Below are 71,751 nucleotides of genomic sequence, written 5' to 3'. Positions count from 1 at the left end.
CAAGTGTACTGGGTCATCCAAGTAATACCTTACGTGAGTAAGGGTCGATCCCACAGAGATTGTTAGTATGAAGCAAGCTATGGTCACCTTGTAAATCTCAGTTAGGCAGATTAAATTGGTTTATGATGAGTTCAAAAATTAATAATAAACAGAAAATAAAATAGGATAGAAATACTTATGTAAATCAATAGTGGGAATTTCAGATAGGTGTATGGAGATGCTGTGCTCCCCTTGAATCTCTACCTTCTTATTACATTCATCCAATCCTTCTTACTCCTTTCCATGGCAAGCTGTATGTAGGGCATCACCGTCTTCAATGGCTACTTTTCATCCTCTCGGGAAAATGGTCCTATGCGCTGTCACTGCATGGCTAATCGTCTGGAGGCATCACACTTGTTGATGGCTACATCCCATCCTTTCAGTAAAAATGGTCCAAATGCTCTGTCACAGCACGGCTAATCATCTGTCGGTTCTCAATCAGGCTGGAATAGAATCCCTTGATTCTTTTACATCTGTCACTAACGCCCAGCCTTCAGGAGTTTGAAGCTCGTCACGGTCATTCAATACCGGAATCCTACTCGGAATACCACAGACAAGGTTAGACTTTCCGGATTTCCGGGATCCTACTCAGAAAACCACAGACAAGGTTAGACTTTCCGGATCCCCATGAATGCCACCATCTATCTAGCTTATACCACGAAGATTCTGTTGGGGAATCTAAGAGATATGCGCCCGGCCTAAAGTAGAACGGAAGTGGTTGTCAGTCACGCGCGTTCATAGGTGAGAATGATGATGAGTGTCACGGATCATCACATTTATCAAGTTGAAGTGCAACGTATATCTTGGAATAAGAATAAAAGAGAATTGAATAGAAAGTAATGGTAATTGTATTGAAACTTGAGGTACAGCAGAGCTCCACACCCTTAATCTGTGGTGTGCAGAAACTCCACCGTTGAAAATACATAAGTGAAAGGTTCAGGCATGGCCGAATGGCCAGCCCCCATGGTCTAAGGACTATGCGTCCCCAGATGTTCCTTAGATCTAAAGTGATCAAAAGTTGTCTAATACAATAGTTAAAAGTCCTATATATACTAGACTAGCTACTAGGGTTTACATAAGTAAGTAATTGATGCATAAATCCACTTCCGGGGCCCACTTGGTGTATGCTTGGGCTGAGCTTGATCTATCCACGAGCTGAGACTTTTCTTGGAGTTGAACACCGAGTTATAGCGTGTTTCTGGCGTTCAACTCTGGGTTATGACGTGTTTCTGGCGTTTAACTCCAGACAGCAGCATGTACTTGGCGTTGAGCGCCACTTTACGTCGTCAATTTTCGAATAAAGTATGGACTATTATATATTGCTGGAAAGCTATGGATGTCTACTTTCCAACGCCGTTAAGAGCGCGCCATTTGGAGTTCTGTAGCTCCAGAAAATCCATTTCGAGTGCAGGGAGATCAGATTCCAACAGCATCAGCAGTCCTTTTGTCAGCCTTTTTCAGAGTTTTGTTCAAATCCCTCAATTTCAGCCAGAAATTACCTGAAATTACAGAAAAACACACAAACTCATAGTAAAGTCCAGAAATGTGAATTTAACATAAAAACTAATGAAAACATCCCTAAAAGTAGCTTGAACTTACTAAAAACTACCTAAAAACAATGCCAAAAAGCGTATAAATTATCCGCTCATCACAACACCAAACTTAAATTGTTGCTTGTCCCCAAGCAACTGAAAATCAATTAGGATAAAAAGAAGAGAATGTACTATAAATTCCAAAATATAAATGAATATTAATTCTAATTTAGATGAGCGGGACTTGTAGCTTTTTGCTTCTGAACAGTTTTGGCATCTCACTTTTTCCTTTGAAGTTTTAGAATGATTGGCTTCTCTAGGAACTTAAAATTTCGGATAGTGTTATTGACTTTCCTAGTTAAGCATGTTGATTCTTGAACACAGCTACTTATGAGTCTTGGCCGTGGCCCTGAGCACTTTGTTTTCCAGTATTACCACCGGATACATAAATGCCACAGACACATAACTGGGTGAACCTTTTTAGATTGTGACTCAGCTTTGCTAGAGTCCTAAGTTAGAGGTGTCCAGAGCTCTTAAGCACACTCTTTTGCTTTGGATCCTTTTTACCCTTGCCTTTTGGTTTTAAGGGCTATTGGCTTTTTCTGCTTGCTTTTTCTTTTTCTTTCTATATTTTTTTTTTGCCACCTCTCTTTTTTTTCGCAAGCTTTTGTTTTTCACTGCTTTTTCTTGCTTCAAGAATCAATTCCATGATCTTTCAGATCATCAATAACATTTCTCTTTATTCATTATTCTTTCAAGAGCCAACAATTTTAACATTCATAAACAACAAGATCAAAAATATGCACTGTTCAAGCATTCATTCAGAAAACAAAAAGTATTGTCACCACATCAACATAATTAAACTAAATTCAAGGATAAATTCGAAATTCATGTACTTCTTGTTCTTTTGAATTAAAGCATATTTCATTTAAGAGAGGTGAAGGATTAATGGATTTTATTCATAGCTTTAAGATATGGTTACTACATACTAATGATCATGAAGTAGAGACACAAAATATAGATAAACATAACATAGAAACTGAAAAACAGAAAAAAATAAGAACAAGGAATGAATCCACCTTAGTGGCGTCTTCTTTTTGAAGGACCAACAATGTCCTTATGCTCTTCTATGTCCCTTCCTTGCCTTTGTTGCTCCTCCCTCATTGCTCTTTGGTCTTCTCTTATTTCATGGAGAATGATGGAGTGCTCATGATGTTCCACCCTTAATTGTTCCACATTGTGGCTCAAATCTTCTAAGGAAGTGTTGAGTTGTTCCCAATAGTTGTTGGGAGGAAAGTGCATCCCTTGAGGCATCTCAGGGATTTCTTGATGATGAGCTTCCTCATGCATCTCTTGAGAACCGTGGAGGGTCTCTCTTGCTTGCTCCATCCTCTTCTTGGTGATGGGCTTATCCTCTTCAATGGAGATGTCTCCTTCTATGATAACTCCAGCTGAGTAACATAGATGGCAAATAAGGTGAGGAAAAGCTAGCCTTGCCATGGTGGAGGGCTTTTCGGCTATTTTGTAGATTTCATTGGAGATGACTTCATGAACTTCTACTTCCTCTCCAATCATGATGCTATGAATCATGATGGCTTGATCCACAGTAACTTCGGATCGGTTGCTAGTGGGAATGATGGAGCGTTGAATGAACTCCAACCATCCTCTAGCCACAGGCTTGAGGTCCAGTCTTCTTAGTTGAACTGGCTTGCCTTTGGAGTCTCTTTTCCATTAAGCTCCTTCCACACATATGTACATAAAGACTTGGTCCAACCTTTGATTAAAGTTGACCCTTCTAGTGTAGGGGCGTACATCTTCTTGCATCATGGCCAAGTGGAACGCCAATCTCACATTCTCCGGACTAAAATCTAAGTATTTCCCCCGAACCATTGTGAGATAATTCTTTGGAATCGGGTTCATACTTTGATCATAGTTCCTAGTGATCCATGCATTGGCATAGAACTCTTGAACCATTAAGATTCCGACTTGTTGCATGGGGTTGGTTAGGACTTCCCAACCTCTTCTTCGGATCCCATGTCGGATCTCCGGATACTCATTTTTCTTGAGCTTGAAAGGGACCTCAGGGATCACCTTCTTCTTTGCCACAACATCATAGAAGTGGTCTTGATGGCTTTTGGAGATGAATCTTTTCATCTCCCATGACTCGAAGGTGGAAGCTTTTGTCTTCCCTTTTCCTTTTCTAGAGGATTCTCCGGCCTTAGGTGCCATTGATGGTAATGGAAAAACAAAAAGCTTATGCTTTTACCACACCAAACATAAAATATTGCTCGCCCTCGAGCAAGAGAAGAAAGAAGAGAAGAAGAAGAAAAAGAAAATATTGAGGAGAAGGGAGAGATGGTGTTTCAGCCAAGGTATAGAAGAGGGGGTTATGTTGTGTGAAAATGAAGTGGAATGGAGGGGTATATATAGGGAAAGGGGAGAGGGTAGGTTCGGCCATTTTAGGGTGGGTTTGGGTGGGAAAGATTTTTGAATTTTTGAGGTAGGTGGGGTTTATGGGAAAGAGTGGATGGATGTGAGTGGTGAATAGGTGATGGGGAAGAGAGATTGAGGTAATTGGTGAAGGGTTTTGGGAAATGTGATATAGGGGAGAATGTAAATAGGATTAGGAGGTAAGGTGGGAATATGTTAGGTGGGGATCCTGTGGGGTCCACAGATCCTGAGGTGATCCTGTGGGGTCCACAGATCCTGAGGTGTCAAGGAATTCCATCCCTGCACCAAATAGGCATGTAAAATGCCTTTGCATACCATTCTGACGTTTAAACGCCGAGGTGATGCACGTTCTGGGCGTTCAACGCCCATGTAAAGCATGTTCTGGGCGTTCAACGCCCATATGTAGCATGTTTCTGGCGTTGAACACCAGTTCCATGCTTGTTACTGGCGTTCAGCGCTAGCTTTTCTTAAGGCACATTCCTGGCGTTCAAATGCCAGAATGTTGCTTGTTTCTGGCGTTCAGTGCCAGATTCATGCTCTGTTCTGGCGTTGAACGCCAGCCAGATGCTCCTTACTGGCGTTGAACGCCAGTCTGTGCTTCCTCCAGGGTGTGATTTTTCTTCTGCTATTTTTGATTCTGTTTTTAATTTTTATATTTTTTTCATGACTCCACATGATCATGTACCTAATAAAACACAAAATAACAATAAAATAAAATAAAATAAAAATTAGATAAATAAAATTGGGCTGCCTCCCAACAAGCGCTTCTTTAATGTCAATAGCTTGACATTGGGCTCTCATGGAGCCACAAGGTGATCAGGTCAATGTTGTATAGTCCCAACACCAAACTTAGAGTTTGAATATGGGGTCTTAACACCAAACTTAGAGTTTGGTTGTGGCCTCCCAACACCAAACTTAGAATTTGACTGTGGGGGCTCTTCTTGACTCTTAACTGAGAGAAGCTCTTCATGCTTACTCTCTTTTGTCACAGAGGGATGGCCATGTGCCTTAAACACAAGGTAGTCCCCATTCAATTGAAGGACTAATTCACCTCTGTTGACATCTATCACAGCTCCTGCTGTGGCTAGGAAAGGTCTTCCAAGGATGATGCATTCATCCTTTTCCTTCCTAGTGTCTAAGATTATGAAATCAGCAGGGATGTAAAGGCCTTCAACCTTTACTAACACGTCCTCTACTATTCCATAAGCTTGTCTCAATGACTTGTCTGCCAATTGTAATAAGAACAAGGTAGGTTGTACCTCAATGATCCCCAGCTTCTCCATTACAGAGAGTGGCATAAGATTTATCCCTGACCCTAGATCACATAGAGCTTTTTCAAAGGTCATGGTGCCTATGGTACAAGGTATTAAGAACTTGCCAGGATCTTGTCTCTTTTGAGGTAAAATTTGCTGAATCCAGGTATCTAGTTCATTAATGAGCAAGGGAGGTTCACTTTCCCAAGTCTCATTACCAAATAACTTGGCATTCAGCTTCATGATAGCTCCTAAATATTGAGCAACTTGCTCTCCAGTCACATCTTCATCCTCATCAGAGGACGAATAGTCTTTAGAGCTCATGAATGGCAGAAGGAGATTTAACGGAATCTCTATGGTATCTATATGAGCCTCAGATTCCTTTGGATACTTAATAGGAAACTCCTTCTTGCTTGAGAGACGTCCCAGGAGGTCTTCCTCACTAGGATTTTCGTCCTCCTCCTCCCTTGTGCATTCGGCCATGTTGATTACATCAATGGCCTTGCACTCTCCTTTTGGATTCTCTTCTGTATTGCTTGGGAGAATACTGGGAGGAGTTTCAATGACTTTCTTACTCAGCTGGCCCACTTGTGCCTCCAGATTTCTGATGGAGGATCTTGTTTCACTCATGAAACTGAAAGTGGCCTTTGACAGATCAGAGACTAGATTGGCTAAATTAGAAGTGTTTTGTTCAGAATTCTCTGTCTGTTGCTGAGAAGATGATGGAAAAGGCTTGCTATTGCTCAGCCTATTGAGTCCACCATTGTTAAAGCCTTGTTGAGGCTTTTGTTGATCGTTCCATGAGAAATTTGGATGATTTCTCCATGATGAATTATAGGTGTTTCCATAAGGTTCACCCATGTAATTGACCTCTGCCATTGCAGGGTTCTTAGGATCATAAGCTTCTTCAGAAGCTGCCTCTTTAGTACTGTTGGATGCATTTTACCATCCATTCAGACTTTGAGAGATCATGTTGACTTGCTGAGTCAACACTTTGTTCTGAGCCAATATGGCATTCAGAGCATCAATCTCAAGAACTCCTTTCCTCTGAGGTGTCCCATTATTCACGAAATTCCTCTCAGAAGTGTACATAAATTGGTTATTTGCAACCATGTCAATGAGTTCTTGAGCTTCTGCAGGTGTTTTCTTTAGGTGAATTGATCCACCTGCAGAATGGTCCAATGACATTTTCAAAAATTCAGATAGGCCATAATAGAATATATCTAATATGGCCCATTTTGAAAACATGTCAGATGGACATCTTTTGGTCAGCTGCTTGTATCTTTCCCAAGCTTCATAGAGGGATTCACCATCTTTTTGTTTGAAGGTCTGAAAATCCACTCTAAGCTTGCTCAGCTTTTGAGGAGGAACGAATTTATCCAAGAAGGCTGTGACCAGCTTATCCCAAGAGTCCAGACTATCCTTAGGTTGTGAATCCAACCATATTCTAGCTCTGTCTCTTACAGCAAAAGGGAAAAGCATGAGTCTGTAGACTTCAGGATCAACTCCATTCATCTTAACAGTCTCACAAACCTGCAAGAACTCAGTTAAAAACTGGTAAGGATCTTTAGATGGAAGTCCATAAAACTTGCAGTTCTGTTGCATTAAAGCAACTAGTTGAGGCTTAAGCTCAAAATTATTGGCTCCAATGGCTGGAATGGAGATGCTTCTTCCATCAAATTTGGACATTGGCTTTGTGAAGTCACCGAGCATTCTCCTTGCATTATTATTATTTTCGGCTGCCATCTCCTTCTCTTGCTCTAATATTTCTGAAAGGTTACCTTTAGATTGTTATAATCTAGTTTCTCTGAGTTTTCTCTTCAGAGTCCTTTCAGGTTCAGGATCAATTTCAACAAGAGTGTCTTTTTCCTTGTTCCTGCTCATATGAAAGAGAAGAAAACAAGAAAAGAAGAGGAATCCTCTATGTCACAGTATAGAGATTCCTTTATGTTAGTAGAAGAAGAAAGGAGAGAAGAATGTAGAAGAGTGGGTTCGGATATTTAGATGGAGAAAGGTGAAAAGAAGTGTTAGTAATTAAATAATTAAATAGAATAAGTGAGAAGGGATAGAAAATTCGAAATTAATTTTAAAAAGGGGTTAGTAACTTTTGAAAATTAAAGATAAGATATAATTAAAATTGAAATTTAGAACAAAAAGAGTTTTTGAAAAAGAGGTGAGATATTTTCGAAAATCAGAGAGGGAAAAGTAGTTAGGTGGTTTTGAAAAAGATAAGAAACAAACAAAAAGTCAAATAGTTAGTTGAAAAAGATATTAAAATCAAATTTTAAAAAGATAAGAAGATAAGAAGTTAGATAAGATATTTTTAAAATCAAATTTTTGAAAAAGATAAAATTTTGAAAAGGATATGATAAAAATATAAGATAAGAAGATGTGATAAAAAGATATGTTTGAAAAAGATTTAATTTTTAAAATTAAAATTAATTACTTAACTAACAAGTAACTACAAGATATGATTCTAGAATTTAAAGATTGAACCTTTCTTAACAAGCAAGTAACAAACTTCAAATTTTTGAATCAATCACATTAATTGTTAGCTAATTTTCAAAAATTTGATATAAAGGTAAGAAAAAGATTTTGAAAATATTTTGAAAAAGATTTTTTGAAATTTTCGAAAAAGAGGAAAAATTGGAAAAGATATGATTTTTGAAAAAGATTTTGAAAAGATAAGTTTTCCGAGGGTTACCTGAAACTGTAGGTCGATCTCGGACGAGATCTTCTGTGCTGGTCGGAGCCGACGTGTCCGGCCGGTGTGTAGCGGCCGGAGCTGGTGAGTCCGACTTGTTGGACTTGGTGACGGTGCTGATCCTTCGTCCCGAAGGGTGGGGGGTACCTGCAAGGGACTCCGATGCTTAAGTTAGCAAGGGTATTAAACAGGTATTGAGTAGAATCAGAGTATGAGTTATACCTGGGTGCTCCAGCATATTTATATTGGTGAGATGTGGCCTTCTGTGTATAAGATAAGTTAGTTATCTTATCTTATCTTAATCTTATCTTTAAGTGAGGTCATCTTTAAGGGAACCGCCTTTATCTCTATGGGCTTGGGCTGCCCTTGGATTTGGCACGTGTTCCTCCATTTGGGCCCTTTGTTTGGGCTTTTCTGTGACTTGGCCGAGCTCTTTGAAAAGAGGTCGGGTTGTCCTGACCTGAAGAGGTCGGTCGCTTTGTCTGTAGAACATCCCGGGTCGGACAGCTCGACCCAGGGTATGAACAGTGCCCCTGCTTGAGCTCGGTTTTTTCTGTTGAGGTTGAATTTTTTGACTTCGGTCCTTTCATGATGAAGCTGAACTCAAGCATTTTGTCGATTTCTTCTTTTTGTAGAATCTTTTGAATGTAGAACGTTTTCCTCTAAAGGCGCGCGTTTTTATATCAGCGTTTTGCTTTGGGAACGTGAAAGGGTTTAGTACCTTCATTAATTGGTATTAATTGCCCCGTTTTCTCCTGGCTTTTATTTTTGAATCTCTCAATCAAAAAACGGTTTCTCTTCTTTCATTTCCTCTCCGTAACTCCTCCCTTTACTTTCTCATTTTCTGTTTCTTGCCCAGAGTTTGTAGTTTCCCTTTTTGTTGACGTTTGTTCTGCTACTGCGTTTTTCGGAAGAGGGCTGATTCCACATTTTCTTCTTTTGTCTTTGCATTCTTCCACTTCGAGGGAGTGGCTTTGTTGCTTCTGTTCTTCTTCGAGGTTTTCTTCTATTCTCCAGGTTAGTCTTCATTTCGTGTTTCCTCGTTTATTTCTGATTTTGCGATGGAGTTTTCCTTTTGATCTTCCTTTTGGAGAAAGTTTGGATCTTTCTGTTTTTACCGTGCTTGACTTGTTGCATGCTATGGGTTTTTTTCTTTTTCGGTGCGAATCTTTTTGTTTTGCTTGGATCTTTTTCTTTTGCATGTTGCTGCTGTTTCTATTTGTGCCTTGGATGATGTTTTTTGCTTTGATTTTGAAAAGCTTGTGCTTTTGCTGTTTTTCCTTTGGTCTTTTTGGTGTTTCTGATGAACTGTAGCAGTAGTGTTGGTAAACTGTAGGAGCAATGCTTTTCCTGATAAAACTGTAGAAAGGTGGATTTTCTGCGTTTTTGCTTCCTTTGCTTTCTTTTCTGGACTTTATTCTGATGAGTGCAGAGATGTAGATTGTAGAAATGATTTTGAGGACCCTTCTTGTTTACTGCCTCCAAGGGATACTCCGAGACTTCTTCTCTTGAGTCTTGGGGTTTTTCCCTTTTTGGTTAATCCGTCCGTTTGAGATGTTTTGACCCGTGTCCGAGATGTTTTTAAGTAATCCACTTTTCTTTTCTTTCTGTAGGATTTAGTTGGCCTCATGTCTTCCCGAAATAACGTTGTAGAGATGCCTTCCTGGGTTCCTGCGGGTATGGCCGATTGGGTGGACTCCATGGTTCTCCTGTGTGTCTCGCTGGCTGATTTTGAGTTTTGTGCTCAGCTTAGGCAGTTTCATAGTGTCTGTAGCAATTCTGGTGATGAGAAGAACTATGAACTTGTCCCTCCTTCTTCTGACGAGAGAGTCTGTTTTTCAACTCGGGTTGTTGATGGCCGCCCTTTCTTTTATGTTTATGACTTTTACTTTGGTCCGCTGGGTATTACTCTTCCTTTTACTCAATTTGAAACCGACCTGTTATGGTCTTGTAATATTGCCCCTTCTCAACTTCACCCTAATTCTTGGGGTTTTATAAAGATTTTTCAATTGTTGTGCAATGGTTTTAGTATCCCTGCTTCCCAATCTCTCTTTTTCTATCTATTTGTTTTGATTAAGCCCGTAGTGGTAAAAAAGAAGGCAGCTTGGGTCTCCTTTCGCTCTACCCAAGGAAATAAGGTCTTTTCCATGTTTGACGAGTCATTCCGTGATTTTAAAAATTACTTTTTCAAGGTCTGAGCTGTTGAAGGAGCTCGGCCCTTTTTTCTGGATGAAAATGATGAGCCTACCTTTCCCCTGGAATGGCAAAAGGATGTGAGGGTCTCCAGGTACTCTTGGGACATGTTGGATGAGGCTGAGCGGGCCTTTGTGACTGTTTTGGAAGAGCGCTGGGGTCAGCCTCCCCATCTTGATACAAAGAAATTTCTAACCAATCCTTCTCTTCTTCGAACTGAACTGGGTATCTTTGTGTTTTCTTTGCTATCTGTTTATGTTTATTTGTAGATGTATTTCCGACTTTGTTTGATTTGTAGCTTGACTTCTGTTTTATTTTGTAGAGGCAATGAAAAATAACGAATCCATGAAGGCTTTTAAGAGGGCGCAGAAGGCGACTGCTGCCAGGAATATTGCCGCCAAGGCGGCTGGGGAGGGGTCCTCCCAAGTGCGCGAGATGCCACCAGTGCCGAGTTCCCCCATAGTGAAGAAAGCGATTCCGACACCTCCGGTCTGCTTGGTGGATCCTTATCCTGCTTCTGCCGTTCCATCTGCTGCCCCTCCAAGTAAAAAGCAAAAGACGGTTGAGCCCTTCGACCTTAATGTCCCTGACTTCAATGCCATCAAGTTCATAGATCAACAAATTGGGCCCTATGGTACCCTTTCGATGGACGATGTGTCCATCCTCCATCATTTGGAATTTATGGCCCGGAATCACGTGCAGATGGCGTTTATGGCGGCCGCTATACACCGGACTGCTCAAAGTCTCCCTCTTCATGCCACCAAGGCATTTATGGAGGAGACAAATCAAGAATTTGACCGGATGAAGGGGCTGAAGGAGGAGCTCAAATTAAAGGTGACCAAGTTAGAGAAGGATCTAGAGAATGAGAAGGCGAGTTCCCTTTCATTGGCGGCTTCTTTGAGGTTGGCTGAGGACACAGCTCTGATGCATAAAGATAGTTATGTTACAACTTATCGGGAGGTGATGCGTCTGAGGGAGGAGTTGGACAGTGCTCGGGAGGATTATTCTAAGCTCGAAGGTCATCTCGTCGGCAGTGTGACTGCTGCTTACGAGAACTTGAAGGAGCAAGTTCGGGTCATTGCTCCCGAGGCCGATCTCACCCTTTTCAGTTTAGATAATGTTGTCAGAGATGGCAAGATTGTCCCTGATGACGAGGGTGATGACGACGCTGATCCTCCTCCTGTGTCCTCTGCCAAAGTGTCGACTACCTCTGCTCCTCCGGTTGCACCTGATTCGGATTGCCAAGTTCTGAACGAGGAGGATGGAACTGTAGATGCCGTGCCTATTCAGACTCGTCCTCCTTCTCCTTGTCCTGATGATGCTCTTGTTGTTTGCTGATCTTTTTCTGGATTCTCATGTTAGTTGGCCCGGCTTATGGGCTCTTTAAAACTTTTTATTTATTTGCTGACGTTTTCTGGTTGTTTTGTCTTGGCAACCTTTTGAAAAACAAAAGTAGCTCGTTATCCTTTTTTGATGGCCTCCGAGGCTTTAAAAATTTATAGATCATATCAAGATATTTTCTTCTGTTTTCTAAGAATGCTGGTCCTTGTAATTTGACCCTTTTGGATTGCCTCATGCTTTGTAGCTTGGATCCTCTGTATTTGTGTGGATCCGACTTGTTTTTTCATTTTTTGTAGATACTTTTGATGTTTCCCCAACTGATTTCTTTGTGTTGATTCCCTTTATTTCTGTAATCCTCTTTCCTGGACCTTCGTTAGGTCTCTTTCAGGGATTACTTTTGTTCGTAGGAGTCCGACTTCATTTAGGTCGGTCTCTTCTGAGTTATATCTTTCTAGTAGCAGGAGTCCGACTTCGTTATGTCGGTCTCCTTTAAGTGTAATCCTCTTTCTTGGATCTTTATCAGATCTCTTTCAGGGATTACTTGTGTAACTTTTCAGTAGCAGGAGTCCGACTTCGTTATGTCGGTCTCCTTTAAGTGTAATCCTCTTTCTTGGATCTTTATCAGATCTCTTTTAGGGACTACTTTGTATAACTGATGTGCGGAAAACGATTCGACACAAAACTCACCGGCAAGTGCACCGGGTCGCATCAAGTAATAATAACTCACGGGAGTGAGGTCGATCCCACAGGGATTGAAGGATTGAGCAATTTTAGTTTAGTGGTTAATTTAGTCAAGCGAATCAAGATTTGGTTGAGTGATTTATGATTTGCAGAATTTAAATTGCATAGAAAGTAAAGGGAATGGGTAATTGGCATGAAAATAAAGAGAAAAATGCTGAATCTTAAAATGCAAGAAATGTAAATGGCGTGAATTGTAAAGGGAATTGGGAGTTGGATTTGCAGAAATTAAACAAGGAAAAGTAAAATTGCATCAAACAGAAGAGTAAAAAGGGGTTTGGGATTGAATCGGATATGAAGCAGAAAAGTAATTAAGCATGCAAACATTAAACAGAGAGTGGTAAATGGGAAATCCGGATCTCAGGACCCAAGAGACTAGAAAACCAAGTCTAGATCTCAATGCCTTCCTAGATCCAACAAGAACAATTGCAAGGAAATTGTAAATTGCAAGAGATTAGATGAAGAAGCAAGTGACTGAAATGGAAATTCAATTGCAGTGAAAATAAACAAGATCCAAGGTGAGATTGAAACAGAATTTCTTCAATTCTCTCCCTAAGATCCGAAGCAAGGAAAGTAAAGAGTGCTTGGCAAGAACAAGGAAGAAGAGAGATCAATTCTCCTCCCCAATTCTCTTGAATTAAAACAACAATGCTAGAATGTAAAAGTGAGCTCAATATGCCAACCGAAAAGAAAAACTCTATGAAAGCTAAAAAGGGAAGCTCTATGAAAACTAAAAAGGGAAGCTCTATGAAAACTAAAAAGGGAAGCTCCCCGAAGAACTTGAATTCTATCCTATTTATACACTTTCTTCAAATGATCTTCAAGCCTTGAGTTGGGCCTTTGCTCTTGGTGGAATTGGGTTGAAAGAGGCCTTGGTTGATTGCTCTTGAAGTTTGGAGAGGAACCAAAGTGAACCAATTGAACCGGGTTGGAGTGTTGTAAAAGTTGGAGTAAAAGTTTGAGCAAAAGTTAGGGGTCTAACTTTTGCTCCAACTTTTCATATCAGATAGCCTAATTTGTTGATACCAACGTTGGTGCAAAAGTTAGGGGTCTAACTTTTGCTCCAACGTTGGCCCTTCCTAATGCACCTATGGCGCCAACGTTAGCCCAAAAGTTAGGGGGCTAACGCTGGCGCAAACTTTTGCCCCTCCCCTTGTATCTTCATGTGCCAACGTTAGCCCAAAAGTTAGGGGGCTAACGTTGGCGCAAACGTGAATGGCCCAGGGAGGTTTTTCTCATGCCAACGTTAGCCCAAAAGTTAGGGGGCTAACGTTGGCGCAAACGTGAGTAGCCCAGGGAGGTTTTTCTCATGCCAACGTTAGCCCAAAAGTTAGGGGGCTAACGTTGGCGCAAACGTGAGTAGCCCAGGGAGTGATTTTCAACTCTCACGTTAGCCCAAAAGTTAGGGGTCTAACTTTGAGGCTAACTTTTCACCCAAAAGTTTGTGCAAAAGTTTGAGGGCTAACTTCAGGTCCAACTTTTTGCTTCCTGGTTCAATTTCACTTATTTCATTGTCCTCTCTTTGCTCCTAGCCATTCCTTCTTGCTTCAACCTTTCTTCAAGCTTTCTTCACCTATCATTAATCAACCAAACACATCAAAGCTATGCTCAAAATCATGAGATATTCAATCTATCATAATATGCAATAATTGTAGCATAAAACCTCATGAATTTGCATTAATTTATCTATGGTTGATTCAATCAAAGGAAGCATGAAAATCTACCCAAATTGGCTTGCTTAGGCCTTAAGAAAGTGCATAATTCAAGTGAAAACAAAAGAAAAAGACTAGTGAAACTAGGCTAAGATGACTTGTCATCACAACACCAAACTTAAAGCTTGCTTGTCCCCAAGCAAAAAATGAATTATTAAGAAGAAAGAATGAAATGGAAGAGGATGTTCATGCTAGCAGAATATTATTGGTAGTTCATGGGGTTTTGTGTGGATATGCACATACTCACTTCTTACTGACTCTTAGGCTTAGAAAGTCTCCTTCAAGCTTCAAGTACCATACTACTATGACCTCTCATTATTCCTTTATCCTTGGCTATTACTTTGTTCTAAGGCTTTATTTGAGTGTCATGTGTAGCAAGTTCATTTTCTTTTCTGTATACTTGACATATTATTCACCATGGACACTTGGCTCACATTCCTTCTTAAAATATGGATGCCCAGCACCTCTTTGGGTTACTAAATGCCTTGTAGTTAGGTTGCTCTTGATAGTGGACTTTCAGCTGATGATCCCGGATTAGTTAATCCAAGTCACCAAGTGTTGAAGCACTCCAAAGAGCTTACTAATCCAAGCAGATCCTAGTACAAAGACACCACAGGCATATATTTTAAAGTTCAAGCTATTGGTGTCCAGCCTTGTTTCTTTTTGTTTCTCTTTTTTTTTTCTGCCACTTTTTGGCTATTTCTTTTCTTTCTTTCTTTTTGTTTTTCTTTCTAACCAAGGATTTTTATTTAATTGAAATTCATAGACAGTAGGCCACTCTATTCTTAGAAGGAGACATCCTAGCTCTTTATGCACTAAAAGTGAGCTTTTAACTATCACACACATACCACCACTTACTTTTATCATACTTCTATCTAACAGAGAACTATCTCACTTCCTTCAAACATTTCTTTTATTGAATTAAAGATGCAGGGGACAGAACATGCTTTTAGTCAAGTGGAAGTAACCACACAAGCACAAACTTAAACTAGCTTACTTATTTTAAGATAAACAAACATAATGCAAAGACTATTAATTAAAATAACTTCTTAAAGATGCAAAGACACTTCAAACAGATAGAATGCATGTTTTTTTCTTTGTAGTGATGATTAAGGAGCAAGTCCACCTTTCATTTGTCATGCTTTTTCTTTCTTCTTTCATATACTTGGTTGCTGGCATTCCCTGTGTCCATGTTTGTTGGCTGTTGACCCCGCCAGAACCCAGCTTTATTCATCGCTTCCTCTACTCTATCTTCAAGGCTCATAGCTTTGTTTACTTCTACCTCACTTTTATTTTTGAAAAACTCATCAAAAATTGGGAATGCTGGATCCATGTTGTGCAGATGTTCTCCAATATAGTTCAGTTTGATTTGACCATTAATGTTGTAATCGGCTTGGACTTCATATCTTGCATCTTGGAGGGTTGTAAACTCATTGAGAGCCCTCATGGTTTCGGCCTGCATTTGTGCTAACTTCCCAAATGCTTCATGAGATTGAAAGGCATGCTCTTCTTGCATTGCAAGGAATTTTGACTCAAACTCATTTTGTTGGTTCATCATTTTCAGCTGCCATTCTTTTTGCTCTTGTTGATGCCTCAAGTATTGTGAATGGTACTCTTCTTGCCTTTCTTGAATTCTTGTGTATTGGTGTGACAATCTTCCAATTGCTTCTTGCATTTGAGTCATATCCATATTGCCATGTGGGAAAAAGTGCGGATGTTCCTCCTCTTCTTGTGGTTCTTCTTCTAGGTGTAGCTCATCTTCTTCCATTGGTTCTTCTCTTTGCCTTCTTCCATGTGGTCTTCGGCCTTGATGTGCTTCGGGAGTCATTGTCATTCTTTCAATGGTTATGGGCATGCCTTGACTTAACCACATTGGATTCTCATCTTCCATTGGTACTTTAGCCTTCACACACAACCTCCAAATGGTACTTGGGTAGTATAACCAAGACCCGGCCGAATTCTTCTCAGCAAGCCGTTGGATATCTTTTGCAAGGATTTCATGAACTTTGATCTCTCCTCCCACAATGATGCAATGCAACATCACAGCTCTCTCCCTGTTATCTTCTGAGGTGTTCACTGTGCCCAGAATTGATCTTTTCATCAACTCATACCATCCTTTTGCTTCCGGGGTGAAGTTACATCTCTTCAAATACTTATATTTGTTCTTGCCATCTCCTTCCCACTCGGAGTTCTCCATACAAATATCTCTAGCAATCTCATCATAATCCTGATCTTCATTCAATCTTTGTTGGTATCCCGGTTCACTAAAGCGGACTGACTTTAGCCCCAAGACTTTCTTGATTGCATCCGAGCTAAAGTCTACTTCCACTCCCCGCACATAGCTCTTGTATGTTGGGGGCTCACGCATGTCAAGCCTTGGGATATTTGCATAAAACTCTCTTATAATATTGGCATTGATTCGGGTGGCTGGTGATGCAAGTTCCTCCCACCTCCTCTTTTGAATTTTGTTCTTCATTTCTTGGCATCCATCATCCGGCAATAAGAATGGAATTTCAGGATAGATCTTTTTATCGTTCATCCACTCCATTTGCATTTGATGGTATGAAGATTTGAATCTCCATCGGTCATATTCAGGGGTGCTCTCCTCCACCATAGGCTCTTTTCCTTTTCTTCGTTTGGTTCTTGAAGAAGAGGCCATGATCACTTGATCGATTGAGCTTTTAGAAAGAGTGAAGAGTGTTGGAGATTTTGATGTGTGTATGGAGCAAGAGAAAGTTCGAGGCTGAGCTTATTATATTGAGAAGTGATGAAGGGAATGAAGTTTAAAAGGTTGGAGTGCAAGGATTCGGTCATGTGCACGGCTTGAAGGTGGTGTGTTATTTAAATGAACAATGAAGGGCTAGGATGCAGTTAGATACTATGTGAATCAAAGGTGTGCATGTAAGGATGAATGAAGACAAAGCTTGCTTCCTCAAGTGTCTTTGCCGTGATCATCTCATGGAGTGGCAGATTCTCTTTTTGATGTGATGAGATTTTGTCCTCATGCTATGCTTTCCTTTGTCTTGTCTCTTTCATTGAAGATTTTTTGACTACCTAGTCATCACAACAAGACAACATACATTAGCTTATCCAACCGTGGCTAGAGTGTTTCTTTTTTTAACATTATACTGATCATCAATCCTTATATTCATTTGAACCGTGACTTTCCTTGGAGGACACCAAACTTAATGTTTGGTCAATAAGAAAATTGTGCCCCTTCCTCCAATTAGTGAAATCTCAATGTCACACTTAGTTAAATGTTTATAAGAATTGTTTTCATCACACTTTCTTTTTTTTTTCCTTTTTTTTTCATGAAGGATCAATTGTGTCCCTAAATCGGTGCATCAAAGTTTGATGAACACCAAACTTGTTTCTTGTCAAAGGGTACATCACAATTGATGCCTTCATTACCAAAAAAGAATTTTTTTTCATTTATAAGATTTTGGAAAATAACAATTGTATGATTATTGATGCATGAATTTCCAATTTTCATGAACCTATGTGTACACCAAACTTAGTGTTTGGCCATATGCTTTGTCAAGACACTTTAAGCATGTAAAACGGAATTGTTTATAACATTGGTTTAATGTGCTTGAAGGCACACCAAACTTAGAATTCTCAGCATATGTTTCAAACAGTGCATGCAGTTAATGGACCTGTTCATGAAAGGGAAAAGAATTCATGCTCAAATGATCATAACTTATTGAATTTAAAATGACATGAATCTTAAATCATGGGTTGCCTCCCATGGAGCGCTCTTTTATTGTCATTAGCTTGACATTGAGGCTTTCTTTTATGGTGGTTGGTGCTTGTAGAGCCTCAATTTGTCTCCCCTGACTGTGATCCTCTTCTTTGTTCTCTGGTGTTCAATTTCAGCATGCTCTAATGAGAGTATGTTGCTGACAGTGTAGTAGTCCTCGGTTTGTTGGTTTGCCCCCAACTGTTGATATATCAGTTGTACTTTGTCACCTTTGGAAAGCCCCTCTGTTGGGATCTTCCTGTTCTTCCAACCCCTTTTTGTTTTGTTTCTGCGTTTCATCTTTCCTTTTGTCGACCTTTCTTTTCTGGCCGTAGGTTTCCCTTGGGGACCTCTCTTCTCAGTGGCTAATACTCCAATATCCTCTTGGGCTCCTTCATCAGTCAGCATAACTCTTATCTTTGGGATGTTGCTGTGACTCTCCTTGTCATTTTCTTCCTTCAACTGTGATTCTCCCTTGTCACTTTTCATATAGTCTTTCTTCTCCTTGCTAAATTGTGCCTCTGGTAATACCTTTAGAGTGACGCTCTGATCGTGCATCTTGAGAGTTAATTCCCCTTCCTCTACATCTATGATAGCTCTAGCAGTGGCCAAGAATGGCCTTCCCAGTATAACCGAATCACCATTATCCTCATTTGAATCCAGAACCACAAAATCAGCAGGGTATATAAAACTATCCACCTTGACCAAAAGATTTCCAATTACGCCCCTGGGGTATACCATTGACTTACCTACCAGCTCCAGAGATATTTGTACTGGTTTGACCTCCTCTATATGCAGCTTTTTCACCAGGGAAGATGGTATCAAATTAATACTTGCTCCGAGATCGCACATTGCTTTAGTGATGGTCAAATTCCCAATGGTGCAAGGCAACAAGAAGCTCCCTGGGTCCTCAAGCTTAGGAGGAAGCCCTTTTTGAATCAAGGCCTTGCATTCTTCAGTGAGTAATACGGTTTCCTTCTCATCCCAACTTCTTTTCTTATTGATAAGCTCCTTCAAGAACTTGGCATACAAAGGCATTTGCTCAAGTGCTTCAGCTAAGGGGATATTGATTTCCAGCTTCTTGAAGGTCTCAAGGAACTTGTGGAAATGCTGGTCCTTAACCTCTTTGTTGAATCTCTGAGGATATGGCAGTGGAGATGTGATGCTTTTTCCTACTTGCTGTTGACTTTGTTGGTTGCCCTTCTCTTTAAGTTTTTCAGTGCTTTTGTTTGGCATCACCTCTTGATCCTTGGCTTCATCTGCCTTTGTTTGCTTTTTGTCCTCTGTTGGTTCTTTGATGCTCTCTGCTTGCTTCTTTGTAGTGTCATTGTTGCTCATCAATGTTCTCCCACTCCTTAATTGTATTGCCTTGCATTCCTCCTTGGGATTTGGGATTGTGTCACTGGGCAGTGAGCTTGAAGGTCTCTCAACAGAAATTTGCTTGGAGATTTGCCCGATTTGCCTTTCTAGGCTCTTCATGGAAGCCTCATGGTTTTTGATTGTCATTTCCTGGTATTTCATCATTTTCTCCATCAAGGTCTCCAGGTTTGTGAGTCTTTGGGATTCAGGTGGTGCTTGTGGTGGGTTGTGAGCTGCGGGTGGTGGATGGTGGGCATTTTGGTTAATGGGTTGGTTATTGGATTGGTACTGGTTGAGGTTGGGGTAGTTGTTTTGAGGTTTTCTGTAAGTGTTTTGGTTGGTTTGATGCTGGTTGTAATTTTGGTTGTTTCTTGGGTTGTTTTGGTTTGAGTTCCTCTGCCATGGTTGTTGGTTTTGGTTGTGAGTGTCTCCCCATCTGAGGTTGGGGTGATTCTTCCATGAGGGGTTGTAAGTATCACCATAGACTTCATTTGGACTAGAATGCATGTACTGGACTTGTTCTTACTGTTGCTCTTCTTGAATTTCTTCGTTTTGCCCCCATGTGGTTGATGGTTGGCTAGTGTTAACTGCCGCAACTTGGAGGCTATCAATCCTCTTGGTCATTTGCTCAAATTGTTGTTGAATTTGCTGCTGCATCATCTTGTTTTGAGCCAGGATTGAATCCACTCCTTCTAGCTCCATTACTCCTCTTCTTTGTGATGGTTGGCGGTTTCTTTGATGAGCAAAGAAATATTGGTTGTTAGCCACCATATCAATTAGTTCTTGAGCCTCCTCTGCAGTTTTCATGAGTTGCAAGGAACCTCCAGCTGAGTGATCCAAAGCTTCCTGGGATTTCAATGTTAAGCCTTCATAGAAGTTTTGCAGCTTCTCCCATTCATTAAACATGGAAGGGGGGCATTTTCTGACTAGAGCCTTGTACCACTCCCATGCCTCATAAATGGGTTCAGCCTCCATTTGTGTAAATGTTTGTACCTCAGCCTTCAGCCTTATAATCCTCTGAGGTGGATAAAACTTGGCAAGGAACTTGGTTACCAAATCATCCCAGTTGTTGATGCTGTCCCTTGGAAACGATTCCAACCATTGAGTGGCCTTGTCCCTGAGAGAAAATGGGAATAGCATCAGTTTGTAACTGTCAGGAGGCACACCATTAGTTTTGACAGTGTTACATATCCTCAAGACGGTGGATAAGTGTTGGTGCGGGTCTTCAAGTGATCCTCCACCAAAAGAACAATTGTTCTGAACCAAAGTGATGAGTTGTGGCTTAAGTTCAAAATTGTTTGCATTGACATTTGGAGCCAAAATGCTGCTTCCACAATGTCTAGGATTTGCAAAGGTATAAGAGGCCAAAACTCTCCTCTGGGGTGGACTGTTATTGTTGTTGTCTGCTCCACCAAGTGGATTGGTTGAGTGTTCCTCCATATCTTGGAATTCTTCTTCGGACTCCTCTTCTCCAACAATATTTTTTCCTCTTTCAGCTCTTCTTAGCCTCCTAAGAGTTCTTTCGTCTTGTTCTTGAAAAGTGGGTGTGGTTCTTCTTGTACCTGACATACAAGCAGAGCATAAGAAGCACACTCAACTAGTGACACTTCAATTTAATGCTAAATTGAAGTTTTATTTAGTTTAAGCAAAAAAATAAATAGTTAGTGGGTTAATTGAAAATTAAAAGACAGTAAAGTAAAGGTGCTTGATCTAGATCACCACTTCACTTAGTCATTGTCAATCTAATCAATCCCCGGCAACGGCGCCAAAAACTTGATGTGCGGAAAACGATCCGACACAAAACTCACCGGCAAGTGCACCGGGTCGCATCAAGTAATAATAACTCACGGGAGTGAGGTCGATCCCACAGGGATTGAAGGATTGAGCAATTTTAGTTTAGTGGTTAATTTAGTCAAGCGAATCAAGATTTGGTTGAGTGATTTGTGATTTGCAGAATTTAAATTGCATAGAAAGTAAAGGGAATGGGTAATTGGCATGAAAATAAAGAGAAAAATGCTGAATCTTAAAATGCAAGAAATGTAAATGGCGTGAATTGTAAAGGGAATTGGGAGTTGGATTTGCAGAAATTAAACAAGGAAAAGTAAAATTGCATCAAACAGAAGAGTAAAAAGGGGTTTGGGATTGAATCGGCTATGAAGCAGAAAAGTAATTAAGCATGGAAACATTAAACAGAGAGTGGTAAATGGGAAATCCGGATCTCAGGACCCAAGAGACTAGAAAACCAAGTCTAGATCTCAATGCCTTCCTAGATCCAACAAGAACAATTGCAAGGAAATTGTAAATTGCAAGAGATTAGATGAAGAAGCAAGTAACTGAAATGGAAATTCAATTGCAGTAAAAATAAACAAGATCCAAGGTGAGATTGAAACAGAATTTCTTCAATTCTCTCCCTAAGATCCGAAGCAAGGAAAGTAAAGAGTGCTTGGCAAGAACAAGGAAGAAGAGAGATCAATTCTCCTCCCCAATTCTCTTGAATTAAAACAACAATGCTAGAATGTAAAAGTGAGCTCAATATGCCAACCGAAAAGAAAAACTCTATGAAAGCTAAAAAGGGAAGCTCTATGAAACTAAAAAGGGAAGCTCTATGAAAACTAAAAAGGGAAGCTCCCCGAAGAACTTGAATTCTATCCTATTTATACACTTTCTTCAAATGATCTTCAAGCCTTGAGTTGGGCCTTTGCTCTTGGTGGAATTGGGTTGAAAGAGGCCTTGGTTGATTGCTCTTGAAGTTTGGAGAGGAACCAAAGTGAACCAATTGAACCGGGTTGGAGTGTTGTAAAAGTTGGAGTAAAAGTTTGAGCAAAAGTTAGGGGTCTAACTTTTGCTCCAACTTTTCATATCAGATAGCCTAATTTGTTGATACCAACGTTGGTGCAAAAGTTAGGGGTCTAACTTTTGCTCCAACGTTGGCCCTTCCTAATGCACCTATGGCGCCAACGTTAGCCCAAAAGTTAGGGGGCTAACGTTGGCGCAAACTTTTGCCCCTCCCCTTGTATCTTCATGTGCCAACGTTAGCCCAAAAGTTAGGGGGCTAACGTTGGCGCAAACGTGAATGGCCCAGGGAGGTTTTTCTCATGCCAACGTTAGCCCAAAAGTTAGGGGGCTAACGTTGGCGCAAACGTGAGTAGCCCAGGGAGTGATTTTCAATTCTCACGTTAGCCCAAAAGTTAGGGGTCTAACTTTGAGGCTAACTTTTCACCCAAAAGTTTGTGCAAAAGTTTGAGGGCTTAATTCAGGTCCAACTTTTTGCTTCCTGGTTCAATTTCACTTATTTCATTGTCCTCTCTTTGCTCCTAGCCATTCCTTCTTGCTTCAACCTTTCTTCAAGCTTTCTTCACCTATCATTAATCAACCAAACACATCAAAGCTATGCTCAAAATCATGAGATATTCAATCTATCATAATATGCAACAATTGTAGCATAAAACCTCATGAATTTGCATTAATTTATCTATGGTTGATTCAATCAAAGGAAGCATGAAAATCTACCCAAATTGGCTTGCTTAGGCCTCAAGAAAGTGCATAATTCAAGTGAAAACAAAAGAAAAAGACTAGTGAAACTAGGCTAAGATGACTTGTCATCAATAACTTTTTAGTTTTGGGGTGACTTTGTTATGTCAGGCCCTTCTAAGTTAAAGTAATCCTCTTTAATAGGGTTGGCCAGACCTCTTTCCAGGGTTTACTTATAACTTGGGTTGACTTGGTCCGACTTCTGAACGTCAGCCAGTCTTTAAGTTATTATATTAGCTATCCGTAAGACCTCGTCAGGTTCTTTTTGGATTGCTTTCGATAACTTCTTACATTATTCTGTGTTCATCTTTGCCGATTTGTAGAAAATGGTTGGCATCTTTAGATCGTCCTTTGGGTGAATCGCATTTTCACCTTTATCGGACGATTGTCTTTATCGTGGTCGCGCAGTGAATTTGTTTTTCACTTTCTGCCGACCTGTTGCTTTATAATCGGACGATGAATACTTCAGATTAATGCGTCTTGGAATCTTGTAGAATATCTAAATAAACTTTATTCAAAAGAAAAAATGCAAATATATACATGTGGGAATTCCCTTGTTCCTAGGTCTCGACATGGTGCCTCATTAAAAAAAAAAAAACCAGTTTGCTGCCAACTTTCCCAATACTTCACTAACTCGGTAAGGTCCTTTCCAGTTTGCTGCCAACTTTCCTTCTCCGGGTCGAGTTGTTCCAATGTCATTTCTGATTAGGGTGAGATCATTCTCTGCAAAACTTCTCGGTACTACCTTTTGATTATATCTGGAGGCCATTCGTCGCTTTAGAGCTTCTTCCCTGATCCGAGCTCTTTCGTGGATTTCGGGTAACAAGTCGAGCTCTTCTCTCTGAAGTTGGGAGTTTGCTTGTTCATTGTAGTGGACTACTCGGGGAGATCCTTCTTCGATTTCTATTGGAATCATTGCCTCCACTCCGTATGCTAGTCGAAATGGTGATTCGTTTGTAGTAGAATGGGGTGTTGTTCGATATGCCCATAGGACTTGTGGTAGTTCCTCGGCCCAAGCTCCCTTTGCTTCTTGTAACCTCCGCTTTAATCCAGCCAATATGACTTTGTTGGCCGCTTCGGCTTGTCCATTGGCTTAGGGATGTTCGACAGAGGTGAACTGGTGTTTTATGTTCAAATCGGCCACCAGTTTTCTGAAGCCTGCCTCTGTAAATTGGGTACCATTGTCCGTGGTGATGGAGTATGGTACCCCGAATCTCGTAATAATGTTCCTATATAGGAATTTTTGACTTCTTTGAGCGGTGGCGTTGGCCAGGGGTTCTGCCTCGATCCATTTTGTGAAATAGTCTACTCCTACTATGAGGAATTTCACTTGTCCTGATCCCTGTGGGAAGGGTCCAAGTAGGTCGAGTTCCCATTTCGCAAATGGCCAGGGTGAGGTCACGCTGATGAGCTTTTCTGGTGGGGCAATGTGAAAGTTGGCATGCTTCTGGCATGGTGGACATGTCCTTACAAATTCTGTAGCCTCCTTTTGTAGAGTTGGCCAATAGAATCCCGCCCGGAGTACCTTTTTGGTGAGAGCTTGTGCTCCGAGATGATTTCCACAAATGCCACTGTGTACTTCCTCCAAGACTTCCTTTGTATTGGAAGTTGGTACGCATTTTAGTAAAGGTGTTGATATCCCTCTTTTGTACAGCGTGTTGTTTATGATAGTGTAGTACTGTGCCTCCCTTTTCAGCCTCTTTGCCTCCTTTTCATCTGTAGGGAGTTCTTCTGTTTTGAGGTAGTTTATTATGGGGGTCATCCATCCTTGATCCCGACCTATTATGGCTAGGATTCTTTCTTCTTCCGCTATTGACGGGTTCTGTAATATCTCCTGGATGAGGCTTCTATTGTTGCCCCCTGGTTTGGTGCTGGCTAATTTTGAAAGGGCGTCAGCTCGGGCATTTTGCTCACGAGGTATATGGTGGATCCTATATTCCCCGAGTTGTCCGAGCTGTTCTTTGGTTTTATCCAAATATTTTTTCATGATCGGATCTTTGGCTGGGTAGTTTCTTGTTATTTGTGAGGTGATGACTTGTGAGTCACTGTAGATGTTGAGTTTCCGAGCTCCAACCTCCCTAGCTAGCTTTAGACCAGCTAATAGTGCTTCGTATTCTGCCTGGTTGTTTGAGGCCGGGAATCCGAATTTAAGGGAGAGCTCGAGTTGAGTTCCTTGGTTGCTCTCAATTATCACACCCGCACCGCTTCCTGTTTTATTCGAGGATCCGTCTACGTATATGTTCCATTCTATGGGGATTTCCGGGATGTCTGTAAATTCTGCGATGAAGTCGGCCAGGTGTTGCGATTTGATCGCCGTACGTGCCTCGTATTGGAGGTCGAATTCGGACAACTCGATTGCCCATTGTAGGATTCTTCCTACTAGATCTATTTTCTGCAATATCCCTTTTATGGGTTGGTTGGTTCGAACTTTAATGGTATGCGCTTGGAAATATGGGCGAAGCCGTCGGGATGTGAGGATCAGAGCGTAGGCAAACTTTTCTATTTTCTGGTAGTTCAGCTCGGATCCCTGTAGTGCTTTGCTAATGAAGTAGATGGGTTTTTGCCCATGTTCGTCTTCTCTGACTAGTGCTGAGGCTATTGCCTGGCTCCCTACTGCGAGATATATTATGAGCGGCTCTCCTTCTCGCGGCCTAGATAGGATAGGAGGCCATCCTAAGAACTCCTTGAAGTCTAAGAAAGCTTGCTCACATTCTGTTGTCCATTCAAACTGTTTTCCCTTTCTTAAAGTAGCATAGAAGGGAAGAGATCTTATCGCAGCTCTTGCTAAGAATCGGGATAGAGCGGCCAACCTCCCGTTGAGTTGTTGTACTTCTTAGATACAGGTTGGGCTCTTCATGTTGAGTATGGCTCGACACTTGTCTGGATTTGCTTCAATCCCCCTTTGTGTGAGCAGAAGCCCAAGAATTTGCCAGCTTCTACTGCAAAGGTGCATTTTGTGGGATTGAGCCGCATGTTGTGTTTCCTGATAGTAGAAAACACTTGAGTCTGGTTGGGTAACAATGTATCTTCGCTTTGTGTCTTTATCAACATATCATCTACATAAACTTCCATGATTTTTCCGATGTGATCTGAGAAAACTTTATTCATTAGTCTTTGATAAGTAGCTCCTGCGTTCTTGAGACCAAAAGGCATCACGATGTAACAGTAGTTTGCTTTCGATGTTAGGAACGAGGTTTTTTCTTGATCTGGTGTATACATGGGAATTTGGTTGTACCCTGAATATGCGTCCATGAATGAGAGATACTTATATCCTGACGAAGCATCCACTAGAGCGTCGATGCTTGGGAGTGGATAGGGGTCTTTTGGGCAGGCTTTGTTGAGGTCGGTGTAGTCGGTGCACATTCGCCACTTCCCATTTGACTTTTTCACTAAGACGACGTTTGCTAGCCATAGTGGATATTTGACTTCCTTTATGAACCCGGCCTCAAGTAGCGCTTGTACTTGTTCTTCTACAGCCTGAGCTCATTCTGGTCCAAGTTTTCTTCGTCTTTGTTGTACCGGCCGGGATCCCGGATAGACTGCCAATTTGTGGCTCATTAGTTCGGGATCAATACCTGGCATGTCGGCAGCTTTCCAAGCGAAGAGATCAACATTATCTCGTAGGAACCGTATTAGCGATTCCTTTACGTCTCCTTTCAGGATCGTGCCAATATTAGTTGTTTTATCCGAGGTGTTTCTGATTTGGATTCTTTCTATTTCTCCTTCGGGTTGTGGTCGGAATTCTTCTCGCCTCTGAACTCCACCGAGCTCAATTGTGTGGAACTCTCCTCCTTCACCTCGGAGGTTTAGGCTTTCGTTGTAACAGCGACGTGCCATTTTTTGATCTGCCTTTATCGTAGCTATCCCTTCCGCAGTTGGGAATTTCATACATAGATGTGGGGTTGAAACTATTGCGCCGAGTTGATTTAGCGTTGTTCGACCTATTAAGGCATTGTAGGCTAAGCTTACGTCGACCACGATGTTATCTATCTTGAGTGTTCGGGACTGGTTCCCCTTTCTGAAGGTTGTATGCAGCGATACGTATCCCAGCGGTTGAACTGGGGCATCTCCTAGTCCGAACAGGCTGTTTGGGTATGCCCTTAGCTCTTTTTCGTCTAGACCGAGTTTGTCGAAGGCAGTTTTGAATAAGATGTCTGCAGAGCTTCCCTGGTCAATTAATGTACGGTGAAGGTTGGCGTTTGCCAGTATGATCGTAATGACCATGGGGTCGTCGTGTCCCGAGATGAGTCCGGATGCGTCTTCCTTGGTAAACGTGATTACTGGGATGTCCGGGACTTCCTTTTTTCCTTCGACGTGGTATACTTCTTTGAGGTGTCACTTTCGGGATGATTTGGAGATTCTTCCTCCGGCAAATCCGTCGTGTATTACGTGAACATGTCTTTTCGGTGTGCGAGGTGATCGTTCAGATCGTCCAACATCCTCATCCCTTCTTCTTTTTCTTGGTTCATCATCCCGATTGGCCAAAAATCTATCTAGCTTTCCTTCCCTTACTAGCTTTTCGATGACGTTTTTCAAGTCAAAGCATTCGTTGGTGGAATGCCCTCGAGGTCGGTGATACTCACAGTATTCATTCCGATTTCCTCCTCCTCTTTTGCCTTTAAGTGGCCGAGCTGGATAGATTTTCTCTGTATGGCAGACTTCTTTGTAAACATCTACCAAGGATACCCTAAGAGGAGTATAGTTATGATATTTTTTGATTTTCTCTCCGGAGCGATCTTCCTTTTTCTTGGATTCTTTATCTCGGTAGGTAGAGCCGAACCTTGAGGCTTTGACAAGTTGAGAGTTTTCCTCCATGTTGATGTATTTTTGTGCTCGTTCTTGTACTTCGTCTAAGGATGTAGGATATCTCTTTGATATAGTTGGCTAAATGGCCCTTCTCGTAGGCCATTTATAAGGCCCATAATGGCAGCCTCTGTTGGTAGACTTTGTATGTCCATGCATGTTTTGTTGAATCTTTTCATGTACTTGCGAAGGTACTCCCGATCTCCTTGTTTGATCCCTAGGAGGCTAGGTGCGTGTTTGGCTTTGTCCTTTTGTATGGAGAATCGGGCCAGGAACTTCTTGGCCAGATCGTCGAAACTCGAGATGGATTTTGGAGGCAGGTTGTCAAACCATTTAATGGCTGTCTTAGTTAGAGTTGTTGGAAAGGCTTTGCAGCGGACTGCATCTGAGGCATCTGTGAGGTACATTCTACTTCTGAAGTTGCTGAGATGATGGTTGGGGTCCGAGGTGCCGTCATATAGAGTCATATCCGGAAGCTTGAAATCTTTTGGAATTTTGGTCTTTATAATTTCTCTGGTGAATGGGTCTTGATCTTTCTGGGAGCTATCTTCTGCGGATGATCGAGTAGCTTTAGTTTTAAGATCGGCTTCAAGTTTTACAAGCTTATCATCTAGTTCTCTGCGCCGCCTTATCTCCCGGCGCAGATCTTCTTCCTTTTCACGTTGGTGTTGGGCTTCTTTCTCGAGTTGCTCTAATCGATTTTGAAGTGCTTCTATTATTCCTGGATTTGATGAATTTTTGTCTCCATTGGTTTATGGAGTATCTTTGAGTATTGTGTCCGCGTTTTTATGCGGCGTTCTGTCTTCCAAACCTGAATTGTGGTCGTTATCATGGTCATCCGCCATGTTAATGGGATGACTTCCAGGTTCCCCGGCAACGGCGCCAATGTTCTGAGGGTTACCTGAAACTGTAGGTCGATCTCGGACGAGATCTTCTGTGCTGGTCAGAGCCGACGTGTTCGGCCGGTGTGTAGCGGCCGGAGCTGGTGAGTCCGACTTGTTGGACTTGGTGACAGTGCTGATCCTTCGTCCCGGAGGGTGGGGGGTACCTGTAAGGGACTCCGATGCTTAAGTTAGCAAGGGTATTAAGCAGGTATTGAGTAGAATCAGAGTATGAGTTATACCTGGGTGCTCCAGCGTATTTATATTGGTGAGATGTGGCCTTCTATGGATAAGATAAGTTAGTTATCTTATCTTATCTTTATCTTATCTTTAAGTGAGGTCATCTTTAAGGGAACCGCCTTTATCTCTATGGGCTTGGGCTGCCCTTGGATTTGGGACGTGTTCCTCTATTTGGGCTTTTCTGTGACTTGGCCGAGCTCTTTGAAAAGAGGTCGGGTTGTCCTGACCTGAAGAAGTCGGTCGCTCGGTCTGTAGAACATCCCGGGTCGGACAGCTCGACCCAGGGTATAAACAATAAGATTTTTAAATTTTTTAAAATTTGACTTGACTTGTAAGAAACAACTAATTTTAAAAATTTTTGACCAAGTCAACCCAAAATTTCGAAAATTTGTAGAGAAAAAAGGAAAAGATATATTTTTGATTTTTGAATATTTAATTATGAGAGAGAAAAACACAAACATGACCCAAAACATAAAAATTTTGGATCAAAACACAAGATGCATGGAAGAACACTATGAATGTCAAGATGAACACCAAGAACACTTTGAAGATTATGATGAACATCAAGAACATGTTTTTGAAAAAATTTTGATGCAAAGAAAACATGCAAGACACGAAACTTAGAAATCTTTAAATGGACTCTAACAAACGAAAAATGCATATGAAAAACAACAAACAACACAAAACAAGAAAACATCAAGATCAAACAAGAAGACTTACCAAGAACAACTTGAAGATCATGAAGAACACTATGAATGCATGGAGTTTTCGAAAAAATGCAAGAAATTTTTTTTTTTAAAGAATGCAATTGACACCAAACTTAAAAATTGACTCAAGACTCAAACAAGAAACACAAAATATTTTTGTTTTTTGTGATTTTATGATTTTTTTGTATTTTTATTATATTTTTCGAAAATTATTTTTTTGAAAAACGAAAATAAAGAAAAATTTTTTGAACGATTTTTGAAAAGAAAATAAAAAGAAAATTACCTAATCTGAGCAACAAGATGAACCGTCAGTTGTCCATACTCGAACAATCCCCGGCAACGGCGCCAAAAACTTGGTGGACGAAATTGCGACCCTCTTTGTATTTGCATGAGATTTATTTAATGGCTATTGGCTATGTGTGGACACAACTCCGTTCAACTTAACCAGCAAGTGTACTGGGTCATCCAAGTAATACCTTACGTGAGTAAGGGTCGATCCCACAGAGATTGTTGGTATGAAGCAAGCTATGGTCACCTTGTAAATCTCAGTTAGGCAAATTAAATTGGTTTATGATGAGTTCGAAAATTAATAATAAACAGAAAATAAAATAGGATAGATATACTTATGTAAATCAATATTGGGAATTTTAAATAGGCGTATGGAGATGCTGTGCTCCTCTTGAATCTCTACTTTCTTATTACATTCATCCAATCCTTCTTACTCCTTTCCATGGCAAGCTGTATGTAGGGCATCACCGTCTTCAATGGCTACTTTTCATCCTCTCGGGAAAATGGTCCAAATGCTCTGTCACAGCACGGCTAATCATCTGTCGATTCTCAATCAGGCTGGAATAGAATCCCTTGATTCTTTTGTGTCTGTCACTAACGCCCAGCCTTCAGGAGTTTGAAGCTCGTCACAGTCATTCAATACCGGAATCCTACTTGGAATACCACAGACAAGGTTAGACTTTCCGGATTCTCGGGATCCTACTCGGAATACCACAGACAAGGTTAGACTTTCCGGATCCCCATGAATGCCGCCATCTATCTAGCTTATACCACGAAGATTCTGTTGGGGAATATAAGAGATATGCGCTCGGCCTAAAGTAGAAAGGAAGTGGTTGTCAGTCACGCGCGTTCATAGGTGAGAATGATGATGAGTGTCACGGATCATCACATTCATCAAGTTGAAGTGCAACGTATAGCTTAGAATAAGAATAAAGAGAATTGAATAGAAAGTAATAGTAATTGTATTGAAACTTGAGGTACAGCAGAGCTCCACACCCTTAATCTATGGTGTGCAGAAACTCCACCGTTGAAAATACATAAGTGAAAGGTTCAGGCATGGCCGAATGGCCAGCCCCCATGGTCTATGGACTATGCGCCCCCAGATGTTTCTTAGATCTAAGGTGATCAAAAGATGTCTAATACAATAGTTAAAAGTCCTATATATACTAGACTAGCTACTAGGGTTTACATGAGTAAGTAATTGATGCATAAATCCACTTCTGGGGCCCACTTGGTGTATGCTTGGGCTGAGCTTTTCTTGGAGTTGAACGCCGAGTTATAGCGTGTTTCTGGCGTTCAACTCCGGGTTATGACGTGTTTCTGGCGCTTAACTCCAGACAGTAGCATGTACTTGGCGTTGAGCGCCACTTTACGTCGTCAATTTCCGAATAAAGTATGGACTATTATATATTGCTGGAAAGCTCTGGATGTCTACTTTCCAACGCGGTTGAGAGCGCGCCATTTGGGGTTCTGTAGCTCCATAAAATCCATTTCGAGTGCAGGGAGGTCAGATTCCAACAGCATCAGTAGTCCTTTTGTTAGCCTTTTTCAGAGTTTTGCTCAAGTCCCTCAATTTCAGCCAGAAATTACCTGAAATTACAGAAAAACACACAAACTCATAGTAAAGTCCAGAAATGTGAATTTAACATAAAAACTAATGAAAACATCCCTAAAAGTAGCTTGAACTTACTAGAAACTACCTAAAAACAATGCCAAAAAGCGTATAAATTATCCGCTCATTAGTTGCCTCCCAACAAAGCCCTCTTTTATCGTCGCTAGCTCGACGGGTCCTTACTTCACTTGAGATGATATTTTACTCTGGGGTTTTCCCCCATGTTGCCCAGATAATGCTTGAGTCTTTGTCCATTCACTGTAAAAGTCCTCTCTGACCTTTCATCCATGATTTCGATGTGTCCATATGGTGAGACTTTTGTGACAATGAAAGGCCCGGACCACCTCGCTTTGAGTTTTCCTGGGAATAATCTCAATTTGGAATTGTAGAGGAGTACTTGCTGCCCCTTTTCGAAATCCCTGGGTGCAAGATGCAGGTCATGTCTCCTCTTTGCCTTCTCTTTATATATCTTAGTATTTTCATAGGCTTGTGACCTGAATTCCTCCATCTCTTGCAGTTGCAAGATCCTCTTTGCACCAGCAGCAATGCTGTCAAAGTTTAGTATCTTGATGGCCCAGAGAGCTTTTTGTTCCAATTCTAGTGGTAAATGGCAAGCTTTCCCATAAACCAGTTGATATGGGGACATTCCCAGTGGTGTTTTGAATGCTGTCCTGTATGCCCAAAGAGCATCATCCAGCTTCTTTACCCAATCTTTTCTTGATGCACCCACAGTCTTTTCCAGAATTCTCTTTAGCTCTCTGTTGGATATCTCTGTTTGTCCACTTGTTTGGGGATGGTAAGGTGTGGCTACCTTGTGTTTCACCCCATATCGTAGGAGAAAAGCCTCTAGTGGTTTGTTACAAAAATGGCTCCCTCCATTACTGATGAGGGCTCTTGGGACTCCGAACCAGATGAAGATATTCTTCCTGAGGAAGTTCATGACCACTTTGTTGTCATTTGTTGGGGTTGCAATGGCCTCTACCTATTTGGACATATAATCCACTGCTACCAAGATGTACTTGTTTGCATATGAGGTTGGGAATGGTCCATTGAAATCTATTCCCCACACATCAAATACTTCTAGTTCCAAAATGAAATTCTGTGGCATGGCATTTCTTTTGGGCAAGTTCCCAGATCTTTGGCATTCATTGCAGCTCCTTACCAGTTCTTTGGCATCCTTGAAAAGGGTGGGCCAAAAGAATCCACTTTGTAACACCTTTGCTGCAGTCCTGTCCCCTCCAAAGTGGCCTCCGTAGCATGAGCCGTGGCAATTCCATAGTACCTCTCGTCCTTCCTCTTCTGAGACACATCTTCTAAGGATTCCATCTGAACACTTCTTGAAGAGATAAGGCTCGTCCCATACAAAGTATTTTGCATCATTCATGAGCTTCCTCTTTTGATGTTTATTGATCCCTGGAGGTAGAGCCCCAGTTGCCTTGAAGTTGGCAATGTCTGCAAACCATGGGGCTTTGTGCACTGTCATTAACTGCTCATCAGGGAAGAGCTCGTTCACACTCATATCATGTGTTCCTCCTTCCTCATGAGGAATCCTGGATAGGTGATCTGCCACCTTGTTCTCCACTCCCTTCTTGTCTCTGATTTCAATATCAAACTCCTGCAATAATAAGATCCATCTTATTAGTCTTGGTTTTGATTATTGCTTGGCAAATAAATATTTAAGTGCTGTGTGATCTGTAAAAACAATGATTTTAGCACCAATGAGGTACAATCTAAACTTGTCAAATGCAAAAACTATGGCTAGCAATTCCTTTTCAGTAGTGGTATAATTTCTTTGAGCATCATTGAGGACCTTGCTAGCATAGTATATTACATGGACTAAGTTATTTTTCCTCTGCCCTAACACTGCCCCTACTGCAAAGTCAGATGCATCACACACCAATTCAAAGGGTAAGTTCCAATCAGGTGGGGAGATGATAGGGGCAGAGGACAATCTTTCTTTCAAATGCTCGAATGCCAACATGCAGGTTTCATCGAAGATGAATGGTGTATCTGATACAAGGAGATTACTCAAGGGCTTAGCTATTTTTGAAAAATCTTTAATAAATCTTCTGTAAAAGCCAGCATGCCCTAGAAAGCTTCTAATTGCCTTGACATCACTGGGTGGAGGAAGCTTTTCAATAAGTTCCACTTTAGCCCTGTCCACTTCGATTCCTTGGTTAGAAATCTTATGGCCAAGAACTATTCCTCCTGTCACCATAAAGTGACATTTCTCCCAGTTCAAGACCAAATTGTTCTCTTGGCATCTTTTCAATACCAAGGCTAGGTGATTCAAGCAACTAGTAAAAGAGTCTCCGAATACCGAGAAATCATCCATAAAAACTTCAATGAATTTCTCTATCATATCTGAGAAGATAGAAAGCATGCAGCGTTGGAAAGTCGCAGGTGCATTACATACCCCAAATGGCATGCGCTTGTAGGCAAACACTCCATATGGACAGGTAAATGAAGTTTTCTCTTGGTCTCTAGGATCAACCACTATTTAGTTATATCCTGAATAACCATCAAGAAAACAGTAATAAGCATGTCCTGCGAGTCTTTCCAACATCTGATCCATGAATGAGAGAGGGAAATGATCCTTTCGTGTAGCTTCATTGAGTTTCCAATAGTCAATGCACATCCGCCATCCTGTGACGGTCCTTGTAGGTATCAGTTCGTTCCTCTCATTGGGAACCACAGTGATTCCTCCCTTCTTGGGCACAACATGCACGGGGCTGACCCAAGGGCTGTCTAAGATCGGGTAGATTACTCCTCCTTGCCAAAGCTTCATAACCTCTTTCTGTACCACTTCCTTCATGATTGGGTTCAGCCTTCTTTGGGATTGAATGGATGGTTTTGCATCATCTTCCAACAGTATTTTATGCATGCATATAGCTGAACTGATTCCCTTCAGGTCAGCAAGGGTCCATCCGATGGCATCCTTATGCTCCAGCAGCACCTTGAGTAGTTTATCCTCTTGATCTTGGCTGAGGCATGAGCTTATGATCACTGGGTTGTTCTTATTTTCTCCTAGGTATGCATATTTGAGAGTGGGTGGCAATGCTTTGAGTTCAACCTTGGGTGCCTCTGACTTTTCAGTCTCTTCCTTTGGTGCATCTTGAACATGACTCTCTGCTGTTGCAACATCCTCACTTGATATATACTCCTCCTCCATTGATCTCTCGGGCTCTTCATGCTCTTCTTCTTCAAAACACTCCTACACTTCTTCTTCAAGTGCGTCTAACCTCATGCATTCCCCCAATTATTTTGGTGGGTAACTCATGGCCTTGAACACATTGAATGTCATCTTTTCATTGTGTAATCTCAAGGTAAGATCACCCTTTTGGACATCAATGATAGCTCCAGCAGTGGCCAAGAACGACCTTCCCAGAATAATGGAGGTCTTGGCATCCTCCTGCATGTCCAACACTACAAAATCTGCCGGGAATATGAAGTCTCCTACTTTCACCAACAAATCCTCTACTATGCCATGAGGGAACTTGAACGATCGGTCTGCCAGTTGTAAGGCCATTTTTGTTGGTTTAGCCTCCTCGATTTTCATCTTCCTTATCATTGCTACTGACATCAAATTGATGCTGGCTCCTAAGTCACAAAGGGCCTTCTCTACTGTGATTTCCCCTATGATACAAGGGATCTGAAAGCTCCCAGGATCCTTCAACTTCTGGGGTAGTTTGTGCTGGATGATAGCACTACATTCTTTGGTTAGTATCACAGTCTCATTGTTCTTCCAGCTTCTCTTCTTAGTCATCAGCTCCTTCAGGAACTTCGCATAGAGTGGCATTTGTTCTATTGCTTCAGCAAAGGGTATGTTGATTTGTAGTTTCTTGAAGATTTCCAAGAATCTCATGAACTGGTTATCATCTTCCTTTTTCTTCAACTTCTGAGGATATGGAGCTCTTGAGATGTTCAGTTTTGGCATCCCTTTTTCTTTTTGTGGACTTGAAGTGGGAGTTTGAACTCCATCTTGCTCTTCTCCCTTTACATTTGAGCCTTCTTCTTGTGGTTTTTGGGAGTGTTCCTTAAGTTCCTTCCCACTCCTAAGTGTTATAGCTTGACACTCCTCCTCTTTGCTTGAATTGTTATCATTGCAAAGGTTGTGGTTAGAATGCTGCTTGAATAGATAACCAATTTGTGTCTCCAGTTTCTTGATGGCAGCATTTTGATTATGCATGTTTGACTGCACTTCCTCTCGAAATACTTTACTGTTTTAGACGTCTTTGCATACTCCCTCAAGTAAGGTTTCAAGCTTAGAGAGTCTGTCATCAATTGATGGTGGATTGGGAGTAGAGGTGCTGTTTTGGTTTTGATATGGGTGTTGTTCATACCCTGACCGAGCTCCTCCAACTCGGCAAAATCCATGAAAGGTCCGACCTCGTCCCAAGGCCCACGCCTGAGGTCGGACCTCGGACAATAAAACTAAGAAGGCCCATCAAAAGGAACGCAGCCCAAAACCTAAAGGCCGAAAAGGCCTAGGAAAGGCGGTTCCACAAAGATAGAGGTAAAACTCCCAAAAGATAAGATAAGATAAGAATATCTTATCCAGGGAAGATCACGACCAACTACTATAAATACACTGGAGCACCCAGGTATGGCATTCATTCCACATTCTACACATATCTGCTTAGACCCATGCTAACTTAAGCATCGGAGTGTCATTGCAGGTACAACCACCAACCGCCAACACATCAAGCTCGGGTCCCTGACCCCCACCTCGGGCATCTCCAGACGACCGAGCTACACGTTTCAGGTAACCCCCGGAACATTGGCGCTGTTGCCGGGGACCTGGAAGTCATCCCTTTACCATGGCGGACGACCCTCTCAACAATGACCACGCTGCATCAGAACAAGAGGAGGAAGTTGACACCGGAGAACGACCGGACAGCCCTCTGTCACCACGCACTCCAGGAGGAAACAAACAGAATCGCCCAAAGACATCCCTCCCAAACAAGGATCCACAAAATCCCGAAAAAGAAAAGAGCTCGGAAATTCTAGAAGCAGTCCGGGCACAACAAAACCGACTGAAACAACTCAAAGAGGACATAAAGAAGCAAAAAGAAACTGAACAAGATCTGAGAAGGGAGGCTCGCAAGCGCAGGGAATTAGAAGATAAACTGCGAAAAATAGAGGCCAACCTGAAAGATCGGACAGAACGCGACACCACCCCCGAAGACAGCCATGATCCCTTCACGCAAGAGATCATGAAGGAGAAGGTACCGCGAAACTTCAAACCACCCGATATGGATCTCTACGACGGCACCACCGATCCAAGTCACCACCTCAGCAACTTCAGAAGCAGAATGTACCTAGTTGACGCCTGGTGGACGAAATTGTGATCACTGTTCTTTTCCAACTCGAAACAATCCCCGGTAATGGCTCCAAAAACTTGGTGCACAATACCATGGGTTAAAATCAACTTCACAGTCTGTTTCACAACTCCGTTCAACTAACCAGCAAGTGTACTGGGTCGTCCAAGTAATACCTTACGTGAGTAAGGGTCGAATCCACAGAGATTGTTGGTATGAAGCAAGCTATGGTCACCTTGTAAATCTCAGTCAGGAGGATAAAATTGATTGATGGTTATTGGAATAAATAATAAATAAAAAGGAATAATAAAAGGGATAGAATACTTATGTAGATTCGTGCATAGGAATTTCAGTTAAGTATATGAAGATGCTGTATGGCTCAAGGATGCCTGCTTTCCTACTGCTTCCACTCAATCCTTCTTACTCCTTTCCATGGCAAGCTGTATGTAGGGCATCACCATTGTCAGTGGCTACATCCCATCCTCGCAGTGAAAGCTAATGCTCACGCACTCTGTCACAGTACGGCCAATCACCGGTTGGTTCCCTCCCCTACTGGAATAGAATCCCTCTTTTGCGTCTGTCACTAACGCCCAGCAGGTTACAGGTTTGAAGCTCGTCACAGTCATTCAATCCCAGAATCCTACTCGGAATACCATAGACAAGGTTTAGACTTTCCGGATCCTCATGAATGCCGCCATCTATCTAGCTTATACCACGAAGATTCTGTTGGGGAATCTAAGAGATACACATTCAAGCCTTGTTGCATGTAGAACGGAAGTGGTTGTCAATCACGCGCGTTCATAAGTGAGAATAATAATGAGGGTTATCTAACTCATCATCATTCATCATGTTTCTTGAGTACGAATGAATATCTTGGAATAAGAATAAGATAGAGAATTGAATAAAAGAAATAGAACTTCATTAATCTTTGAGGTACAGCAAGCTCCACACCCTTAATCTATGGCGTGCAGAACTCCACTGTTGAAAATACATAAGTGAAAGGTTCAGGCATGGCCGAGAGGCCAGCCCCCAAACGTGATCACTAGATCAAAAATACAATCCAGGATCCAGGATAAATTATGATAGTTAAATGTTCTATTTATAATAAACTAGCCCCTGGGGTTTACATGAGTAAGTAATTGATGCGTAAATCCACTTCCGGGGCCCACTTGGTGTATGTTTGGGCTGAGCTTGATCAATCCACGAGCTGAGGCTTCTCTTGGAGTTGAACTCTGAGTTATGACGTGTTTTGGGCGTTCAACTCCGGATCATGACGTTTTTCTGGCGTTTAACTCCAGACAGCAGCATGTACTTGGCGTTCAACGCCAAGTTACGTCGTCAATTTCCGAATAAAGTATGGACTATTATATATTGCTGGAAAGCCCTGGATGTCTACTTTCCAACGCCGTTGAGAGCGCGCCAATTGGAGTTCTGTAGCTCCGGAAAATCCATTTTGAGTGCAGGGAGGTCAGATTCCAACAGCATCAGCAGTCCTTTTGTCAGCCTCTTTCAGAGTTTTGCTCAAATCCCTCAATTTCAGCCAGAATTTACCTGAAATCACAGAAAAACACACAAACTCCTAGTAAAGTCCAGAAATGTGAATTTAACATGAAAACTAATGAAAACATCCCTAAAAGTAACTAGATCATACTAAAAACTACCTAAAAACAATGCCAAAAAGCGTATAAATTATCCGCTCATCACAACACCAAACTTAAATTGTTGCTTGTCCCCAAGCAACTGAAAATCAAACAGGATAAAAAGAAGAGAATATACTATAAATTCAGAAATATCAATGAATATTAATTATAATTAGATGAGCTGGACTTGTAGCTTTTTGCTTCTGAACAGTTTTGGCATCTCACTTTTTCCTTTGAAGTTTAGAATGATTGGCTTCTCTAGGAACTTAGAATTTTGGATAGTGTTATTGACTTTCTTAGTTAAGCATGTTGATTCTTGAACATAGCTACTTTTGAGTTTTGGCCGTGGCCCTAAGCATTTTGTTTTCCAATATTACCACCGGATACATAAATGCCACAGACACATAACTGGGTGAACCTTTTCAGATTGTGACTCAGCTTTGCTAGAGTCCCCAGTTAGTGGTGTCCAGAGCTCTTAAGCACACTCTTTTGCTTTGGATCCTTTTTACCCTTGCCTTTTGGTTTTAAGGGCTATTGGCTTTTTCTACTGCTCCTTCTTTTTTTTTCTCTTTTTTTTTCGCCATTTTTTTTTCAATTTTTTTTTTTCGCAAGCTTTCTTTTTCACTGCTTTTTCTTGCTTCAAGAATCAATTTCATGATTTTTCAGATCCTCAATAACATTTCTCTTTGTTCATCATTCTTTCAAGAGCCAACAATTTTAACATTCATAAACAACAAGATCAAAAGACATATGCACTGTTCAAGCATTCATTCAGAAAACAAAAAGTATTGTCACCACATCAATATAATTAAACTAAATTCAAGAGCTATTTTCGAAATTTATGTACTTCTTGTTCTTTTGAATTAAAACATTTTTCTTTTAAGAGAGGTGAAGGATTCATGGAATTATTCATAATCTTTAAGGCATAGTTACTACATACTAATGATCATGTAATAGATAAACATATAAAAAACGAAAAATAGGAAAAAAAAATTTAGAACAAGGAATGAATCCACCTGAGTGAGGGTGGCGCCTTCTTGAAGGTCCAATGGTGCTCTTTGAGCTCCTCTATGTCTCTTCCTTGCTTCTTTTGAATGATTCCTAGTAATTTTGGTGTTCCTCCCCTTAGTTGCTTCCAATATTTGTGTGGAGGACCACTTATCCCTGAGGTATCTCAGGGATCTCTTGATTTGCAGCCACATGTTCTACCACTGAGCTATGACGGCTTATATTTTAGTCTTTCCATCTCCCATGACTTGGAGGTGGAAGCTTTTTGTCTTTCCTTTTTCTCTTTTTTTTTTTTTTTTTTGAAAGCCTTTTTCCTTGTTCCTGCTCATATGGGGAAGAAGAGAACAAGAAAAGAAAGAGGAATCCTCTATGTCACAGTAAAGAGGTTCCTTATTGTTAGTAGAAGAAAGAAAGGGATAAGGAAAGGAGAATGGTTCGGATTTTTAGATGAAGAGAAGTGAAGAGAAGTGTTAGTAAATAATTAATTAAATAAAATAAGAAAAGAGAAGGAGAATTTTCGAAAATAATTTTGAAAAATGGGTTAGTAATTTTCGAAAATTAAAACTAAAATTTGAAACAATTAATGAATTAAAAAGAATTTTTGAAAAAGAGGGAGGTATTTTCGAAAATTAGAGAGGGAAAAGTAGTTAGGTGGTTTTGAAAAAGATAAGAAACAAACAAAAAATTAATTAGTTAATTGAAAAAGATATTAAAATCAAATTTGAAAAGATAAGAGGATAAGAAGTTAGAAAAGATATTTTAAAATCAAATTTTTGAAAAAGATAAAATTTTGAAAAAGATATGATATAAAAGATATGATAAAAAGATATGATTTTTGAAAAGATAAGATTTAAAAAGATAAGATATTTTTTTTTATTTTTGAATTTTTTTTTGATGAGAGAGAAAAACACTAAAAATACTCAATGCATGAAAATTTTGAATCAAAACACATGATGCATGCAAGAACACTATGAATGTCAAGATGAACACCAAGAACACTTTGAAGATCATGATGAACATCAAGAACATATTTTTGAAAAAAAAAAATAAAAAATTTTATGCAAAGAAAACATGCAAGACACCAAACTTAGAAATTTTTCATGTTTAGACTCTATGAATGCAAGAATGTATATGAAAAACACCATACAACACAAAACAAGAAAATATGAAGATCAAACAAGAAAGTTCATCAAGAACAACTTGAAGATCATGATGAACACTATGAATGCATGAATTTTTTTCGAAAATTTTATGCAAGAAAAAGATGAACATGCAATTGACACCAAACTTATGACTTGACACAAGACTCAAACAAGAAACACAAAATATTTTTGATTTTTATGATTTTCTAATTTTTTTGTATTTTATTTGATTTTTTTCGTAAAATATATAGGAAAAATAAATAAGAAATTCAAAATTTTTAATATGAATTCCAGGAATCTTCGCAATGTTAGTTTAAAGCTCCAGTCCAGGAATTAGACATGGCTTAATAGCCAGCCAAGCTTTTGTGAAAGCTCCAGTCCAAAACACTAGACATGGCCAATGGCCAGCCAAGCTTTAACTGAAACATCCTATACAGTAGCCAATTTGCTGAGAAAGACAAAGAAGCTCTTCTATAAGGATGAGTGAAACCTCGGTCCAAAAGAATTTAGACATGGCTTTTACAGCCAGCCAGGCTTCAACATGCTTTATGAAACTCTAGAATGCATATTAAAAAATTTTTTTGAATAATTTTCGAAAATAGGGAGAAGATTTTGAAAAGATTTTCGAAATTTTTTTTTTAATAAAATAAAAATTACCTAATCTGAGCAACAAGATGAACCGTCAGTTGTCCATACTCGAACAATCCCCGGCAACGGCGCCAAAAACTTGGTGGACGAAATTGTGATCACTGTTCTTTTCCAACTCGAAACAATCCCCGGTAATGGCTCCAAAAACTTGGTGCACAATACCATGGGTTAAAATCAACTTCACAGTCTGTTTCACAACTTCGTTCAACTAACCAGCAAGTGTACTGGGTCGTCCAAGTAATACCTTACGTGAGTAAGGGTCGAATCCACAGAGATTGTTGGTATGAAGCAAGCTATGGTCACCTTGTAAATCTCAGTCAGGAGGATAAAATTGATTGATGGTTATTGGAATAAATAATAAATAAAAAGGAATAATAAAAGGGATAGAATACTTATGTAGATTCGTGCATAGGAATTTCAGTTAAGTATATGAAGATGCTGTATGGCTCAAGGATGCCTGCTTTCCTACTGTTTCCACTCAATCCTTCTTACTCCTTTCCATGGCAAGCTGTATGTAGGGCATCACCATTGTCAGTGGCTACATCCCATCCTCGCAGTGAAGGCTAATGCTCACGCACTCTGTCACAGTACGGCCAATCACCGGTTGGTTCCCTCCCCTACTGGAATAGAATCCCTCTTTTGCGTCTGTCACTAACGCCCAGCAGGTTACAGGTTTGAAGCTCGTCACAGCCATTCAATCCCAGAATCCTACTCGGAATACCATAGACAAGGTTTAGACTTTCCGGATCCTCATGAATGCCGCCATCTATCTAGCTTATACCACGAAGATTCTGTTGGGGAATCTAAGAGATACACATTCAAGCCTTGTTGCATGTAGAACGGAAGTGGTTGTCAATCACGCGCGTTCATAAGTGAGAATAATAATAAGGGTTATCTAACTCATCATCATTCATCATGTTCTTGAGTACGAATGAATATCTTGGAATAAGAATAAGATAGAGAATTGAATAAAAGAAAATAGAACTTCATTAATCTTTGAGGTACAGCAGAGCTCCACACCCTTAATCTATGGCGTGCAGAAACTCCACTGTTGAAAATACATAAGTGAAAGGTTCAGGCATGGCCGAGAGGCCAGCCCCCAAAACGTGATCACTAGATCAAAAATACAATCCAGGATCCAGGATAAAATTATGATAGTTAAATGTTCTATTTATAATAAACTAGCTCCTAGGGTTTACATGAGTAAGTAATTGATGCGTAAATCCACTTCCGGGGCCCACTTGGTGTATGTTTGGGCTGAGCTTGATCAATCCACGAGCTGAGGCTTCTCTTGGAGTTGAACTCTGAGTTATGACGTGTTTTGGGCGTTCAACTCCGGATCATGACGTTTTTCTGGCGTTTAACTCCAGACAGCAGCATGTACTTGGCGTTCAACGCCAAGTTACGTCGTCAATTTCCGAATAAAGTATGGACTATTATATATTGCTGGAAAGCCCTGGATGTCTACTTTCCAACGCCGTTGAGAGCGCGCCAATTGGAGTTCTGTAGCTCCGGAAAATCCATTTTGAGTGTAGGGAGGTCAGATTCCAACAGCATCAGCAGTCCTTTTGTCAGCCTCTTTCAGAGTTTTGCTCAAATCCCTCAATTTCAGCCAGAATTTACCTGAAATCACAGAAAAACACACAAACTCCTAGTAAAGTCCTGAAATGTGAATTTAACATGAAAACTAATGAAAACATCCCTAAAAGTAACTAGATCATACTAAAAACTACCTAAAAACAATGCCAAAAAGCGTATAAATTATCCGCTCATCAACGCCTCCGACGCGATTCGGTGCAAAGCCTTCCCCACCACTCTCACCAAGTCAGCCATGAAGTGGTTCGACAACCTGCCACCAAGATCAATCACCAGCTTCGAAGACCTAACCAAAAAATTCCTAACAAGGTTCTCCATTCAAAAGGACAAGGCAAAACATGCCCCCAGTCTACTCGGGATCAAACAAGGTAACCAAGAAACTCTCCGAGAATACATGGAGCGATTCAACAAAGCCTGCCTGGACATACAACACTTGCCCACTGAAGCGGCCATCATGGGACTAGCAAACGGCCTAAAAGAGGGACCGTTTAGCCAATCCCTATCCAAACGATACCCGACCTCCCTATACGAGGTACAGGAGCGGGCAGAAAAGTATATCAACATGGAGGAAACCTCCCAGCTAAGAGACTCTTCTAGGAAGGAATCAACCTACCCACTCCGAGATCGAGATCGGGAACAGAAGAAGAAAGAAGAACCCAACTCGGACAAGCCACGGAAGTACCACAACTACACCCCCCTCCGAGTCTCCCTGGTAGACGTCTACAGAGAAGTATGCCACACCGAAAAAATTCCACCGCCCCGACCTTTAAAACACAAGAGAGCGGGGAGAGATCGGTCCGAATACTGTGAATATCACAAGCTCTACGGTCATTCTACTAACGACTGCTACGACCTAAAAACGTTATAGAAAAGCTAGCCAGAGAAGGAAAACTCGACAGGTACATAGCAGAGAAAGGAGAAGAGACCAGGAAGAGGAGGCGGGGAGATAACGAAGATCGGGCCGAACAAACCCCACGAACCCCCGAAAGGCACGTTCACATGATAAATGGAGGGTTTGCAGGCGGAGGAACATCCCGATCCTCGCGAAAAAGACACCTCAAAGAAGTCTACCACGTCCGAGAAGACAGTCCCCTGCCCGAACTACCTACTATCTCGTTTACCCGAGAAGATGCTCAAGGGATAATACCCGGGCACGACGATCCAATGGTAATCACCATTATCCTAGCAAACGCCAACTTACATCGAACCCTGATTGACCAGGGAAGCTCAGCAGATATCCTGTTCAAAACGGCCTTCGACAAGCTCGGACTTGAAGAAAAAGAACTAAAGGCCTATCCCACCGACCTATTTGGGCTAGGGGATACCCCAATCCATCCCTTAGGATACGTCTCGCTACACACTACCTTTGGAAGAGACGAGCAATCTAAAACATTAAACATCGACTACATTATAGTCGATGTCACTTCAGCATACAATGCCCTCATTGGGCGACCAACCCTAAATAGACTGGCAGCTATAGTCTCGACCCCACACCTCTGTATGAAGTTCCCTACCGCAAAAGGAATCGCTACCCTAAAAGGCGACCAAAAACTAGCACGGCGATGTTACAACGAAAGCCTGAGCCTAAAAGGAAAAGAGATCAACACAATAGAACTCGGGCGAGTTCAAGCCCGAGAAGATCTTCGGCCGCAACCAGAGGCAGAAACCGAAAGAGTCCAGATCGGGAACACATCTGAAAAAGTAACAAACATAGGAGCAAACCTCGAAGCAGGCCTAAAAGAGGAACTCATAACCCTCTTAAAAGAAAATTCCGACCTCTTCGCCTGGAAAGCCTCCGACATGCCAGGCATAAGCCCCGACCTGATGTGCCATAAGCTATCAGTTTACCCGGGATCCCGACCTGTCCAACAAAGACGCCGGAAGCTCGGACCCGAGCGCATGCAAGCAATAGAAGAACAAGTACAAGCACTACTAGATGCAGGGTTCATTAGGGAAGTAAAATACCCCCTATGGCTCGCAAACGTGGTCCTGGTGAAAAAGCCCAATGGAAAATGGAGGATGTGCGTCGATTACACGGATCTCAACAAAGCCTGCCCCAAAGACCCATATCCACTACCAAACATCGACGCCTTAGTAGACGCAGCCTCAGGCTATAGATATCTCTCCTTCATGGATGCATACTCGGGATACAATCAAATCCCGATGGACGGACCCGACCAAGAAAAAACCTCGTTCATAACCCCGAGGGCAAACTACTGCTACGTAGTAATGCCCTTCGGGCTGAAAAACGCAGGGGCAACCTACCAGAGGCTAATGAACAAAGTGTTCTCAGAGCACATCGGACTACAACTGGAGGTGTACGTCGATGACATGCTGGTAAAAACACAAGAAGACAGAAACCTGCTGACCGACCTCACCAGTGTCTTCGGCACCCTCAGAAAACACAACATGAGACTTAACCCGACGAAGTGCACCTTCGCCGCAGAAGCCAGAAAATTCTTAGGCTTCATGCTGACTCAAAGGGGCATCGAAGCAAACCCGGACAAATGCCAAGCGATACTCAATATGAAGAGCCCGACGTGTGTCAAAGATGTACAACAACTGAATGGAAGGCTGGCCGCCCTATCAAGATTCTTGGCAGGATCAGCGATAAAATCACTACCTCTCTACTCACTCCTAAAGAAAGGGAAACCCTTCTCATGGACCCCGGAGTGCGAAAAAGCCTTTCAAGAATTCAAAGAATTCCTCGGGCAGCCACCAATCCTAACCCGACCTTTAAAAGGGGAAGAGCTCGTACTATACCTCTCGGTCGGACATCGAGCAGTCGCTTCAGCATTAACACGAGAAAATGACCAAGGACAACACCCCATATACTTTGTAAGCAAGGCACTACAAGGGGCCGAATTAAACTATCAGAAAATAGAAAAATTCGCCTACGCCCTAGTGTTCACAGCTCGGAGGCTCCGTCCTTACTTTCAAGCCCACACCATCAAAGTCCGGACAAACCAACCCATGAGACACATCCTACAAAAAAACAGACCTGGCGGGACGAATCCTACAATGGGCGGTGGAACTGTCCGAGTTCGACCTCCACTATGAAGCCCGGACTGCCATAAAATCTCAGTATCTAGCCGACTTCGTCGCAGAATACACTGAGACCCCTGGAACCCCACTCTCATGGAACCTGTATGTCGACGGATCCTCAAACAAACAGGAAGTGGAGCAGGGGTTATACTCGAAAGCGACCAAGGAACGCGGATAGAACTATCCCTAAAATTCGAGTTCCAGGCTTCGAACAACCAAGCCGAATACGAGGCCCTACTAGCAGGCCTAAAACTAGCCGAAGAAGTCGGAGCCCAGAGAATCACGATCTTCAGTGACTCCCAGGTCGTCACGTCACAAGTAAATGGAAGCTACCAGGCCAAAGACCCAACTATGAAAAAATACCTGGACCAAACACAAGCACAACTACGCCACTTTTCAGAAATACAGATCCAGCACATACCTCGGGAACAAAACGCCCGGGCAGACGCCCTCTCAAAGCTCGCCAGCACCAAGCCCGGAGGCAACAACAGAAGTCTCCTCCAGGAGACCTTACAATCTCCCTCCGTGATAAGAGAGAAGAAACGCTAATATATCCAACCAACAGCAAGGATGGATGACCCCCATACTCAACTACCTGAAGTCGGGAACCCTCCCCACCGAAAGAAAGGAAGCTAAAAGACTCACGAAAGACGCCCAGAATTATACACTAATTCACGACGTATTATACAGAAGAGGATTCTCAATCCCCCTCCTTAGGTGCGTCCCGACCTCAGAAACAAAGAGCGTCCTCGAAGAAGTCCACGGAGGCATGTGTGGGAACCATCTCGGAGCTCGGGCATTATCCAAGAAAGTAGTCCGAGCCGGGTTCTACTGGCCGACCTTGCAAAGAGACGCAACGGAATTTGTGAAAATATGCCCCCCCTGCCAAAAACACGCCAATTTTCACAAAGCACCACCCGAAGACCTTATCAGCATCACCGCACCATGGCCCTTCGCAAAATGGGGACTTGACCTACTCGGCCCGTTCCCCCAAGGACCGGGGCAAGTCAAATACCTCATAGTAGGGGTCGACTACTTCACAAAGTGGATCGAAGCTGAACCCTTAGCCACCATTACGGCTCAGAAAAGTCGCAAATTCCTATACAAAAACATTGTCACAAGGTTCGGAGTCCCCTACTCCATCACAACAGACAACGGAACACAGTTCACAGACACAAGTTTTCAGAACTTGGTGGCCGAACTAAAAATCAAACAACAATTCACCTCAGTCGAGCACCCGCAAGCCAACGGACAAGCAGAAGCTGCAAATAAAGTCATCTTGGCCGGGTTAAAACGGAGACTCCAAGAAGCCAAAGGGGCATGGGCCGAAGAGCTCGCCCAGGTGCTATGGGCATATCGGACAACTCCCCACTCTACAACGGGAGAATCGCCATTCCGACTATCTTACGGGATGGAGGCAATGATTCCTATCGAAATAGAGGAAAGGTCACCCAGAGTCATCTTCTACAGCGAAGAAGATAACCCGCAGGCACAAAAGGAAGAACTCGACCTCCTCCCCGAGGTCCGAGAAAGAGCCCGGATCCGAGAAGAAGCCTTAAAACGGCGAACGGCCCTCAGATACAATCAGAGAGTAATAAAGCGAAGCTTCTCCATTCACGACCTGATTCTAATCCGAAATGACATCGGAACACAAAAGTCGGGAGAAGGAAAGCTAGCTGCAAATTGGAAAGGACCCTACAAGGTAACGGAAGTCTTAGGGACAGGCTATTACAAAGTATCCGACCTAGAAGGCAATGAGCTGCCCAGGGCCTGGCACGCCTGTAATCTAAGACGGTACTACAGCTAGAAAAACTTAACCCGAGGTGTACTCTTTTTCCCTACAAGGGTTTTTTAATGAGACACCCGGTTAAGTAAGACACCCGACCTAGTCAAGGGTAAAACACTCTGTAAATATTCTTTCTTTTTTAATACTAATCAAATTTCTCTATTTTCTTTTCTTCTTCCTCATGATGAAACAAATCAAAGTACCCCGCCAAGGCGCATTAATTTATGCTCGGCAAAACGCAAAAAATCATTTGCCAAAAAGACCGCACAAGGTCGGCAAAGATAAAGCGACGAGGTTCAAATTAATGTGAGAAGTTATAAAGTAACTCTGAAAAGGTTCAAAAAGCCAAATAAAAGAGATTACAAAAATAACTTAAAAGGCCGACCAACGACAAGGTCGGACCCAACAAAGGGAAGTACTCGAACACCCGAGGTCCGAGGAAAAACCCGGATCCAAGAAAGAAGCCTTAAAGCGGCAAAAGCCAAGATTTCGAAAACGCTTACTAAAAGTTGCTATACAAGAACAACTAAAAAGTACAAGCGAAAAACGAAATCAAAGGAAGAGGCAAAGCCAAGATTTCGAAAACGCTTGCTAAAAAGTTGCTATACAAAAACAACTAAAAAGTACAAGCGAAAAAACGAAATCAAAGGAAGAGGCAAAGCAAAGTTTCAAAGCGCTAGCTAAAAAAGTTGTTATCCAAAAACAACTAAAAAAGCATAAAAGCGGAACAAAAAGTCAAAACGCGAATAAAACACCATAAAGCTAAAAAGTTACTACAAGTAGCTAAAAGCAAAAAGGTGTCCAAAGCGTTCACAGAAACCATCCAAAAGCAAAAGAGCCCACAGGCCGGGCAAAAACCAAAAATAAAAGATTACAGAGGATCAAGGTCCTTTCCGGACTCCACATCAACAGAAGGCTGCGGAGGAAACATAGAAATCGGGACTGCATCAACGGCACCGTCATCCCGGCTTGAAACCTCCACACCAGATCCATCCCCGGCCAAAGGTGAAGTCGGGTCCATAACCGGAACCTTAAGGTCGGACACCGGAACCTTGGGATCGGACACCGGAACCTCATCCTCATTGGGAGCAGGAACAATCTTTCCCTCCACAACAACGTTATCCGTACTAAATAAGCTCAGATCCAGGTCAGGAGCAAGAACCCGACCTGAGCCTTCAAATTCTCGAACATAGCATCCATACCCTTAGCCACATGGCCTTCCAGCTCGTAAAAATCATCCTGAGCAGATTGCAACTTCTCCCTTGTCTCCACAAGCTCGGCATATATCCGAGTATAATTCTCCGTCGCCGCCTTCGCCATCTCCTCGGACGATTTCGCTGCCGCCACAGCCGCGGTAGCTTTAGCTTTCTCCTTCTCCAAAGAGGCCTCCAGCTCCGTAATCCTAGCAGCCTTCAGCTCACTAATCTTCTCGAACTCGGACTGAGCCTTCTCAAGTCGGGAGCTGGTCGCGCCAATGGGGGATTTCTTGAACTCCCGGGCAATAGCAGCATGAAGACTGGCCATCCGAACACAACTCCGCGCCATATACTGAAAATGATGCTCCATAGACACGTCATCAGTAGAGATAAAAGTCTGAGGGAGAATATGCTGTTCAATCCAACCGAGAGCATCGAAATCCTTATCATTAAAACCCGCAAGCTCTTGAGAGGTCTTCTGCTTCTTGGGGGGAGGACCCGAGAACGGGGGAGGAGAAGAGGTAGCAGGCCCGGAGGTCGGAGGATCTTGACTTATAGCTCGGAACTGGGAAGTCGGAATAGTCTTCGACCGAGTCTGAACACCCACAGTAGTCTTCTGCAGAGAAGATCGGGCAGAAGCCGCCCCAGCCTCGATATTTCGAGCAGCCACAGATTTCTTCGTCCAACGAAGAAACTTCATGGAATCCGCCTGAGAAGACATCTCTGCAGAAATAAAAAGAAAAGGATTACCACAACAGAAATTCCACCAAAACAAGCAAAACCAAAATACTAAGAAAAGATGAATCTCGAAGAGGTTGGGAACTACCTAACTCGGAACGGAGAAGGCTTGGATCTCCCAACATTTTCTTCGTGTCCAAGTGAGGTGCCCGACCCCATAAACTGCTCACCACACCCACAAAAGCCTGCTCCACCTCATCTAGACTCTCAAAAGTATACTTAGCAGACACTACATTCTCCTGCCAACAAAGAGGAAAAGAAGGCTCCCCACTCTCATCTAGAAAAAAAGGCCGGACGTCTCCAGTAGCCCGGACCTTGAAATAAAAATTCTTAAAATCATGAAAGGACTCATCATACAGGGTACAAAACTTCCTTCCCTGGTTAGCCCTAAAAGAAACCCAAGATACCTTCCCTCCACCCGACCCCGGCTTCGTCAACACAAACAAATAGGAAAATAAAGCAAGTGAGGGAGAGACGCCCAAAAACTGACACAAAAGTTGAAACAGCTTTAAAAACGCCCAAGAATTCGGATGGAGCTGCGTAGGGGCAAGGTTACAAGACCACAACACCTCGGACTCCAGATCAGTAAAGGGAAGTCGGACATTCAGCTTAGAGAAAAAACAATCATAAGCATAAAAGAAGAGCTTCTCGGAACTATCTAAAGGCGGGAAGCACACTCTCTCCTCGGATTCCGGGGCTACTAGTTCATAATCCCTCTCAGACTCTCTATTCTCACATATGCTACAGTGCCTACGGAACCTAGCCAAATATTCAGAATCTACCACAGAAGGGACTTTTAGGGGAAGAGGGTCTACCCAACCAAGACCACTTGGAATCTTGGTCGACATCGCTTGAAGAACCTTTCGAGACATGAAACTCTTACCTACAAAGAAGAAGTACAACAGCAAGCAAAAATCACATAAAGCAGACAGCGAAAACCCGTTCAGCCAAGCAAGAAACAAAAACCCAACAAAAGAAAATACGGCAACCCGGAACAAAGTACCAGAAAAACAAAAAGAGCCCCCCCCCATATACAAACAAAGCAATGGCGGCGCCTCTTTTTGGGGCAACCCAGGCATAAAGAAAGAAGAAACAGACAAAGAGCCACACAAAAGAACAGAAAGCATATGTACACAAAGAAAAGAGACGGGAACAAACCTGGAAGAAAGAAAGAAGACGACGAGCTCCGAAGCAAGGAGAACGAAACGGCGGCACAGAGGAAACCCCGGAAAGACGCACGGAAAGATTCGGGGAAGAAGAACAAAGAGAAAGAAGAAGCGGTGCTCGAAAAAGAGATGGCGAAAACTTAGAAAAACAGGAAGGAACAGAATAAACGAAGAAAAAGGAAGGGAGCAAATAAATAATGCCTTCACAGAGCCCGAACGGAAATCGAGGAGAAACGGAAAAATGCAATAAATGCAGGAACGGCCATTTTTTGAAATTTGAAAAACAACTATGCCCGAGCTCGACCTCCCAAAAAGGACGAACTCGGGCAGGGCACTGTTCATACCCTGACCGAGCTCCTCCAACTCGGCAAAATCCATGAAAGGTCCGACCTCGTCCCAAGGCCCACGCCTGAGGTCGGACCTCGGACAATAAAACTAAGAAGGCCCATCAAAAGGAACGCAGCCCAAAACCTAAAGGCCGAAAAGGCCTAGGAAAGGCGGTTCCACAAAGATAGAGGTAAAACTCCCAAAAGATAAGATAAGATAAGAATATCTTATCCAGGGAAGATCACGACCAACTACTATAAATACACTGGAGCACCCAGGTATGGCATTCATTCCACATTCTACACATATCTGCTTGGACCCATGCTAACTTAAGCATCGGAGTGTCATTGCAGGTACAACCACCAACCGCCAACACATCAAGCTCGGGTCCCTGACCCCCACCTCGGGCATCTCCAGACGACCGAGCTACACGTTTCAGGTAACCCCCGGAACAGGTGTGGAGAAGTGTTATTGTGAGGATGTTGATATGTCCTCTGTGTGAATTATTGATGAGCTGCATTGTTGTTGGAGTTGTAACGTCTCTGGTCTTGGCTTTGATCTTGCTGATTCCCCCACCCAAAGTTTGGGTGGTTCCTCCATCCAAGAGTTGTAGGTTTTGGAGTATGGATCATGGTTCTGTCTAGGTTAATTCCCAATGTAGTTGGCTTGCTCAAGATTACCCTCTGCCTCTTCATCCATTCCTTCTTGGATTGTTGGTGAAGTGGTGATGGCTGCCACTTGGTTCCTCTCCATCTTCTTGGTGAGGTCAGCTAGCTGCTTGGTGATCATCTTGTTTTGGGCTAACAGTGCATCCATGTGGTTCAGCTCCATTACTCCTCTAGTGTTATTTCTTTCAGAGGCATAGAAGTAGTCATTCTCAGCAACTGTTTCGATGACATCTATGGCTTCTTCAATGGTTTTCTTCTTGTTCAAAGAGCCTCCTGAGGAATGATCCACAGCCTTCTTTGACTCATAGGAAAGACCTTCATAGAAGATGTGAAGTTGGACCCACTCATTGAACATCTCTAGTGGGCATCTCCTTGTTAGGTCTTTGAACCTTTCCCAAGCTTCATAAAGTGTCTCCCCATCTTGCTGTTTGAATGTCTGCACTTCAGTTCTCAGCCTATTGATCCTTTGAGGGGGGTAAAACCTTGCCAAAAACTTATTCACTACCTCCTCCCAATTTGTCAGACTTTTTTTTGGGAAGGATTTAAGCCATTTGAATGCCTTGTCCCTGAGTGAAAAAGGGAACAAGAGCAGCCTACAGACATCCTGGTGGACTCCATTGGACTTCACTGTGTCACAAATCCTCAAGAAGGTGGTCAAGTGTTGATTCGGATCTTCTTGAGCACCTCCTCCAAATGAGCAATTATTCTGCACAAGAGTGATGAGCTGAGGTTTTAGCTCGAAAAATTGTTGGCATGTATGGTGGGCTTCTGAATGCTGCTCCCACAGTTTCCAGGATTAGGATTGATATAGGATCCTAAGACTCTTCTATCCTCCCCAGCATGATTTGCTCTACCTCCTCCCCCATGGTTATTAGCCTCTTCTTCATGTTGGTTTTCCATGTTGCCTTCCATGTTTAGTTCTAAGTGTTCCTCCTCCTCTTCAGAATCGAAGGAAGTTGAAGCCCCGCTTCTTCTCCCAGTCATACAACCAACAAGTACAAGCAAGTAACAATATGTGCAGATAGTGTTGCTGTCAGAATTACTGTTAGTTGTGAGTGGTGCAATATATCAAACAGTTAGTGGGTTAGCAAAATGAATGGTAAATAACAAAGAACACGAAAGAGTAGAGGGGGAAGGGAAGAAGTTAACTAAGACAGAAAGTAAATTACTCAAACAGAAAATTAAATCAACAAACAAAAAATGCTCAATCTAGTGATCTCCTAATTTAATCATTGTTGATGCACAATCAATCCCCGGCAACGGCGCCATAAACTTGATGCAGGTGAAAACTGTCTCTCAACAAATTTCCTTTGGCAAGTATACCAAATTTGTCATCAAGTAAAAACTCACAATAGAGTGAGGTCGAATCCCACAGGGATTGATTGATCAAGCAACTTTAATTAGAAGAATGTTCTAGTTGAGCGAATTCAGAATTTGGGTTGAGATTTGCAGAAAATAAAATGGCGGAAATGTAAATGACAGAAAAAGTAAATGCTAGAATTAAAAGGCTGAAAGTAAATGACTGAAAGTAAATTGCAGAATTGTAAATGGGAATGGGGTGTTTGCTCATGAAAGTAAACGTAGAAATTAAAGAGAATGGGTGAGATCAGAATTGGGGAGTTCATTGGGCGCAGGAGATGTTGCAATTCTCCGGATCAAGTTCATTTTCATCTCTTCCTCAATCAATGCACTCATTGATCTCCTTGGCAATCTTAATTGATTGAATTATAATTTCTTGCAATTCAATCTCTCAAATCTTGATCAATAGCCAATTCCTTGGTCAATTGCTCATGAGAAGAGATGAAGTGTGGTCACTGATTATACCACATGCATTTCCCAAATCAAGTATTGAGAGGATTATAATCACATATCCATTCAAACCCAATTTGGTCCAACATGAGAAAGCATTTCTAGCTTGATCTCTTCATTTCTCTTTCAAGGCTCAGAAGAGATCCAAGTTTGAATAGTTTCTTTTCCAAGATAACTACCCAATGGGATGAAGATCGAAAGCTTTCAAGTAAAATCAAGAGAGAAGATAGAAGAAGAATAATGAAAACTAGTATTGATCCATCAAATTACAACAGAGCTCCCTAACCCAATGAAAGGGGTTTAGTTGTTCATCGCTCTAGAAAATGAAAACAAAGATGGAGAATACATCATGGAACTAGAAGAGCAGAGAAAGTAAAATACAGAGAGTAGTGTTATTTTCCAACTTCCCGAACTCTTCAAATAATTCAAAGCTACTCCTATATATACTACTCTTCTCAGCTTCTAGTTGGCTCTTCAAGTCTTGGGCCTTTGGATCTTGAGTTTGAAGCAGTTTTCTTCTTCATTTGGGCTTGGCTTTGCTTGCAGAGAGAAAGTGTGAAGTGGGCAGAGTCTTTAGCTCAGGACGTTAGGGGTGTTAACGTTTAGTGAAAGTATGAGTTCGAGAACGTTAGTGACACTCAACATTGTCACTAACGTTCCAATGTACCTCTTTGCCTCACGTTAGAGCCCACATTAACTAGGTTAACGTGGCTTCTAATGTGGCCTTGCCAACCTTCAAGAACGTTAGTGACACTTAACATTGTCACTAACGTTCCAGTGTGCCCCTATGTCTCACGTTAGAGTCCCACGTTAACTAGTTTAACGTGGCTTCTAACGTGGCCTTGCCAACCTTCGAGAACGTTAGTGACACTCAACATTGTCACTAACGTTCCAATGTGCCCCTATGTCTCACGTTAGAGTCCACGTTAACTAGGTTAACGTGGATTCTAACGTGGCCATTCTTAGCCATCCCCAACGTTAGTGACAATGTTGAGTGTCACTAATGTTGGCTCATCTTTCACTTATCAACGTTAGCTTCCACGTTAACTAAGTTAACGTGGAAGTTAACGTGGCTCCTTGGGGGTTTTGTGGGTGCTTCCAACGTTAGTGACAATGTTGGGTGTCACTAACGTTGTCGACCTCCTTTGCCTCTTACGTTAGCTCCCACGTTAACCAAGTTAACGTGGGAGTTAACGTGGTACATTTCACCTTAGGCCAACGTTAGTGACAATGTTGAGTGTCACTAACCTTGGCTTCCTTCCCCCTTTTAACGTTAGAGGCCACGTTAACTAAGTTAACGTGGACTCTAACGTGGCCACTTATGATCATTGTCCAACGTTAGTGATAATGTTAAGTGTCACTAATGTTGGCTCAAAGTCCCTTCTTCACGTTAGAGTTCATGTTAACCTAGTTAATGTGACTCTTAATGTGGGCAATGATGGCTTCGAGAGCGTTATTGGCAATCACTTTTCTCATTAACTTGCAAGTCACCTCCCATTCCACGTTAGTGGCCACGTTAATTAGATTAACGTGACTGCTAAGTGGTTCTTCCTTGCTTCCTTTGGTCCTGAAATCAAGCAATAGAGTGCATCAAAGTTCTAATCCAAGTCATGGGTAATGCAACATACAATTTGTCACTAAACTCATGCAAAATCCTCATGAAATCATGTAAAATGCACAATGTATGCTTGAATCAAGGTGTAAGTGAATATCTATCCAAAACTAGCTTATTTCCTAAGGAAATGCATGAAACTGCCCTAAAAATAGTAAAGAAAAGGTTAGTGAAACTGGCCAAGATGCTCTGGCCAAAATGAAAGCGCAATACTAAAGATGACTAGAAACAAATACTATATATAAACCAAAGTAAAATATGCATAAGTAAAAGTAATAAAGATATCCACAAAAAAGCATAATAAATACTAAAAATAAACTAAATGACAAGTGTTGAGGAAAGAATGTTTACACCGAAAAATCCTAGATCCTCCCCCACACTTAAATCATGCACGGTCTTCCGTGCCAAAAATTGAACCGGGGGCGGTCAACTGTGAGATGCTCCACCGTCTGATGGTGGTGGGTGGTGATGACGCTGATACACAATGATAGACCTGGAAGGCTATGAGGTGGGCTAAGCTGCAGGTTCCACAACTGCCTGGTCAGCTGGCTCAACCGCTGTCTCAGCTCTCGGCTCAGCTGGCTCAACCACTAGTCAAGGGGCTCGATTGCCTGGCCGGTGGTGCATGAATTGTGATCATCAACAATGGCGCCAAAGACTTGGAGCTTTCAAACGTGAATCACACTTTGTCACAACTTCGTACAACTAACCAGCAAGTGCACTGGGTCGTCTAAGTAATACCTTACGTGAGTAAGGGTCGATCCCACAGAGATTGTTGGTAAGAAGCAAGGTATGGTCATCTTGTAAATCTCAGTCAGGCGGATTCTAAGGGTTATAATGGTTTTCGAATATAAAGATAAATAAACAGAAAATAAAGATAGAGATACTTATGTAAATCATTGGTGGGAGTTCCAGACAAGTGTATGGAGATGTTTTGTCCCTTTTGAATCTCTGCTTTCCTATTGCTTTCATCCAATCATTCTTACTCCTTTCTTTGGTAAGCTGTATGTAGGGCGTCACCGTTTTCAATGGCTACTTCCCATCCTCTTAGTGAAAATAGTCCAAATGCTCTGTCACAGCACGGCTAATCATCTATCAATTCTCGATCATGTCGGAATAGAATTCAGTGATTCTTTTGCATCTGTCACTACGCCCAACACTCGCGAGTTTGAAGCTCGTCACAGTCATCCCATCTCAGATTCTACTCGGAATACCACAGACAAGGTTTAGACTTTTCGGATCTTAGGAATGGCTGCCAATAATTCTAGCTTATACCACGAAGACTCTGATCTTTCGGAATGGAGGCTAAGAGATATGCGCTCGATCTAAGGTAGAATGGAAGTAGTTGTAAGGCATGCGTTCATAGGTGAGAATGATGATGAGTGTCACGGATCATCACATTCATCATGTTGAAGTAAATCGAATATCTTAGAATAAGAATAAGCTGAATTGAATAGAAGAATGATAGTAATTGCATTAATACTCGAGGAACAGCAGAGCTCCACACCTTAATCTATGGTGTGTAGAAACTCCACCGTTGAAAATACATAAGTGATGGTCCAGGCATGGCCGAATGGCCAGCACCCATGAAGGTCTAAAATCGCATACACTGATTAAAGATCCATCCAAAGACAAGACCCTAGTACAATAGTAAAAAGTTCTATTTATACTAAACTAGCTACTAGGGTTTACAGAAATAAGTCTAAGTGCAGAAATCCACTTCCGGGGCCCACTTTGGTGTGTGCTTGGGCTGTGAGCTTGAGCTTTACATGTGCAGAGGCTTCTCTTGGGGTTAAATGCCAAGTTGTAATGTGTTTTGGCATTTAGCTCTAGTTTGTGACATGTTTCTGGTATTTTACTCCAGAATGCAGCATGGAACTGGCGTTGAACGCCAGTTTGCATCGTCTTCACTTGAATAAAGTATGGACTATCATATATTGCTGGAAAAAATCATTTGGAGTTCTGTAGCTCCAAAAAATCCATTTTGAGTGCAGGGAGGTCAGAATCCAACAACATCAGCAGTCCTTTTTCAGCCTGAATCAGATTTTTGCTTAGGTCCCACAATTTCAGCCAGAAAATACCTGAAATCAGAGAAAAACACAAAAGCTCATAGTAAAGTCCAGAAATGTAAATTTTGCATAAAAACTAATAAAAACATCCCTAAAAGTTGCTAGATCCTACTAAAAACTTCCTAAAAACAATGCCAGAAAGCATATAAATTATCCGCTCATCACAACACCAAACCTAAATTGTCGCGTGTCCCCAAAAAACTGAAAATCAAATAGGATAAAAAGAAGAGAATATACTATAAATCCCAAAATATCAATGAATATTAGTTCTAATTAGATGAGCGGGACTTGTAGCTTTTTGCTTCTGAACAGTTTTGGCATCTCACTTTATCCTTTGAAGTTTAGAATGATTGGCATCTATAGGAACTCAGAATTCAGATAGTGTTATTGATTCTCCTAGTTAAGTATGTTGATTCTTGAACACAACTACTTTATGAGTCTTGCCCGTGGCCTTAAGCACTTTGTTTTCCAGTATTACCACCGGATACATAAATGCCACAGACACATGACTGGGTGAACCTTTTTAGATTGTGACTTAGCTTTGCTAAAGTCCCCAGTTAGAGGTGTCCAGAGCTCTTAAGCACACCCTTTTTACTTTGGATCACGACTTTAACCACTCAGTCTCAAGCTTTTCACTTGGACCTGCATGCCACAAGCACATGGTTAGGGATAGCTTGATTTAGCCGCTTAGGCCTGGATTTTATTTCCTTGGGCCCTCCTATCCATTGATGCTCAAAGCCTTGGATCCTTTTTACCTTTGCCTTTTGATTTTAAGGGCTATTGGCTTTTTCTGCTTGCTTTTTTTTTCTTATATATATATTTTTTGCCATTTTTTTTGCAAGCTTTTGTTATTCACTGCTTTTTCATGCTTCAAGAATCAATTTTATGATTTTTCAGATTATCAATAACATTTCTCTTGTTTATCATTCTTTCAAGAGCTAATAACTTTAACATTTATAAACAACAAGATAAAAAATATGCACTGTTTAAGCATTCATTCAGAAAACAAAAAGTATTATCACCATATTAATATAATTAAACTAATTTCAAGGATGAATTTGAAACTCATGTACTTCTTGTTCTTTTGTATTAGAAACATTTTTCATTTAAGAATGGTGAAGGATTCATGGAATTATTCATAGCCTTAAGACATAGTTACTAAATACTAATGATCATGTAGTAAAGACACAAACATAAACAAACATGAACCATAAAGTCAAAAAATATAGAGATAAGAACAAGGAAGTTAAGGAATGAGTCCACCTTAGTGAGGGTGGCGCCTTCTCCTTGAAGGACCAATGGTGTTCTTGAGCTCATCTATGTCTCTTCCTTGCCTTTGTTGCTCCTCCCTCGTAGCTCTTTGATCTTCTTTAATCTCATTGAGAATGATGGAGTGCTCTTGGTGCTCTACCCTTAATTGGTTCATGTTATGACTCAATCCTTCTAGAGAAGTGTTGAGTTGTTCCCAATAGTTATTTGAAGGAAAATACATCCCTTGAGGCATCTCAGGGATTTCTTGATGATGAGCTTCCTCATGCATCTCTTGAGATTTATGAATGGGCTCTCTTGTTTGCTCCATCCTCTTCTTAGTGATGGGCTTGTGAGATGAATCTCTCCATCTCTCATGACTCAGAGGTGGAAGTAATTTCCTTCCCTTTCCTCTTTCTTGAGGTTTCTCTGGCTTTAGGTGCCATCAATAGTTATGGAAAAACAAAAAAGCTATGCTTTTACCACACCAAACTTAGAATGTTGCTCGCCCTCAAGGAAAAGAAGGAAAAATAGAAGAAGAAGAAGAAGAGATGGAGGAAAGGGAGAGTGGTGTAGGTTTCGGCCAAGGGGGAAAAGAGAGGGTGGTGTTGTGTGAAAATGAATAAGGAAGGAGGGGTTTATATTGTGGAGGTAGAGGGGTTGGCTTCGGTCATTTAGGGTGGGGTTTGAGTGGGAAAGAGATTTTGAATTTGAAGGTAGGTGGGGTTTATGGGGAAGAGTTGATTGAGGTGATTGGTGAAGGGTATAGTGGTATTGGATTGTGTGAAGAAGAGAGAAGTGGGGTAGGTGGGGATCCTGTGGGGTCCACAGATCCTGAGGTGTCAAGGATTTCTCATCCCTGCACCTTTTAGGCGTGTAAAACGTACTCTGTATGCAATCCTGGTGTTTAACGCCAGACTGATGCTTGTTTCTGGCGTTAAACGCCCAAATGTAGCTGGTTTCTGGCGTTTAATGCCAGCCTGATGCTTGTTTCTGGCGTTCAACACCAGCTTCATTGTCTGTTCTGGTGTTAAACGCCAGCCAGATGCTCCTTACTGGCGTTCCTCTAGGGTGTGCTTTTTCTTCTGCTGTTTTTGATTCTATTTTTAATTTTTGCAATTGTTTTGTGACTCCACATGATCATAAACTTAATAAAACATAAAAGAACAATAGTGTTCCGAGGGTTACCTGAAACGTGTAGCTCGGTCCTCTGGCAAGACCCGAGATGGGGGTTCCGTGACCCGAGCTTGATGCGCTGAGCGGCGGGTGGTGGTACCTGCAATGACACTCCGATGCTTAAGTTAGCACGGGTCCAAGCAGATATGTGTAGAATATAGAATGTCTGTTATACCTGGGTGCTCCAGTGTATTTATAGTAGTTGGCCGTGATCTTCCCTGGATAAGATATTCTTATCTTTATCTTATCTTTTGGGGGTTTTTTCCCTATCTTTGTGGAACCGCCTTTCCTAGGCCGTTTCGGCCTTTAGGTTTTTGGGCTTCGTTCCTTTTGATGGGCCTTCTTTAGCTTATTTGTCCGAGGTCCGACCTCAGGCGTGGGCCTTGGAACAAGGTCGGACCTGCTATGGACTTACCGAGTTTGGGGAGCTCGGTCAGGGTATGAACAGTGCCCCTGCCCGAGTTCGTCCTTTGAGAGGTCGAGCTCGGGCATAGTAGCTTTTTCAAAATTTGAAAATGGCCGTTTCAGCATTTATTTCTTTTTACCGTTTCTCCTCGATTTCCGTTCGGGCTCTGTGAAGGTCATTATTTATTTGCCCCTTTCCTCATTTTCTTCGTTTATTCTGTTTCCCTTTTCCGTTTTTCTGAGTTTTCGCCATCTCTCCTTCGAGCACCGCTCCTTCTTTTTTCTTCTTCTCCGATTCTTTCTGTGCGTTTTTCCGGGGTTTCTTCTGCGCCGCCTGTTTCTTGCTGTCGGAACTCGTCGTTCTCTTTCTTTCCAGGTTTGTTCTCGTCTCTTTTTCTTTTGTGTACGTATGCTTCTGTTCTTTTGTGGCTCTTTGTCTGTTTCTTTTTCTCTATGCCTGGGTTGCCCCGAAAAGAGGCGCCGCCATTGCTTTGTTGTTTGTACATGGGGGGGGGGCTCTTTTTTGTTTTCTGGTATTTTGCTCCGGGTTTGCTGTATTTTCTTCTAAAAGATCTTTCTTTCTTGCTTTTGCTGAATGGGTTTTTGCTGCCTTTATGTGATTTTTGTTTTGCTGTTTGTACTCTTCTTTGTAGGCAAGATTTTTATGTCTCGAACGGTTCTTCAAGCAATGTCGACCAAGATTCCGAGTGGTCTTGGTTGGGTAGATCCTGTTCCTCTAAAAGTCCCTTCTGTGGTAGATTCTGAGTATTTAGCTAGGTTTCGTAGGCAATGTAGTGTATGTGAAGATAGAGAGTCCGAGAGGGATTATGAGCTAGTAGCCCCGGATTCCGAGGAGAGAGTGTGCTTCCCGCCCTTAGATAGTTCCGAGAAGCTCTTCGTTTACGCTTATGATTGTTTTTTCTCTAAACTGAGCGTCCGACTTCCTTTTACCGACCTGGAGTCTGAGGTGTTGTGGTCTTGTAACCTTGCCCCTACGCAGCTCCATCCAAATTCTTGGGCCTTTTTAAAGCTGTTCCAACTTTTGTGTCAGTTTTTGGGTGTCTCTCCCTCTATTTCTCTTTTTTCCTATTTGTTTGTGTTGACGAAGCCGGGGTCGGGTGGAGGGAAGGTGTCCTGGGTCTCTTTTAGGGCTAACCAGGGAAGAAAGTTTTGTACCCTGTATGATGAGTCCTTTCACGATTTTAAGAACTTTTATTTCAAGGTCCGGGCTGTTGGAGACGTCCGACCTTTCTTTCTAGATGAGAGTGGGGAGCCTTCTTTTCCTCTTTGTTGGCAGGAGAATGTAGTGTCTGTTAAGTATACCTTTGAGAGTCTAGATGAGGTGGAGCAGGCTTTTGTGGGTGTGGTGAGCAGTTTATGGGGTCGGGCACCTCACTTGGACACGAAGAAAATGTTGGGAGATCCAAGCCTTCTCCGTTCCGAGTTAGGTAGTTCCCGACCTCTTCCGAAATTCATCTTTTTGTAGTATTTTTGTATTGCCTGTTTTTGGTGGAATTTCTGTTGTTGTAATCCTTTTCTCTATTTCTTTGCAGAGATGTCTTCTCAGGCGGATTCCATGAAATTCCTTCGTCGGACGAAGAAGTCGGTTGCTGCTCAGAATATCGAGGCCGGGCAGGATTCTGCCCGATCTTCTCCACAGAAGGCTACTGTGGGTGTTCAGACTCGGTCGAAGACTATTCCGACTCCTCAGTTCCGAGCTATAAGTCAGGATCCTCCGGCCTCTGGGACTGTTACTTCTTCTCCTCCTCCGTTCTCGGGTCCTCCTTCCAAGAAGCAGAAGACCTCTGCCGGTTTTAATGATAAGGACTTTGATGCTCTTGGTTGGATTGAGCAGCATATCCTTCCTCATACCTTTATTTCTACTGATGATGTGTCTATGGAGCATCATTTTCAGTATATGGCGCGGAGCTGTGTCCGGATGGCTAGTCTTCATGCCGCTATTGCCCGGGAGTTCAAGAAATCTCCTCTTGGGGCGACTAGCTCCCGACTTGAGAAGGCTCAGTCCGAGCTTGATAAGATTAGTCAACTGAAGGCTGCCAGGATTACTGAGCTGGAGGCTTCTTTGGAGAAAGAGAAAGCTAGGGCTACCGCGGCTGTGGCGTCAGCGAAGACATATGAGGAGATGGCGAAGGCGGCCACAGAGAATTATACTCGGCTATATGCCGAGCTTGTGGAGACGAAGGAGGAGTTGCAATCTGCGCAGGACAAGTTTTACGAGCTGGAAAGTCATGTGGCCAAGGGCATGGACGCTATGTTTGAAAATCTGAAGGCTCAGGTTCGGGTTCTTGCTCCCGACCTAGATCTGAGCTTGTTCAGTACGGATAACGTCGTTACGGAGGGAAAGATTGTTCCTGCTCCAAACGAGGATGAGGTTCCGGTGTCCGACCCCGAAGTTCCTGTTGAGAACCCGACTTCCTCTTTGGCCGGGGATGGATCTGGTGTGGGGGTTTCAAACCCGGGTGACGTTGCCGTTGATGCAGTTCCGATTTCTATGTTTGCTCCGCAGCCTTCAGTTGATGCGGAGTCTGGAAAGGGCCTTGATCCTCTGTGACCTTGTATTTTTGGTATTTTGCCCGACCTGTGGGCTCTTTTGTTTTTTGGATGGTTTCTGTGAACGCTTTGGACACCTTTTGCTTTATTTAGCTACTTGTAGTAACTTTTTTATGCGGTGTTTTTTTTTTTTTTTTGTTCGCGTTTGACTTTTTGTTTCCGCTTTGTGCTTTTTAGTTGTTTTCGGATAACAACTTTTTAGCTAGCGTTTTGATTTCTTGTTTTCGCTTTTGTGCTTTTTAGTTGTTTTCGGATAACAACATTTTAGCTAGCGTTTTGATTTCTTGTTTTCACTTTTGTGCTTTTTAGTTGTTTTCGGATAACAACTTTTTAGCTAGCGTTTTGATTTCTTGTTTTCGCTTTTGTGCTTTTTAGTTGTTTTCGGATAACAACTTTTTAGCTAGCGTTTTCGAAATCTTGGTTTTCCGCCCCTTTAAGGCTTCTTTCTCTGGTCCGGGCTTTTCCTCGGACCTCGGACGTTTCGAGTACCTCCTTTGTTGGGTCCGACCTTGTTGCCGGTCGGCCCTTTAAGTTATTTTTGTAATCTCTTTTTATTTGGCTTTTTGAGCCTTTCCAGAGTTACTTTATAACTTCTCACCTTAATTTGAACCTCGTCGCTTTATCTTTGCCGACCTTGTGTGGTCTCTTGGCAAATGATTTTTTGCGTTTTGTCGAGCATAAATTAATGTGCCTTGGCGGGGTACTTTTTCAGGATTTGTTTCGTCACGAGGAAGAACAAAAAAAATAGAAAAATTTGATTAGTATTAAAAAGAAAGAATATTTACAGAGTGTTTACCCTTGACTAGGTCGGGTGCCTTACTTGACCGGGTGTCTCATTAAAAAACCCTTGTAGGGAAAAAGAGTACACCTCGGGTCAAATCTTTCTAGCTGTAGTACCGTCTTAGATTACAGGCGTGCCAGGCCCTGGGCAGCTCATTGCCTTCTAGGTCGGATATCCTGTAATAACCTGTTCCTAGGACTTCTGTCACTTTGTAGGGTCCTTTCCAATTTGCAGCTAGCTTTCCTTCTCCCGACTTTTGTGTTCCGATGTCATTTCGGATTAGAATCAGGTCATGAATGGAGAAGCTTCGCTTTATTACTTTCTGATTGTATCTGAGGGCCGTTCTCCGTTTTAGGGCTTCTTCTCGAATCCGAGCTCCTTCTCGGACCTCGGGGAGGAGGTCGAGTTCTTCCCTTTGTGCCTGCGGGTTATCTTTTTCGTTGTAGAAGATGGTTCTAGGTGACCCTTCCTCTATTTCAATAGGAATCATTGCCTCCATTCCATAAGCTAGTCGGAATGGCGATTCTCCCGTTGTAGAGTGTGGGGTTGTCCGATATGCCCATAGCACCTGGGGGAGCTCTTCAGCCCATGCCCCTTTGGCTTCTTGGAGTCTTCGTTTTAACCCGGCCAAGATGACTTTATTTGCAGCTTCTGCTTGCCCATTGGCTTGTGGGTGCTCGACTGATGTGAATTGCTGTTTGATTTTTAGTTCGGTCACCAATTTCTGAAAACTTGTGTCCGTGAACTGTGTTCCATTGTCTGTTGTGATGGAGTAGGGGACTCCGAACCTTGTGACAATGTTCTTGTATAGGAATTTGCGGCTTTTCTGAGCCGTGATGGTGGCTAAAGGTTCAGCTTCGATCCACTTTGTGAAGTAGTCGACCCCTACTATGAGGTTTTTGACTTGCCCCGGTCCTTGTGGGAACGGGCCGAGTAGGTCGAGTCCCCATTTTGCGAAGGGCCATGGCGCAGTGATGCTGATAAGGTCTTCGGGTGGTGCCTTGTGAAAATTGGCGTGTTTTTGGTAGGGGGCATATTTTCACAAACTCTGTTGCGTCTCTTTGCAAGGTCGGCCAGTAGAACCCGGCTCTGACTACTTTTTTGGATAGTGCCCGAGCTCCGAGATGGTTCCCACACATGCCTTCGTGGACTTCTTCGAGGACGCTCTTTGTTTCTGAGGTCGGGACGCACCTAAGGAGGGGGTTTGAGAATCCTCTTCTGTATAATACATCGTGTATTAGTGTATAATTCTGGGCGTCTTTCGTAAGTCTTTTAGCTTCCTTTCTTTCGGCGGGGAGAGTTCCTGACTTCAGGTAGCTGAGTATGGGGGTCATCCATCCTTGCTGTTGGTCGGATATATTTAGCGTTTCTTCCTCTCTTAGCACGGAAGGAGATCGTAAGGTTTCCTGGAGGAGACTTCTGTTGTTGCCTCCGGGCTTGGTGCTGGCAAGCTTTGAGAGGGCATCTGCCCGGGCATTTTGTTCCCGAGGTATGTGCTGGATCTGTATTTCTGAAAAGTGGCGTAATTGTGCCTGCGTTTGGTCCAGGTATTTCTTCATAGTTGGGTCTTTGGCCTGGTAGCTTCCATTTACTTGTGATGTGACGACCTGGGAGTCGCTGAAGATTGTGATTTTCTGGGCTCCGACCTCTTCGGCTAGTTTTAGTCCTGCTAGTAGGGCCTCGTATTCGGCTTGGTTGTTCGAAGCCTGGAACTCGAATTTTAGGGATAGTTCTATCCGCGTCTCCACTTCCTGTTTTGTTTGAGGACCCGTCGACATACAGGTTCCATGAGAGTGGGGTTCCAGGGGTCTCAGTGTATTCTGCGACGAAGTCGGCTAGATACTGAGATTTTATGGCAGTCCGGGCTTCGTAGTGGAGGTCGAACTCGGACAGTTCCACCGCCCATTGTAGGATTCGTCCTGCCAGGTCTGTTTTTTGTAGGATGTGTCTCAAGGGTTGGTTTGTCCGGACTTTGATGGTGTGGGCCTGAAAGTAGGGACGGAGCCTCCGAGCTGTGAACACTAGGGCGTAGGCGAATTTTTCTATTTTCTGATAGTTTAACTCGGCCCCTTGTAGTGCCTTGCTTACAAAGTATACGGGATGTTGTCCTTGGTCATTTTCTCGTATTAATGCTGAAGCGACTGCTCGATGTCCGACCGAGAGGTATAGTACGAGCTCTTCCCCTTTTAAAGGTCGGGTTAGGACTGGTGGCTGTCCTAGGAATTCCTTGAATTCTTGAAAGGCTTTTTCGCACTCCGGGGTCCACGAGAAGGGTTTCCCTTTCTTTAGGAGTGAGTAGAGAGGTAGCGATTTTATTGCTGATCCTGCCAAGAATCTTGATAGGGCGGCCAGCCTTCCATTCAGTTGTTGTACTTCTTTGACACACGTCGGGCTCTTCATATTGAGTATTGCTTGGCATTTGTCCGGGTTTGCTTCGATGCCCCTTTGAGTCAGCATGAAGCCTAAGAACTTTCCGGCTTCTGCGGCGAAGGTGCACTTCGTCGGGTTAAGTCTCATGTTGTGTTTTCTGAGGGTGCCGAAGACACTGGTGAGGTCGGTCAGCAAGTTTCTGTCTTCTTGTGTCTTTACCAGCATGTCGTCGACGTACACCTCCAGTTGTAGTCCGATGTGCTCTGAGAATACTTTGTTCATTAGCCTCTGGTAGGTTGCCCCTGCGTTCTTTAGCCCGAAGGGCATTACTACGTAGCAGTAGTTTGCCCTTGGGGTTATGAACGAGGTCTTTTCTTGGTCAGGTCCATACATCGGGATTTGGTTGTATCCCGAGTATGCGTCCATGAAGGAGAGATATCTATAGCCTGAGGCTGCGTCTACTAAGGCGTCGATGCTTGGTAGCGGATATGGATCTTTGGGGCAGGCTTTGTTGAGATCCGTGTAGTCGACGCACATCCTCCATTTTCCATTGGGCTTTTTTACCAGGACCACGTTCGCGAGCCATAGGGGGTATTTTACTTCCCTAATGAACCCTGCATCTAGTAGTGCTTGTACTTGGTCTTCTATTGCTTGCATGCGTTCGGGTCCGAGCTTCCTGCGCCTTTGTTGGACAGGTCGGGATCCCGGGTATACTGATAACTTGTGGCACATCAGATCGGGGCTTATGCCTGGCATGTCGGAGGCTTTCCAGGCGAAGAGGTCGGAATTCTTCCTTAAGAGGTTTATGAGTTCCTCTTTTAGGCCTGCCTTGAGATTTGCCCCTATGTTTGTTATTTTTTCAGGTGTGCTCCCAATCTGGACTTTTTCGGTTTCTCCCTCTGGTTGTGGCCGAAGATCTTCTCGGGCTTGAACTCGTCCGAGTTCTATCGTGTTGATCTCTTTCCCTTTTAGGTTTAGGCTTTGGTTGTAGCATCGCCGTGCTAGTTTTTGGTCGCCCTTTAGGGTAGCGATTCCTTTTGTGGTAGGGAACTTCATACAGAGGTGTGGGGTCGAGACTATAGCTGCCAGTCTGTTTAAGGTTGGTCGCCCAATGAGGGCATTGTATGCTGAAGTGACGTCGACTACAATGTAGTCGATGCTTAATGTTTTAGATTGCTCGCCCCTTCCAAAGGTAGTGTGTAGCGAGATGTATCCTAAGGGATGGATCGGGGTGTCCCCTAGCCCAAATAGGTCGGTGGGATAGGCTTTTAGCTCTTTTTCTTCAAGTCCGAGCTTGTCGAAGGCCGCTTTGAACAGGATATCTGCTGAGCTTCCCTGGTCAATCAGGGTTCGATGTACGTTGGCGTTTGCTAGAATAACGGTGATCACCATTGGATCGTCGTGCCCGGGTATTATCCCTTGAGCATCTTCTCGGGTAAATGAGATAGTGGGTAACTCGGGCAGGGGACTGTCTTCTCGGACATGATAGACTTCTTTGAGGTGTCTTTTTCGCGAGGATCTGGATGTTCCCCCGCCTGCGAAACCTCCATTTATCATGTGAACGTGTCTTTCAGGGGTTCGCGGGACTTGTTCGGCCCGACCTTCATTGTCTCCTCGTCTTCTCTTTCTGGTCTCTTCTCCTTTCTCTGCTATGTATCTGTCGAGCTTTCCTTCTCTGGCTAGCTTTTCTATAACATTCTTTAGGTCGTGGCAGTCGTTGGTAGAATGACCGTAGAGCTTGTGATATTCGCAGTATTCGGACCGATCTCTTCCTGCTCTCTTGTGTTTTAGAGGTCGGGGCGGTGGAATTTTTTCGGTGTGGCACACTTCTCTGTAGACGTCTACCAGGGAGACTCGGAGGGGGGTGTAGTTGTGATACTTCCGTGGTTTGTCCGAGCTGTGTTCTTCTTTCTTCTTCTGTTCCCGATCTCGATCTCGGAGTGGGTAGGTTAATTCCTTCCTATAAGAGTCTCTTAGCTGGGAGGTTTCTTCCATGTTGATATATTTTTCTGCCCGCTCCTGCACCTCGTATAGGGAGGTCGGGTATCGTTTGGATAGGGATTGGCTAAACGGTCCCTCCTTTAGGCCGTTTGCTAGTCCCATGATGGCCGCTTCAGTGGGCAAGTGTTGTATGTCCAGGCAGGCTTTGTTGAATCGCTCCATGTATTCTCGGAGAGTTTCTTGGTTACCTTGTTTGATCCCGAGTAGACTGGGGGCATGTTTTGCCTTGTCCTTTTGAATGGAGAACCTCGTTAGGAATTTTTTGGTTAGATCTTCGAAGCTGGTGATTGATCTTGGTGGCAGTTTGTCGAACCACTTCATAGCTGACTTGGTGAGAGTGGTGGGGAAGGCTTTGCACCGAATCGCGTCGGAGGCGTCGACTAGGTACATTCTGCTTCTGAAGTTGCTGAGGTGGTGACTTGGATCGGTGGTGCCGTCGTAGAGATCCATATCGGGTGGTTTGAAGTTTTGCGGTACCTTCTCCCTCATGATCTCTTTTGTGAAGGGATCATGATTGCCTTCGGGGGTGGTGTCGCGTTCTGTTCGATCTTTCAGGTTGGCCTCTATTTTCCGCAGTTTTTCTTCTAATTCTCTGCGCTTGCGAGCCTCCCTTCTCAAATCTTGTTCGGTTTCTTTTTGCCTCTTTAGGTCCTCTTCGAGTTGTTTCAGTCGGTTTTGTTGTGCCCGGACCGCTTCTAGAATTTCCGAGCTCCTTTCTCTTTCGGGATTTTGTGGATCTTTGTTTGGGGGTGATGTCTTTGGGCGATCCTGTTTGTTTCCTCCTGGAGTGCGTGGTGATAGAGGGCTGTCCGGTCGTTCTCCGGTGTCAACTTCCTCCTCTTGTTCTGAAGCAGCATGGTCATTGTTGAGAGGATCGTCCGCCATGGTAAAGGGATGACTTCCAGGTTCCCCGGCAACGGCGCCAATGTTCCGAGGGTTACCTGAAACGTGTAGCTCGGTCCTCTGGCAAGACCCGAGATGGGGGTTCCGTGACCCGAGCTTGATGCGCTGAGCGGCGGGTGGTGGTACCTGCAATGACACTCCGATGCTTAAGTTAGCACGGGTCCAAGCAGATATGTGTAGAATATAGAATGTCTGTTATACCTGGGTGCTCCAGTGTATTTATAGTAGTTGGCCGTGATCTTCCCTAGATAAGATATTCTTATCTTTATCTTATCTTTTGGGGGTTTTTTCCCTATCTTTGTGGAACCGCCTTTCCTAGGCCGTTTCGGCCTTTAGGTTTTTGGGCTTCGTTCCTTTTGATGGGCCTTCTTTAGCTTATTTGTCCGAGGTCCGACCTCAGGCGTGGGCCTTGGAACAAGGTCGGACCTGCTATGGACTTACCGAGTTTGGGGAGCTCGGTCAGGGTATGAACAAATAGAAATATAGATAATTAAAAATTGGGTTGCCTCCCAATAAGCGCTTCTTTAATGTCAATAGCTTGACAGTGAGCTCTCATGGAGCTTCACCGATCATCAGAGCATTGTTGGGACCTCCCAACACCAAACTTAGAGTTTGAATATGGGGGTTCAACATCAAACTTAGAGATTGGTTGAGGCCTCCCAACACCAAACTTAGAGTTTAGTTGAGGCCTCCCAACACCAAACTTAGAGTTTGATTGTGGGGGCTTTGTTTGACTCTGTATTGAGAGAAGCTTTTCATGCTTCCTCTCCATGGTTGCAGAGGAAGATCCTTGAGCTTTAAACACAAGGTAGTCCCCATTCAATTGAAGGACTAACTCTCATCTGCCAACATCAATCACAGCTCCTGCTGTGGCTAGGAAGGTCTTCCAAGAATGATGGATTCATTCTCATCCTTCCTAGTGTCTAAGATTATGAAATAAGCAGGGATGTAAAGGCCTTTAACCTTTACCAACACGTCCTCTACCAATCCATAAGCTTGTTTTATTGACTTGTCTGCCATCTCTAATGAGATTCTTGCAGCTTGTACCTCAAAGATCCCCAGCTTCTCCATTATAGAGAGTGGCATAAGATTTATACCTGACCCCAGGTCACACAGAGCGTTCTCAAAGGTCATGGTGCCCATGGTATAGGATATTAAGAATTTACCAGGATCTTGTTTCTTTTGAAGTAGAGTTTGCTGAACCCATGTATCTAGTTCACTAATGAGCAAGGGAGGTTCATCTTTCCGATTCTCATTACCAAACAACTTGGCATTCAGCTTCATGATGTCTCCTAGATATTGAGCAACTTGCTCTTCAGTTACATCTTCTTCCTCTTCAGAGGAAGAATAGTTCTCAGAGCTCATGAATGGCAGAAGGAAGTTTAATGGAATCTCTATGGTCTCTATATGAGCCTCAGATTTCTTTAGGTCCTCAATAGGGAACTTCTTTCTGTCTGGGAGACGTCCCATAAGGTCTTTCTCATTGGGATTCACTTCCTCCCCTTCCTTTTTGGATTCGGCCATTTTGATTATATCAATGGCCTTGCACTCTGTTTTTGGATTCTCTTCTGTATTGCTTGGGAGAGTACTAAGATGAGTTTCAGTGATTTTCTTACTCAGCTGGACCACTTGTGCCTCCAAATTTCTAATGGAGGACCTTATTTCACTCATGAAACTTAAAGTGGCCTTAAATAGATCAGAGGCTATGTTTACTAAGCTAGAGGGGCTCTGCTCAGAATTCTCTGTCTGTTGCTGAGAAGAAGATGAAAAAGGCTTGCTATTGCTAAACCTGTTTCTTCCACCATTATTAAAGCCTTGTTGGGGCTTTTGTTGATCCTTCCATGAGAAATTTGGATGATTATCCCATGAGGGATTATAGGTTTTTCTATAGGCTTGACCCATGTAATTCACCTCTACCATCGCAGGGTTCTCAAGATCATAAGCTTCTTCTTCAGAAGATGCTTCTTTAGTACTGTTGGATGCATTTTGCCATCCATTCAGACTCTGAGAAATCATGTTGACTTGCTGAGTCAACATTTTGTTCTGAGCCAATATGGCATTCAGAGCATCAAATTCAAGAACTCCCTTCTTCTGAGGTGTCCCATTACTCACAGGGTTTCTCTCAGAGGTGTACATGAATTGGTTATTTGCAACCATGTCAATGAGTTCTTGAGCTTCTGCAGGTGTTTTCTTTAGGTGAATGGATCTACCTACAGAATGGTCCAGTGACATCTTAAAAAGCTCAGATAGACCATCATAGAATATATCTAAAATGGTCCACTCTGAATACATGCCAGAAGGACACTTTTTGGTCAACTGCTTGTATCTTTCCCAAGCTTTATAGAGGGATTCACCATCTTTTTTCTTGAAGGTCTGAACATCCACTCTAAGCTTGCTCAGCTTTTGAGGAGGAAAGAACTTGGCCAAGAAGGCCGTGACCAGCTTATCCCAAGAGTCTAGGCTATCTTTAGGTTGTGAGTCTTCTAGCTCTGTCTCTTACAGCAAAAGGGAAAAGCATGAGCCTGTAGACTTCAAGATCTAATCCATTAGTCTTAACAGTATCACAGATATGCAAGAACTCAGTTAAAAACTGATAGGGATCTTCTGATGGAAGTCCATGAAACTTGCAGTTCTGTTGCATTAGAGCAACTAGTTGAGGCTTCAGCTCAAAATTGTTTGCTCCAATGGCAGGGATTGAGATGCTTCTTCCATAAAAATTGGAAGTAGGTGTAGTATAATCACCAAGCATCCTCCTTGCGCCTCCACCATTGTTATTGGGTTCAGCCATGTCTCTTTCTTTTTCGAGATTCTCTGTAATGTTTTCTCTGAATTGTTGTGCTTTAGCTTCTCTTAGCTTCTTCTTCAGAGTCCTTTCAGGTTCAGGGTTTGCTTCAACAAGAATCTCCTTATCCTTGCTCTTGCTCATCTGAAAAAGAAGAGAACAGAAAAGGAAGAGGAATCCTCTTTGTCACAGTATAGGGATTCCTTTATGTGAGTAGAAGAAAAGAAGAATAAGGATGAAGAAGAGAAAAATTTGAACACATAAGAGAAGAGATGGTTCGAATTTTAAGATGAATAGAAGTGTTAGTAACTAGATAAATAAATAGAAGAAGATGAGAGGGAGAGAAATTCGAAAATTGGGTTAGTATTTTTGAAAAAAAGGATAGTGATTTTCAAAAATTAAGAGAAGGAATAAAATTAAAATTAAAATTTAAAACAATTAGTTAATTAAAAGAATTTTGAAAAAGAGGGAGGTGATTTTCGAAAATTAGAAAGAGAAAAGTAGTTAGGTGGTTTTGAAAAAGATAAGAAACAAACAAAAAGTTAGTTAGTTAGTTGAAAAAAAAGATTTGAAAATCAATTTTGAAAAGATAAGAAGTTAGAAAAGATTTTGAAATTAAT

At 42.5% G+C, this 71,751-nt stretch overlaps 2 protein-coding genes and 1 non-coding gene across 3 annotated transcripts; 1 reads left to right on the top strand and 2 right to left on the bottom strand.

Annotated features, from left to right (window-relative positions):
* Window positions 1-6,521: 6,521 nt before the first annotated feature.
* LOC130937744 (small nucleolar RNA R71) lies at window positions 6,522-6,625 on the top strand. The gene has a single exon (XR_009068946.1). It is a non-coding gene; the product is annotated as a small nucleolar RNA R71 (small nucleolar RNA).
* A 24,682-nt stretch (window positions 6,626-31,307) lies between these two features.
* On the bottom strand, window positions 31,308-31,769 carry LOC130934217 (uncharacterized). Its single transcript, XM_057863803.1, has one exon. The coding sequence runs from the start codon at window positions 31,767-31,769 to the stop codon at window positions 31,308-31,310; it is 462 nt and encodes a 153-aa protein (XP_057719786.1).
* Window positions 31,770-34,382: 2,613 nt separating this feature from the next.
* On the bottom strand, window positions 34,383-34,922 carry LOC130934216 (uncharacterized). The gene has a single exon (XM_057863802.1). It carries the CDS (start codon window positions 34,920-34,922, stop codon window positions 34,383-34,385), a length of 540 nt encoding a protein of 179 aa, XP_057719785.1.
* Window positions 34,923-71,751: the final 36,829 nt, after the last annotated feature.

Source organism: Arachis stenosperma, chromosome 6 (genome assembly GCF_014773155.1).
Source record: "Arachis stenosperma cultivar V10309 chromosome 6, arast.V10309.gnm1.PFL2, whole genome shotgun sequence".
Taxonomy (NCBI): domain Eukaryota; kingdom Viridiplantae; phylum Streptophyta; class Magnoliopsida; order Fabales; family Fabaceae; genus Arachis; species Arachis stenosperma.
The sequence above is the reverse complement of the archived record's forward strand: the minus strand, read 5'-3'. Positions and strand labels throughout refer to the sequence as shown.

Excerpts from the sequence above, each read along its gene's own strand:
- LOC130934217 (XM_057863803.1), bottom strand. The coding sequence starts at position 31,769 with ATGTCCCCATATCAACTGGTTTATGGGAAAGCTTGCCATTTACCACTA.
- LOC130934216 (XM_057863802.1), bottom strand. The coding sequence starts at position 34,922 with ATGCCACTCTATGCGAAGTTCCTGAAGGAGCTGATGACTAAGAAGAGA.